This window comes from Vicia villosa, linkage group LG6 (assembly GCF_029867415.1).
Source record: "Vicia villosa cultivar HV-30 ecotype Madison, WI linkage group LG6, Vvil1.0, whole genome shotgun sequence".
Classification (NCBI taxonomy): domain Eukaryota; kingdom Viridiplantae; phylum Streptophyta; class Magnoliopsida; order Fabales; family Fabaceae; genus Vicia; species Vicia villosa.
Genome location: NC_081185.1, coordinates 124,424,242 through 124,496,330, shown reverse-complemented (window position 1 = coordinate 124,496,330; position 72,089 = coordinate 124,424,242). Strand labels below are relative to the sequence as shown.

Genomic DNA, 72,089 nt, shown 5'->3' with positions numbered 1-72,089 from the left:
ACGAGTTATTCATTAAACCATATATGAAGGAGAATACCAGAACGAGTCATACATTATACCATATCTGAGGAAGGATACCAGAACGAGTCGTACATTAGACCATATCTGGAAGTAGGACATCAGAACGAGTTATTCATTAAACCATATCTGAAGGAGAATACCAGAACGAGTCATACATTAGACCATATCTGAGGAAGGATACCAGAACGAGTCGTACATTAGACCATATCTGGAAGTAGGACATCAGAACGAGTTATTCATTAAACCATATCTGAAGGATAATGCCAGAATGAGTCATACATTAGACCATATCTGACTGAGAATACCAGAACGGGTCATACATTAGACCATATCTGATAGAGAATGCTTGCACGTTAGAGTTGATAAGTTATTTGATGAAGTTTTGGAATGTAAAAGGCTTGTCAGAATGAATCTTCAGCTCGTATATATCTGAGAGGAATGCTTGTCGAGGCGGAACCTGAAAACAAAGTTAGAAATATGCAATGTCATGATGCATGTATTATATGATGAGTCTCTCCAAATAAATGAGAAACCCGTATGTTTATCATGAAGTAATGTATGCAATGTATGAATATGTATGTGATGTATATGATGTATGACTGATGTTGTTCTGAGAAAATAAATCTCTGTATCATTGTGACTTGGATATTTGATCTTGTTTTAAAGATACACAGTTGGGGATTTATGATTTCTGGTTGGGGATGAGAGCCATTTGTATGAATGATCTTGATGTACCCTGACTGGGGATAAGAGAGATGAATATCCCTGTTTGGAGAAGAGAAAAAGTGTCGGGGAACCGGTAGTGTTGAAGACGCGAATTCCGTTGAGGAGCTAAGTCTTTTGTTGAGAGTATATTTGAAGGTATCTTCTTAATGATTACTCTGTGGGGATATGATCCTGTGTAACCGGCTTTGTGGGAAGGCATGAATGCTTTGAATATTGCCCCCAGTGATTTATAGCTCTTGCCATTCCTGGACTTATATTGATTATGACACACCACTGAATATTGATCAAGATGTCGAATATGCTTTGCATAGCTTTGCCCCAGATAGTGGGGAATTTGAAGAGATTCGCCTTGTAAGGACCTTATGAGATGTGTACTATGGGTGACATGCCCCTAGTACATAATACGATGCCCCTGACTGATTGGGAAGTAGCTTCAGACCCACTTGGGTGCATGCCTCTGATTGATTGGCATTCTTGAGAGATTTTGGGAATCTTGACCTGATTGCCCCAGATTTATTGGCATTCTTTATGAGATTCTTGGAATCTTGACTTGATTGCCCCAGATCGACTAGATAAACTGTGTCATGCCCCTTGTATACGTAGGAGACGTTGCTTCTGAGATGATTTCATCTGTCGAGATAACTTTGAGTAATCAGTCATACCCTGTGCAAATTCTTTGTGCTGCTAACATTTGAAATTATGTAGCAGAATATGTTTAATAATGAATTCATGAGATGCAATGCATACGCCTGTCTTGAGTTTTTTTATTTATTTTAAAAACATTAAAACAGGAGATGTAAAAGCGTGATATTTGTAAAAACGTGATGTTTATAAAACGTGATGTCTGTAAAAGGAGATATCAACTCAGCTTTTATGGCAAACCTTAAGGAGTCAGGATACCTTCTTTTTGTGACAGTATGCTTTCGAACTAACCATGCTTCAATTAGGACTTTCAAGGGTTGTAACGTGGCTTGGTTCACGGTTTAAGAAGCAAAGGATAAAGGCTCAAAGTTTATTTGTACCCATCCCAATCTTCGTGATGTTCTTCGATCCTATGCTGAGTTAACTCTGCGTTTAAGCCTTAGAAAAGCTTGAAGTTGTAACATTGATATTTGATGATGGTTAAAGCACCGATAGTTTATTTGGACAGACAGTCATCCTTTTTGTAATTTTCTTTTTTGTCGAGGATTTGCAGTGACCTCTTTTTTGACTTTATTATCCCTAACTTTTGCCTGAACTATTTATTTTGAGATTACAGTTAGCGGGATGTTTTAGTTCTTGATAAGCCTCCTTCATAGGTTTTAACTTAACATTTTTTTCTTTTTGGTGGACATTGGCTGCCTGACTTAATGGTTGCGGGAACCCATCATTATTTGTATAAATAACAGCTAGTACAATTGAGTTAACCGAGTAACTACCCTGCCCCAGGTTATGATTAAGGGTTTAATTTGTATGAGAAAGAAATTCCTACTTCTTAGGCTCAAAGGGGTTGGCAAGGGATTAACATCCTTATATCTCCACTGTTTAGGAATTGAAACAATGCCCGTACATCGTCAGCATAGTCCGTTCAAAAACATACTGTATGAGGTTGCGGTATTATTTTCGTCATCCTCCCTCAAAAGGCATACATCTTTAGCAGGAGTTGAGTATCACAAAACATATGCAAAGTAAAGACACAATTTAAAATGAGTGATAGCGAAATAATTTATTCAAGACAAACATATGCAATGCACTGATGATGATTATTAAAACAGATAATGTCTATCATAAGTCGAATGTTTAAGAAAACAGGAAAGAAATTGCAAATGAAAGTAGAACTAATGATCTTAAAGTCCACCCTTCTAGCCATCCACAGTATTAGCACTCTTGTTGTGATTAGGCATGGTTGCAGGAGAGTCGAACTCGATTTCTCCTGTGTCGATCATATCTTGGATCTTATTCTTCAACGACCAACAATTCTCTGTGTCATGTCCAGGACTATTAGAATGATATGCGCACCTCGCATTGGGTTTGTAGCTAGGAGCAGAGGTGTTAGGATTTTTAGGAGGATCCCTCAAGGTAACCAAATTTGCCTCTAGCAGATGTTGTAAGGCTTGAGCTAGCGACATCTTGATCTTTGTGAATTGACGCCTGGGTGTGTCTTGTTTGTTTTGGCGACCTTGTTGAGGTACCGGTGTGGAGATTAGAACTGCCCCAATAGATTGGTCATGGTTTCTCCTTTTCTGCCCATACACAGCATTGGACTCTGACTTCCCATTGAAATGCTTCTTTCTAGCACCTGAGGATGTAGCCACTTGAATCTTACCACTTCGGATGCCATTCTCTACACGTTCCCCAGTTAGTATAAGTTCAGTAAATCCAGATGACGAACTTCCCAGTAAATGACTATAGAAAGGACCAGTCAGTGTACTCATGAACATATCTGTCAACTCTCAGTCAGCCAGAGGGGGTTGAACTCTTCCAGCTAGGTCCTTCCACTTTTGAGCATACTCCTTGAAGCTTTCGTTAGAACCCATAGACATGCTTTGGAGTTGCATGCGGGTTGGCGCGAGATCAGCATTGTATTGGTATTGCATATAGAAAGCAGTTGCCAAATCTTCCCATGTATGAATGTTGGCACCGTCCAATTGATAGTACCATTCGAGTTGAGTTCCAGATAAGCTCTCTTGGAAGAAGTGGATCCACAGCTTTTTATCAGCAGTATGAGGCTGAATCTTCCTCACATAGGATTTCAAGTGCAGTTTAGGACAAGAGACTCCATCATACTTAGCAAAGGTCGGAGTCTTGAATTTCGGGGGAATAATAACCCCTGGGATAAGTCCTAGTTCTTTAAAGTCTAGCCCGGGTACCTTTTGAATTTCCATGACTTTCATACGTTCTTCCAGCAACTTGTATTTGTCATCAGGGTGTTCATCCTCATGGTAATAGTCCTCTTCTTCTTTGGAGGGCTTGGCAGAATCATGGTTACTTTTTGCATCAGTTTTGATACTAGCATCATCATCTTGTTCTTCGTCGTCACTGTCTTCAGAGACTTCGGCTTCCCTGAGTTGCAAGATCGGTCTAAGCTTTTCCCCCAGAGTCTTCTTGCCCTTCTTCTTCTTCTTCTTCTTCTTGGTTAGGATGGTCTTCAGCTCTTCTTGCCCCTTGGCTAAGTTCAGAATCAGGGCTTGGAACTCAGTATTCTGAGCCTGAAGGTCTTTGACTGATTGCTCGAGATTCATGATGCTGAAATAAACAGCGAGGCAGGATGAGAGACCTATTATAAGAAACCTGTTATGCGATGTTATGAATGCAAATGCAATGTTTTAAAGGATCTATAGGAATTTAGCTAGCAACATTTAGACATTGGATCTGTCACAGCTTCATCTGAAGAATTTTGACTTTCGTCTTAGCACGTCCTTCTTTAAGAATCAAGCTCACCGTATCGAGTGGGTCATCGCCTCTGATTCGGGATACTTCTGAATATGGCTAGAGGAAAATAAATCCTCTTGCCCCTTGATAGGTACTAAGTCTCTGAATTGGAAGGTATGTGGCCAGAGGAAAATAAATCCTCTTGCCCCTTGATTAGGAATTCGGTCCTTGATAAGAGTACCTGAAATTGTGCGCCCTAAATCCCTAAGATCCTTGAAAGGGTTAGTAAACATCCAATGTTATGATGTCATGATGTTATGCGGATGCAATGCATCAGGAAAAACGTAAGGTGATAAGGACAAACAAGTCCTACAAGAAAAACCTGCAAGGAAACGAAAGGGTTAGTAGCACACACAAGCAAGTCACACAAGTGTCCTTAGGTTTAGGGGCTTGCATGAAGTTTGTAGGTAAGTACCCTCCCAACTGAAGTTTAGTTGGTTCAACCTGTCCTAGAATAGTAACCGGGTTCTATGGTGCTCATATCCCTGATCTTTCTCGCGGGCATTGTCTCAACATGGCACTCGATCGGCCAGCCAAAAGCATCCCTAGAGTCCAATCTCAATGAGTGTAGCATCGAGTATCAACCGGCTTCAGTCAGGAATCCAAAGCCAGCTATCTCGCTACTTCCTATAGGCCAAAGTCAAGTTCAACTAGGGTTCTAAGGGCGAATTAGTGCTTATGACACCACGCGGTAGCCAAATGTCTCCTCGATCATATTCAAGGGCCATCAGGACAAACCAAAGCATCGCACTAACGGTGGCCACCAGTTCAACCATAACGATACATGTCGTACAACCTCCCTGGTCTCTTACCACATACCTAAGGTACACTAGATCCGGGTGTAGGATCTTTCACACAAGAACATTCCCAAGCAGTGCCCTTAAAAATAAAGCAAACAAGTCAAACAAATTTAAAGTGATCCTAGCTCTAAGGTAACCCCTCTTTTATTCGAAAGCGTCCCCAGCAGAGTCGCCAGTTCTGTAATACGGTGAACTGACTTTATTTAAAATGTTGCGGATAGCATGAGTCGCCACCGACTTTTATTTTATCCAATACATAGAAAGGCTAAAAGAACAGAAAAAGACCTTTTGAAAAGATTTTGAGTTCGGGGGGTAAGTTATACAAAGGGAAGGTGTAAAGCACCCTTTGCATCCATGGTTATCCATGGGCTCTTAATTGCTTAGCTCACTTTTGAATTGTTTGAAATGTTTGAAAAAGTGTCGTGTGTGAATAGGAAAAGATTCGTTAAGGACTTTAGCTTGTAAGTAAGCGTAGCCTTGTTTTGATTTTGAAAAGAGTGGGAAAAAGATTTTGAATTTAGAGCAAGCAATTAGTAGCAACTACCCTTAAATTAGAAATAAGTCTTTTAGCCTTTCAGGGTGAAAAGGTCTATCCATACCATAAGAGGGCAGGAAGTCTTTCAATTGGATGTTGAAGGGTCATCGAGAATTATCGTTCGCCATAAGACTGTCCCTACCATAAAGAGGGAAGGTAGTCTAAGGGAAGGATATAATAGTCATTCTGTTTAGGCATCATGCGAGGATACCTTAGCAATTGGGACAATCATCTTTTATCGAGGCAACTTCGAGGGACTAGATAATTTTTAATCTCTATAGGCAACCTTGCTTTAGGTATCCTCGGAATCGAGGGACTTGACTATTTAGTACAATTAGAGGCAACGGGCAATAGATAAATAAGGTAACAAGGCAACGAGAAGGGTTACCTTAAAGGTGTGTGGGTGCACAATCACGTGGTTAACTTCGATGATATTTATCTTGTAAATTAGTGATCTATGTTCAATTCATGGTTTATCACTCCCTAGGGTTACTAACCATGCAGTTTAAAAAAGCAAGAATTAAAGGCAGAAAAATAAAAGTCCTACGCTATTACAATAAACACCTGCGGGGAAAGGGAAATAAAAGCAAAAAATAAGAGGAATCAATAATTAATTTAAATATCTTGAATGTCTTGATCTTCCTAGAACTCTGGACATTAAAAAAAAATAAATAAATAAATAAGGGTTAGTGTAGGAGGGAATCACTGACTATTCGGGGCAAACCCTATTTTAGGTAAGGAAGCACAATAAAAATTAAAATGATATTTAAACAAAGAAAGAGTTAGAAACTTAGCTTTTGATCAAATGGCGCGTGGCTGCAAGATCTTGGTTAATCCTGAAAATTAGCCACAAAGAAGAAAAATGTTAGTGCATTAAAGACCTCAACAATTATAACGTAGAAGATCAAAAATTAAAATAGTAATACTTTAGGCAAACAAATAAAAAAAAGGCAAGGCAAAAGGCAAAAAAAAGGAAAACCCTGCATGGGCCAAAAATTAACTAGGGTTAATAGAAAAAATAGGTAGAAACTAGACTAGGGTTAATGGGCAACACCTACCAACAATAAAATTTTTAGGGTTAGGGGAGAACAATGTTTAGTAATCATGATGAAGAATAGTTGACCAAAATAAAATCAGGATTTAAAACATTAGTTTAAAAAAAAATTATAAACCTAACCCTAATTAATTTAAAATTATCAATTTAAATTAAATTAGTTAAAATTATTTATATATATATAAAAAAGGAAGGTTGAAATTTAAAAGAATTAGTTAAAATATTTTTTATTAAAAAAAAGAATAGAAAAACTAAATAATAAAAACAAAACAAATAAATAATTAAAAAAATTAGAGCACTTCTGATAAGATGTTGGTGCTTTGTGAAGGTTCATGGTGTGCTGCGCTGTTGATCCGTCAGATCTGGGCGTACAGAAGATCCAAGGGTTGCAACTGGGGACCCATCGTGGGCGCTTGTTGGTCTCAAACACTGGATCTGCAAGTTATTCTCTAGAAAAAAAAATATTTCCCACGCCTGGTTCGAACCCAGGACTGTGAGGTTAAGTATCATTTGTCTTTGCCAACTGTACCACACATTTGATTCATAAATATATTGGTTGGAACAAATTAAATACGAAAAAGGAAAGAATAAAGGCACCAGTCAACATGTGGGCTCCACTGCTGTGTACGTAGCCAATGAGAGAGAGAGAGAGAAGATCCAAGGTTGTTGACCATCTAATAGCGTGAGGGGAGAGAAGGCAGACATTTTGACTAGCCAATGAGTAAACGCCACGCATGTTCAAGAGGTCCACACTATTATTCATCATCTTCACCAAAATTTTTGCTACGAATTCGCTTCGTTTTCTGCAACTTTTGCTACGAACTTCCGTAGCAATACCTTGATGCCCTAACAATGGCATGATGCGATTCCTGCTTGAAAGCTCATGAACAAGGGTTCAAATCTACCCTAAATAATACCCAGAGCTCATACAAGAGATTAGTTAGCACTCAGGAGTGGGCTGGGATGGATGGTTGGTCTTGAAACTTGCTGCAACAATCTCTTTTTACGTGCCCTTGTTTGGTATTTTTTGGAACTTTCCAACCCTTGCTTCCTCTCCCAATTTTTTCGTCCTCCCCTAGTCTGATCTTGTTAAGTATATATAGGGGAATGAATTAGGGTAACCATATGGGAAAGAAATCAAATCTTTTATTGGATGGAAATTTAATGAAAAAAAGTAATATATTCTTGCTTTTTTTGGCACAACTTCTTTCCAATCACATTCACATGATTTCTATTAATTTGGAGATTTGATTTTGGCTTGGAAAATAAACTCTCACGCCTGAATCCAATCTTAGGTATTTTATTTCAATTTATTTTGTTTTATATTGAATAAATATCAAAAATAAATAAAAATAAAACCATGGTCATGCACCAATGACATTTCTTGGCCCTCAAGGTGTTTATTAGACCTTCATTTGACCAAAACAAAAACCATGCAAATTGATTCCTTTGTTTTAGTCTTCTTTTTTTTTTTTTTACTTAATTTATTTAGCTTTTATTTGAATAAAATCTAAATAAATAAAAATAAATAAAAGAATCAAAGAAGTATGGAGATGGCTTTAGAGGTCCTTATTAGGCTTATGATCATGTTTGAGATGAGAATCTTAGGCCCATTTGTTCAACAAATTCATTTTGCTCATATTGACTTTATGCATTTCACCAAAATTGACCAACTTCAAAAGACCATAACTCCCTCAATTTTTGTCATATGAAGATTTTCTAGGATTTTTTAGAAATCTTAAAGAGTCCTCTAAAAGCTCCTTTTGATTTCATCTCAATTGAGTCTACCATGTTCAAGTTATGAGCTTTAAGAAAAGATGACTTTTTGCGATCTTTTAGAAGGACCTGTAATGTTTTGGCTCATATCTACAAAATGGTGCATTTCTGGCCTTGGCTTGTGAGAGACAAAATTGTAGAGAATTCAATTTCCTTCAAAATGAGCTTTGGATGGGAAATTTCTGATGTTCCATGTGGAAGTTATGACTGGTCAAAGTTGGGTTGACTTTCTCCTTAAAAAACCCTAATTTAGAAACTTAGGTTTTTGATGATTTTGGAGCTTTCTTTGATGCATCATGATCAATCCTTGATCAAATGATGAATGATACTTCATAATGAGGATGTTGACCCAAAGTCAAAAGTTTTGACTGTGGTTTGACCATAGTCGACTTTTAAGTCAAACTAGTCGACTGTTGACCATTTGAACTGTTGGTTGAGCAATCTTGTGAATCAGTACTTGAAAGTTGACATGAGGATCCTTTAAGGCATATGAGAGGTTATGAGGTCCACTTGAATTGTCAGAACTTGATTTTTCTTGAAGAGAAGCAATAACCCTAGTTGTGGGTTGTTTGTTTAGGAGAGTGTGTCTTTGAGTTTTGAGCTTTTGTATGAGCTTGAAAGAGATGGGCAAATTTTGGGGTATGACAGTAGTGAATGAGAAATAAGCTTTTAGAGGGAGTGAAGTCGTGTTGGTAAAGCCAAAGTAGTGACATGAGTAAAAGAAAAATTGTAGAGAATTTCTATCACCAGTTCGATGTGAGGAAGACTTTGTTGAGATTCCGAGTGGAATGATATATGGACGTGAAAGATGTTATGGGATTTAGAGTAAAACCACGAGTTATAAATGTTGTTGCAGTCTTTTGCTAAGATGAAGACTTTGGTTAGGATGAGACGAATCACGATGTATGAGTATATTAATAATTCTGGAGTTGGGAAATACTTAACGATTGTGTGATTCTAAGTGACTATGAAGCGGACCGTGTAATATATTGGACGATTGTGTTTCCTTGATGAAACCAAGTGAGAGGGAAGTTGTAAGAGTTGAAAACCTTGGAGCGAAATATTGGATTATGACGTTGTTAATGAATTGAAGTGCAAATTCTGAAAGGACGCTATTATGTAGTAACGAAGGTTTATGCTTCAATATGGTTGTCGGCTATCTATTGACAAATTGAGGAACATATCACCCTTAATCTCTTTTTGGTAGTAGACGGAATCATGTGAATGGTATAGGCATGTCTTGTTACCTTAATAGTACAAGATGAGATGAATATTAAACCGTGAGGATAATCGCTCACCGGGTTGTGTAAACTTATGAAGAAGTGGATATGAAAGAATGAAACGTATCGGACGGTGACTAAGTTGGATGATCAGAGTTGTGCAGCGAAAGCGCGGTGTGGCGCAGTTGTTATGCGTACTACTCATGGGAAGTGAAGGATTAATATGTCAGAAGCCTACAAAAAGGATGTGTCTTGATTTATATGTTTGATTTGGAAGATTGTGGATTTACGGATGTTGTGCTGGAGAATTAGAATTCTTTTGAGTAATTGCTGCAATAGTAAGTATGTGATTGCAGATGTACGTAGTTAATGAATATGTATTCGATGAAGTTGAGATAATGAGTGGGTATTATATCTGCTATAATAACTTTGTTACCGTTGTTAAGGTGTTGTTGTAGATTTCCGCGTATGACGAAGAATGATACTCCATGAATGACGAAGTTGAATTATGTTGGTTATGTGGCTATGGTAATGTCACTATGAGAATGATACGACGATGTGAATAGATTTATTGTTACTGGTTGATAATTGACATGTACAATTTTAAGAATGGAGTTGTGTATGTGAATGGTGTTTAGAATGTCGTTAAGGATGATGTGACGTTGAATATCCAAGTATAAGTGTATATGGTTGTTGCTACCATAAAGTCGACGTGCCAAGGTATTGTGGAAGTGGTTAATGAGTTATTAACGATTGTGTCGTAGAGACGTTGGAGGATTAGCACGTGTATATTAAATTCAAACCATGTTGAGTTGTTGTAGTATCGGAAGGTTAAATATGAAAGTGAAGTTGAGGATGGTTGTGTTGGATGGATTTTCGAGGACGAAAATATCCTAAGTGGGGGAGAGTTGTAACGCCCCAAATTTAATTAATTGATAAATTGAATTAATTAAGGATTTAATTATTGGAAATCTTCGAAGTAAGGGATTTATCGGTATTAATCCAAGAGGAATGGTTGAAATACGAGGTTGTTCGAGCGGTTAAGTCGGTAGCCGGGTAAAGTGGTCGGTTTAATCGGAGAAATAATATTATAAATAATATTATTTTATTAGAGTATTTATTTAATTAAGTTGGATTGGTTGATGTTAGTAAAATGGAGGTGCTAATATTAATCCCAATAAGAAGTAATAGTGTTATTTGGTTATAGTTAAAATAAAGATGTTTGGTTTCAAAGTTGAAAGTATTATGTTATCGGTTCATCCGAATGCGAAGTGTTATGTATCTACTTAAATAAAATGAGCAGGTTGTTTATGATGTATATTTTGATGTGAAGTGTGACATCCCGTTGTTTGATAAAGTTTTGAATAACTCTAATTTTTCGTTATAATTACCAATTATTCGTTGGATAGAATTGGGGTGTTACACTAAACACCGATAAAGAAGTATAGTATCATGACAAGATGCAATAAGATATATAAGGGAACCAATCATACCTTAATATATTTTTTTTCAATAGAATTTTTCTCCCTCGTCTTTATCTAGACTACGCGAGGTGCTCATATGAGTCGAGGTAGGTTTAGCTTTTTCCATTCCAAATATTTTAGTAGCTCTTGAGAATACTTAAATTGATTGGTGAAGGTTCCTTCTTTTAATTGATGTATTTGTATTTTGATAAAGTACCAAATCTCTCTCATCATAGACATTTTAAATTTCTTATGCATCATATCAGGAAAAATATTTACAAAGAGACTCGTTAGTAGCACTAAATATAATGTCATCAACATATATTTGCACAAATAAACTTTCGTGCTCATATTTCTTTATAAAAATTAGTGTATTAATATTTTCTCTTTAAAATATGGTTTCAAGTAAAAACTTGCTCAAACAGTCATACCAAGATTAAGGGGTGTTTTAAACCGTTGAGAGCATTTCCAATTTGTAGTCATGATTAGGAGAAGAAAATTTTTGGAACCGAGGAGGTTGATCAACTTACACTTCCTCTTGAGTGTAGTAGTTCAAGAATTCACTATTTACATCCATTTAGAAATGTTTAAAATTTAGAATGCATGAAAAAACTAAGCATTGTTATGGCATCTAATCTTGCGACAAGAGAATAAGTTTCATTAAAATCTACACCTTCTTGCTGATTGTACCATCTTGCTTTATTTCTTAAAATAGTGCCATTTTTATCAAGTTTGTAACGAATACCCATTTAGTCCCCATCATTAGATCAATCTTAGGTCTAGGAACAAGTTCCTAGACATTGTTTTTCTCAAATTGATTTAACTCTTCTTGCATAACTAGAGACGAAAATTCATTAATGGGAGTTTCATTAACGTCATTTTCCTCAACTTGGGAGAAAAAACCCATAAAATTGCATACTACTTAGACCTTTATTATAAGCAAAAAAGGAGCCAGGCTTTGCTCCATTTATGTGTGCTCCATTTAGTCATATTTAATGCATTGATGTGTGACATATGGTAGTAGAACAAGCATTAAACCATAACAAAAGAACGAAGAATTAAACCAAAATATGTTTTAGGTAGCTAATCTAAAACAAGCATTAAGAACGAAGAATCTAACAATAATAAAACTTAAGAAGAGTTGCATAGAGCTCCATGATTTGGATCAAAACATAAATAACGTAACTACTACATCAAACCATAACAAAAGAGAAAATTAGCTATGCTTAGTCATTGTAGATTTACAATTAAGCCCCCGAGGAAAGAAGTTGAAAAACATTTGTTGACAATTTCTCGAACATCGCTTTAACCCTCTATCTTTCTCTCATATTTTTTCCTATTGTGGTTTGTTACGAGAACCAGATTTCTCTTAGGAACCACCTCGAATCCACCAACTTCCGGTCTTTTCAAATGACTGCCTATAACCCCTATTTATAGGATTAGGAAAGGTAGGCTCACTTAGCACACCACCCAACCTCGCTTATATCACCTATTTTGTTCTAGCTTAAGTAATGCCAACTACCTTAGGACTAATTTTTCCGCCAATATTCGCTAAGCGCACCATCCATGCTCGTTTAGCCATCAAATCCTTCATTCACCTTTAAGTAACTTAACCCTGAAACTTTTAAACCATCTTTGCTCGCTAAATGCGCCTGTATTCTTGACTTAGAAAGCCATGATTTGTTGGAAAAGTTCTTGGCTTTGTTTCTTGTGTTGTTTTAGTGATATCTTGATAATTTTTGTTTGAGAGAGAGAGAGAGAGAGAGAGAGAGAGAGAGAGAAGGGTTATATTTACTCCAAGAGTAAGTTATCAACACTTACTCTACATCTTAACCATTAATTTTTTTCAATCTAATGGTTAAAATTAATGAGTAATTAAATATGGAGAGAGAAAATCAATACTCATTCATTTTAACCATTAGATTGAGAAGAATTAATGGTCAAAATGGAGAGTAAGTGTTGATAACTTACTCTTGGAGTAAATATAACCCTCCTCATATATATATATATATATATATATATATATATATATATATATATATATATATATATATATATATATATGGATTGTCCAAATATATTAGTTATACAATATATCTTCAAAAATAACTTTTTATTATAAATAGAATGAGAGAAAATAGAGTATTGGTGATTTGTATCAATAGAAACTAATTTAACTTATACGAAGTTGATTCACACACACTCACCATAAAATTTAGTTTAATTATTTGATAAAAATAATAAGTCAAATGTGAGTTAGAGTCCCACATTGATAATAAATATGGAAAGTTGAACATTTATTCGTGAGAGAATTCATACACCTATAACTTTAAGATTTTGAATGATTATGTGGTGTCTCTCACTAATGTGTTGCTCTTGACTTAATATTAAATGCTCCTCTTCATAATTAACATTCTTATGATTACATTATAATATTATTATAAATTATTTTTAAATTCTTCATTCCAACATACATTTTCATAATTCTTTCCATATTATATTATTTTATCTAGTTAAAAAAAATATTATTCATTCACGTGCCAATACTATTTTCACATATTTTCAAATATTTATAAAAAAATATTAATTTAATTTTCTTAACATATTTCATATCTTTTAGTATTATAGTATTATTTTACTTTTATTTGTATCCATTTTTGAGCAAAACATTTCTACACATATATCTAACACTATATTAAATTTATTAGACAAAAAATTATATTTTATTATTTTCTTATTTTTTTAGATTATTTAATCTTTATATTAAATACAAATTTTCATATATATATATATATATATATATATATATATATATATATATATATATATATATATATATATATATATATATATATATATATATCAAACAATTTAGTTAAAGAAGAATTTTAAGTTGAATAATTATAAATATCACCAAACAGTTTTAACTTTATTTATGAAGTTCTTATTTTCAACTTCAACTTAAAAGTAATTTTTACAATCGAAAAAAACTCGACCAAACGAAAAAAAAAGCTAGGTCTCTAAATTCTAGGACTTATTTTTTCTAGTCTTAAAACCTAAATCATTAAAAATTTCTTAATATATGAAAAAATAGATAGGTGGCTTTACGTATTTAACTCTAGGAATTATGGTTAGTACTGAAATTTTCAAACAGGTCCATTCCATTGATGGCAAGTTCAAGCCTAAGGTTCCTTGGCTCAAGGGAAAAATCTGGAAACAACGAATCAATTTTCTTCCATTGCAATGAATCAATTACATGGCGAATATTTTCATCATATACTCTTTTATTCACATATCATCTAGTATTCGTTGTGTCATTTACATTAGAAAACAATCTCTTGAACTTTTGAATTATCGATAGGTACCACATCACCTTGGAGGGAACACCCTTTCTAGTTATACCATCATCATCGTCAACACCATTGTCCTTTTACTTGTAGCGTGACTCCCCACACCTTGGGCACTCTTTTAAATTTTCATACTCTTTCCTGTATAATATGCAATCATTATGACATACATGTGTTTTGATATAGTCCAAACCCATTGGACACAATATCTTCTTGGCCTCATAAATACGGTTCAGTTATGTGTTACCTTCTGGAAGCATTTCTTGCAAATTCAAGCAATTCAGTGAAACTTATATCCGTCCACCCACCTCTTGCCTTATAATTAACAGTTTTAACACAACTAATAATCTTGTAAATTTTTTGCATCCCAGATATAACAACTCTTCCATGTCTCTTTGTAAAGTATCTTCTAGAGTATCACGAATCATATCTTCTATAAAAGCATCTACTCTAGTATCGCAAATCATATCTTCTACAGTATCATTCATAAATTCATCAACTTCAACTCTATGTGACACAAACTTTTTTTTGTCACTTCACCATGCCATGCTCATTTCGTGCAAGTTTGAATAATTCCATCACAACCTACATAATTGAATATAACATCCCTAGGATGTTTTTGCGTATTTCAATATTTTTTTACAAGGACACCAAAAAATCCCCTAATCGTTAGGAAGATTTTTTCCGCAAATACAATAAATCGAATCATTCCATTCCCATACTTTTTACTTAATCTATTGGCTTTCATCCAACTACGTTCCATAATCACATATAATTTCTGAAAATAAAATAAAAATCGTGCACTACCAACAAAAATGAACATTCCATCTCAATAAAACAACAATAACAATAAACAACAACTACAAAACATGAAAAACAACACTACATTATACCTCAAGTCTCAAAAACCATAACAATAATAACAATAACAACAATAACGATAACAACAACAACATCATCAACACTAACAAAATTACAAGTGCAGTTATGGAGAAAGTTTTACATATCGAAAACGTGATGAGAGAGTCAAAGAAAAGTGTTGGTTTGAGGTTCGAGTTTCCTTCTTCCTTAGAGAAGATGAAGAATAGTGTTTTAGTTCGTTAGGTGGAAAAGATGAAGAATGGTGTTTCAATTTGTTAGGTGGAGAAGAATGTTGTTTCTTTCGTTCGATAAGGTGCTTATAAGACATTATGGAACATGAATGAGACTTAACATTCTGATGACTGAACAAAATATTATTTAGAGTTTACATCTCGATTTTTAAAAAAACTGAGGGAACACAATCGAGGTAAAAACTGAGTTCAATTTAATTAAATAAAATAATAATCAATATTTCATGTCGATTTTCCTGAAAATCGAGGGATAAGATGATTTATAAAACAAGGGCGCCATTTTGCATATAAATAAAGCATAAAATTGCAGCAGTTGGGAATCGAAACTCAAATTCTGAGCTACATTTTTGATCGATTTTCTACAAAAAAGAGGGATATGATTTATTTATTTTTAAAATAATTAAAATGATGCGTTTCAATTCATTTGGCCCCGGTTTTTTATTGGTTGGAGTGAAAATTTTGTTATAAAATATAGGGATAGTAACTATTTTGCCTCTTGCCATATGAGCCCACAAATATTGAACACAAGACATAATGGTTGCAAGGGGAGCCACCTACCCCTAAGCTACTTGGTTCTGTTGTTTAAAGTCTTGCGATAAGTATATATATTACAATAATTTCTGAAAAACACTTTTACAAAATATTTATTACATATATAACTATTATCCCATATATATTACAATATTACATATATTTTTACTACTTAAATTGTTTAATATATATTATCTAATACAATATATTTATTTAATTATTAAAAAATATTAAAAAAACATATAATTTTAATATTTAAACTCTTCTTACATAAATATTTAAAAAATATTAAATACCGTTTATATTTAAAATTTTAATATTTAATAACTTTAATATTTAAATTACTATTTTAAAATAATATTAATATAAAGAAAATATATAAAATATATAAAACATAAAAATATTTTTATTTGGTTTAGTTAACATTAATATTTTTATGTAATTAAAAATAAATCAAATAAAAACTAAATTAAAACTAAACTAAATTAATTAATTTAAAACTAGTTTAATTAATCTAGTTAAAGTAAAACTAATTAAACCAATTTAAATTAAAACTAAATTAATTTAATTTATAATAATTTAGATTATATTAATTTAGTTTATATTAATTTAGTTTATATTTTATAATTTAATTAACTTTTAACATTAAAATAAATATTAATTATTATTTTATAATTTAACTAATATTAACTAATAACTAATAACGTTAACTATTAACTAATAAATATTAACTAATATCTAATAATTATTAACTAATAACATTAATAATGTAAATATTAACTATTAAATAATATATTTTATGATTTAATTAACTAATATATTAACTAATAACGTTAATTAATTAATAGTAACTATTATATTTTAACTAAGGCAATTATTTAACAAAAACCAAGGTGTAGCTTAGTGGTAAGGGTGTTCTTCTTGTATGCTTTGTGCTTCTGGGTTCAACATCTCATGAGATCAATTTTTAAAGCTTTGAAATTTCAAAATTAACACCAAAACAATAAAATAATATTATAAAGTGCCTCAATAATTTAGATGATTGATTGAATTTTTTGAGGGACAAAATAAAGTTGTCACGTCCATAATTCTAATGATTAAATTTTTCATATGTTAGAGGACGAATCTAAACTTTTTTTTTTATAAAATTCACCCATATTACAGGGGACAAAATATATCGCGTATTATATAAGGAATTTTCGCAATAAAAGTTAAAATTGATTGTAAGTAGTTGATGATACTATGCATTCAACTCTTGATGATTTGTCACGACACTGACTCTCTAAATTTTAGGTCCTATTAGTCTTGTAACCTAACTTATTAAAACTTTCTTAATATATGAAATATATATTGGTGGTTTTACATATTCAACTCTAATTTATCCTAAAATAAACAACCTAACTTTACTATAACATTGAATAAGCTTTCGTAACACACTTAACCATACTACTACTACTACTACACCAAACAGATAAATACAAAACACGAGAATTAATTAAAAAGGTAATAATTTTGTCGCATGCTTTTTGTTAAGTACAAACCATATTGTTCTCTTGCTATTCCTACGTCATGGATTATCTCAATAATCAAAGCACGTGGATACTAACAGGAAACTTTCTATTTTCTAACAACTATAGTGACATCTTAGTCTCCCCAAATCAAATTAACAAATAGTTATTGCCATAGTCACTATTACACACAATACAAGTTTCATTATAAATATTGCTTCTTATTATACATGCCAATGGTTTCTTAAATGTGTCACTTTCATTGGCTAGACTCCAAAAGTGATTGCAACAATCGAGTGAAATGGAATATGTTACTTACTTTCTCTTTAATCAACTAACATCACTTATTGTTTTGCTTGTAGATGATAGTCTTGATAGAATATATATATATGCTCCAATTCAATCAACATCATTTCAAGACAAAAAGATGAAATCATTTTGATATGGTTTTATTTGAAGAGTGCTCATTGGAAGAAAATACACTCAGCATATATTGAGATGTTGCCTAGTTGATCATTACAACTTGAAAAAATGTTAGGTGTCAACTTGGCTAATATTCATGTGGTGTTATCCATATTAATGATACCATGTGGAAAATGAGAGGACCTTATATTTTTAAACAAAACATAAAAGCATATTTTTTGTTAGAAAAATAAATGATAGAAGCATATTTTTTATTTAGCCTCTAATTTTATTGGGTTATTTAAGCTTAACAAGAAAATAATTTGTTTCCAAAAAATATTTTTTTTAGAAGAACTATAATTTTAAAAAACATCTTGCTTATTTTTTTTAGAAGAATTTAATAAAAGAAGAAAAAAGGAACAACATAAAGGGGGCCAAACTAAAATCATAAGGAAAAAAAATTTGAGCCCTAGAAACACAAAAAATCACTAACAATGTTAATATAAACATCATTAAATCAAGTAAAAGTTATAGAGAGGAAGTCATGCCTAATTAGATATAATACCTACAAAAATTATTTTCTTTAAAAATATGAGAAACTATAAAATTCATAAATAAAATAAAAATGAACACAATTGAACCATCTCTTCTTAATCGACTAAATTAAAACCCTTAACCACAAAAATGAAATATGTTTTCAACTAAAACATCGTTCTTTTTCCAAGCCAATCGACTAACATGACACCTACATCATGTTTCTGGTTGCATCCACATACAAACAATAATAAAAATAAAAAAAACCGCATTAACCATAATATACTTTAAACCATGAAATTTTTAACAAACATAAATATAAGAAAAATATTATATATAATATATAATTTAATAAAATATTATTAATAATTTTAAATTTCCTTACTTTTATGTGAAAGTTAAATTAAAAATCTTGTCAAGATTTTTTATGAGATATATTTTTTACTCATAAAATCATATCTACAAAAATTGTTTATTTTAAACCTCTACATTAAATAAAATACCTTTTAATCTCTCAATGGATATTAAAATAATCATCTTTACATTTTATAGGGATCTAACGTCAGACAAATATTTTTACTTGGATTAAATATATATATACTTAAAAACATATTTTCTTCAACTATAATTAGTTATTTTCTTAATTTTTAAAATAAAATAACACTTATAATATATAATACCTATTTATTTATTTAAATAACGAAAGGCGTTTACTTGGCCAGTCAACAACTTTTGGAAGTTGGCACCAATCAATGAAGTAGAGACGGGTATCACTGATGATAAAGACCCATATTCTTTCAAAAAATTGTGTCATGGCCAGAACAATTTAGTACAAAATCCAAAAGTATAACCATCCATGGCCTTCCCATGTTTTTTTAATGACAAAATAATATAATATATATATAATTAAAGAGGGAGTTAAAAACCTATCAATAAATAAGAGATGAGTTAAACTAGCATAAAAAATATCTAATAACAAAAAAAAAAGTTCAATAAACTGCAAACCACATATCAAAAGCAAGAAGAAAAATACACATAAAGGAAGAAATTACTCTCATTAGATGAACTAAACATTAGAAAATCACCTAAGAATTAGATTAGACCTAAGACCATTAACACTATCATCAATAAATGGAGATTCCGCAAGAAAATTAAAATTATAACACAAACTTTGAAGTAGGTCTAAAATGTTTTGATTGGTGGTGAACATAATTGATTCTAAAAGAAATGAGGTTAATAAGATTGATTTATATTTAGATGTATTTACATAAAAGTAAATTAAATAATAAATTTCAGTGTAAAAATTATTCAAAATCAATTCTAAAGACAAAAATTACAAATTCTGACTTCAAGTCTAATTAATTTTAGAGGAAGAATAAATTCTACTTTTTGACAAAAAAAAAAAGTAGAATTAAAAATTAAACAATTTAAAATTATCCGGAATTAATTTTACATCTTTAGAATACATCCTAATTCTTATGAGTGGAACGAAACATATCCTTAATCTATGGTAATGATAATAATAATAATAATGTTTTGAAAAGAAAAAAAAGAATGAGTTTGCCATTGACATGTCATGAAACCATGTATGTGTGGGTTATAAGATGAGTCACCATTTTTTGTTTTTATGAAGAAAACAATTAGGTCTCATAACTAGTTAATTATTAATAGGTGTAATCACTAAAAATGTTACGAGATTAAAAGACATGCCAATTTATAGTATAAATATAATATTTCTTTTAAATAAAGTTGGGGTACAACAATAACTATTTATACTTTTTTTTAATATTAGAACTTTTTAAATAATAAAGGGGTAATTTGATTAAAAACATCTTAAAAAATTAAATATTATTGAATACATTTAATTATTGTTGGGTTTGAGCTCTCTTCCTATGTGGAGAAATACCCAAATATGTTAGCCAATTTGTATCACTTATTTAAGTGAAAATGATTAATTTAAGATTTTGAGAGATAAAGAGAAAAGAAGACTTCAAAAGAGAGAAAAGATGAGAGAACCTTATTCATGTTTTTCTACAATCAGTCTCACTTAATCGACAATTATGAATTCATTAATTGTTAGATCGAGCTTAAATTTGGAGGGTCGGTTCAAAACACTTGTATCTAACTTTTGACCGTTTGAATCTTCAAAACAAAGTATGAGTTGAGAGACTTCACACTGAAGCTGCAGATTTGAGTAATTTTTTAGCTTCTTGATTCTTGTTTGTAAGCTAGTTTGCATTGTGATTTTGCAGTTGTTAACATTAGTTTGCGAATCACTTTAAGACTCTCTTGTATCCTTATTTGATTATAGTGGAGCTATTTCTTTGGTTTGGACGACTCGTGGTTTTTACTCTAATATTGAGGGGTTTTCCACGTTAAAATATTGGTGTTCTCTTGTGTCTTTATTTGTTTTATTTGTTGTCATATATTTGTTGTTGATCCTTAATATTCTTATAAGTTTGGGGAGTTTTATATCTGTTGCATATTGGTTTGTTATTGTGTGTTTATTTCTCATCAGAATGGTATCAGAGCTCTTGGTTAAGGATTATTTTACTTGTTTGAATAATGGAGTCAAAAACAAATATGAAGATAGAACTGTTGAATATTTCTAATTACCATTTGGGGTAAGGCAAGATAAAAGACTTACTATTTGTGAAGAAATTACATTTTCTGTTGTTTAGTTCTGCAAAGCAGGATTCTGTGTCTAATGAAGAATGAGAGTCTGAACATCTACAAGTATGTGGTTTTATTTGGAAATATGTTGAAGATAATGTTTATAATCATATTATTAATGAGACACAAGAAAAAATTTGTGGGAGAAGATAGAGTCCTTGTATGCCTCTAAATTAGGGATTACTAAATTGTTCTTGTTGAATAGCTTCATAAGTTTGAATTATAAGGAGGGGGCTGCTATTTCAGATCACTTGAATGAATTTCAAGGGATCCTTAATCAGATGTCAGGAATGGGTATTAAATTTGATGATGGACTTTTGAGATTATTTCTACTGTTATCTTGACCAGAGTCTTTGGAGACGTTCCAAGTTTCTATCATAAGTTCTGCTTCTAGAGGTGTTATTTATTTGGAAACGGCTAAAGGAAGTATTCTTAATCTGGATAATATTGGTGGTGATGATCAGAATGGTGAGTCAACTGATTATGTTGATGATCAACACTTGGAGATGAGGTGAAGATTCCAACTAATGATGATGAAGGAGAGAATGATATGTCTCAGGATGAGAATCTTGGTGAAGCTCCAAGATCATATCAAGTTTAACTTAGAAGGTATAACAGGTAGTGAAAACCTTCCATAGGGTATAATTCTGATGAGTATGTGACCTTGACTGATGACGGTGAACTAGAGTGTTTTCAAGAGGCCATGGAAAGTCATGAAAATAAAAAAATGGTTGGATGCAATGCATGATGAGATGAAATCATTGCACGATAATCACACTTATGATTTAGTGAAGTATCCTAAAGCCAAAAGGGATTTAGAAAACAGGTGGATTTATAGATTTAAACATGAGAGCAACTCTAAGTCTCCAAGGTAGAAATCCAGATTAGTGGTGAATGGTTTTCGTCAAAGAAAGGTGTTGGTTTTAATGAGTTTTTTTCACCTGTTGTAAAGATGTCAACAATAAGAATCACATTGAGTTTGGTTGTTGCTACTCTTGATTTAGAGGTTGAGCAAATGGATGTAAAAATGAATTTCCTTCATGGTGATTTTAAGGAAGAGATCTACATGAAACAACTCGATGATTTTAAAGTTAAAGGCAAATAAGACCATGAGTGTATATTGAGAAAGAGTTTATATGGGTTGAAGCAAGCTCCAAGGAAGTGGTACAGGAGTTTTGAGTCTGTTATGTGTGATCAAGGATACCAGAAGACTACTTCAGATCATTGCGTCTTTGTTAGAAAATCTTCTAACAATGACTTTATTATCCTGTTGCTATATGTTGATGATATGCTTATTGTAGGGACAAATATTTCTAACATTTACAGGTTAAAGAAGTAGTTGGGCGAGTCATTTGCCATGAAAGACGTGAGAGAAATTAAATAGATTCTTGGAATTAAAATCATGTGTGATAGAAAGGATAAGAAACTTTGGATGTCACTAGAAAATTAAATTGAAAGAGTGATATAAAGATTAAAATGGAAAGTTTTAAGGCGGTAAGCATTCCTCTTGCTACTAATTTCAAGTTGAGTTCTAATCAAAGTCCTTTAAGTGAAGATGAAACATTTTTCATATGAAACGTGTTCCTTACGCGTCTATTGTGAGTAGTTTGATGTATGCAATGATGTGTACAAGATCAAATATAGCACATGATGTTGGTACAGTCAGTAGATTTTTGTCAAATCTAGATAGAGAGCATTGGAATGCTGTAAAATGGAATTTAAGGTATCTCTGTGGTACTACTTGTGTGAGGCTTTGTTTTGATGGAGATAAGCCTACTCTATTGGGGTACTCTGACACTAATATTTATGGAGACATTGATTCCGGAAATTCCACTTCGGGCTACATGATTAAATTTGCAGACGGAGTTGTGGTCTGGAAATCTAGATTGCAAAAATGTGCAACATTGTCTACTTTTATGGTTGAAGAAACTTTTTTAGGAGCTTGGTTTTGTTCAAGATAAATATGTGTTATTTCTTGATAGTCAAAGCGTTATTCATCTTGGTAAGAATCTGACTTTTCATAATATGTCAAAATACATTGATGTAAGATATCATTGGATACATGATATTTTGGATGCTAAGAGCATCTCCAATGGTGGTATTTTTCAATGAGTTCTCCAACTAGACATCAATATAATAATTAAATATTGAATCAAAATGCCATGTCATAGTAGAGTTGCATTGCAATGCAACTAGTAAAAAATTGTGGTACCCAATCAAATTAATTTATGAGGTAAAGTTGTGGGACCCATTTGAATTACACTAATAAAATAAATATTAAATAAATTATTTTGAGATGATATGGCTGGTGGGACCCATAAAGAACTCAAAAATGAGTTGCACCATTGGAGATGGTCTAAGTTGTTGGATTTAGCTAAAGTTAATATACATTATAATGGTTTTGATATGATGACTAAATTATTATCTAGAGGGAAGGCTGAAGCTTATTGTGATATCTCCGGTTTAACAATTTCCTCCACATAGATGTGAGGGGGATATTTGTTGTGTTTGGGCTCCATTCCTATGTGGATAAAATGCATCCAACATGTGTTCTAGAGAAAGAAGAAGTAAGTATAAAGGTTTATCAAAAGCTCTATCGTGGTATGATAGGTTCTCTTCTGTATCTGACTGCTTCTTGTCTAGATATTTTATTCAGTGTACATCTTTGTGCTTGCTTTCAATCAGATCCATGGGAAAATCACTTAATAGTTGTTAAGAGAATCATAAGGTATTTGAAAGGAACAACTAATCTTAGCTTGATGTATAAGAAAACATCAGAATACAAACTATCAGGTTTCTGTGATGCAGACTATGCAGGAGATAGAATTGAAGCAAAAGAACTTCTGGAAACTGTCAGTTTCTTGGTGAAAATCTCATCTCCTTGTCAAGTAAAAGGAAGTCAACTATTGCATTATCTACTGCTGAAGGAGAATATATATCAGCATTTCTGTGTAGTACTCAAATGTTCTGGATGAAGAATCAACTTAAAGATTTTTCAGATATACGAGAGAAACATTCCTATCTTTTGTGATAACATTGCTGCTATATGCTTAATTAAGAATATTAGCTTACACTCAATAGCTAAACAAATAGAGATTAAATATCATTTTATTAGAGATCATGTTCAAAAAGGGAGTCTTCTTTTAAAATTTATAGATACAGACCATCAATGGGCTGATATCTTTACAAAACCCTTAGGTAAAGATAGATTTCTATTCATTCTGAAACACCTGAAAAATGGAGTTTTGTCCATAATGAATCTTTTCATTTGTGGTATCTGATTCTGAGAGTAATAAGATTATGATCTTATGCAAGCATGTCATTCTGTCAAAGATACTTTTACAAGTTAGAAGGTGTCTTGGTCAGAATTATCTTTAGTTAGGAACCTTCTAGTATTCTTGACTCTGAGAACATTACTCATGGTTTCTCAAATTAATGGATATAATCTAGACTTATGTCATAGATATCATAACATTATTCGAACGTAACCTCGAGCAGTGGGAAGAGGATTTGTGAATAGATAAAATCTTCACATATTTATTCCTCTCTATTATTTCTCTTGTCAATTACGTTTTCTCCCTTCCTATGTAAGTGTCTTCTTCGTTCACTTTCATTCCTCATCCTTCAACAGCCTTTTATTTTCTTTACTCCCTTAGGGATTGATTTGTTCGAACTTGTTGTACTTCATTTGTTTCTTCTGATTAATGAACTGTGTTTATAAAGATAAGCTACTACCAGATCAGAAGTCAAGATTTCAAGGCTCAAATAAGCTTTTTCTTCCAGCTCTAAAATTGAGATGCGTCATTCAGATAAGTTGTTGCTTTCAACTCTAAAGACTTCATTCTGACTCTGAAGACTCAACTTTTTAGAGACGTCTTTGTTACTTGATCTCTTCTATGGTCTAATTACTTCAAATCAGATGTACATCTCAAATAAGAATGATTAGAAACTTGTGCTAGAAGCTAAATATTACAACAATACACTATCTTCTCCATTACTGCAAGGACGTATTGTACGAACCCCATTTTGGTGTGCTCTTTGTCCCCTATGATCTTTTTGGAGCCGTTACATCAGCTGCAAGGAAAGCAACATGTTGTCCTTCTCAACAATCATCTTTATGGGACTATATATATATATATATATATATATATATATATATATATATATATATATATATATATTATTTGAAGAATGTTGCCAATTCACGACTGAAGCTACTCAAGCATTCCAAATATATTCAAACTTAGAATACATATCTTCAAAGATAAAAGAGAAAGAAAGAATATTATAGAGATTGTTCTATTCACTCCTTTGTGAGAAATATATTTCCAAGAATCTCTATAACACAAGCACTATTGCTCATTAGTTGTGTTATTAAGTTTCGTTTCAATCTGCTTATTTAGAAGCAATATTTTATAAACACATTCATTTGTAAATCTGTTGAGATTTGTGTTCTTCAAGTGACTAGGTTGTTAGTCTGTATACTTGAGAGGGCTAAGGTGTCTTTCTAGACTCTTAGAGATTGTTTATAATCTTTTAAGATTAGTGGATTAAGTCTTTTTCTAAGGCGAAATCACCTTGGTGGGTGGACAAGATTAACCTTTTCTAAGGTGAACTTGTATAAAACAAACGTGTCAATTTTCCTTCATTTTCTATCTATCTCATTGATTGTGGTGATTAGTTTTTCTAGAAGAATTTTTTTTAGAAAACCCAATTCAAACTCCCATTCTTGTGTTTTTCTCAACCTTCAAGCTTTGGGTTCCAAGTTGAAGTTGAATTTTGCTTATCATCCATAGATACATGGTAAAACAAGTAGAACTTCTCAGTTGTTGGAGGATTTGCGGACGACTTGTGTTCTTGAGAAAGAAGGTGCTTGGGATAGTCATTTGACATTGATAGACTTAACTTACAATAACAATTTTCACTTTAGTATTGGAATGACGCCTTTTGAAGCATTGTATAGTCGAAGGTGTAGAACATATTTGTGTTGGCATGAATCTGGTGAGAGTGTGGTGCTTGGACCAAAGATTGTTCAACAAACCACTAAGAAGGTGAAGTTGATTCTTGAAAAGATGAAGGCTTCACATAGTAGGGAGAAAAGTTACCATGATAAGAGAAAGAAGGATCTTGAGAGTCACTTCGATGACCGGTGTTGGGCGTGCTTTGAAGTCAAGGAAGCTTACTCCTTATTTTATTGGTCCGTATTAGATATCGGAAAAGATTGGGGTTGTTGCTTATAGAGCGGCGTTGCCATCAAATTTGTCGATTTTGCATGATGTGTTCCATGTTTCATAGCTTCAGAAGTATATTTTGGATCAGTCGCATATGATTTCGATGGACGATGTACAAGTGAGGGATAACCTTACAATGGAGGCTCTATCTGTAAGAGTTGACGGTTGAGAATTGAAACATTTGAGGGACAAAGAAATTTCTCTCGTGAAGGTAGTATGGGGAGGAGCTGCCGGAGGGAATATGACTTAGGAGTTGGAGAGTAGGATGAGAGAGTCGTACCTAGAGTTGTTTGTGTCAGGTACATTTTTTAGGACAAAAATATTCTAAATGAGAGAGAGTTGTAACGCCTCGATTTAATTTTATTTATTTTCGTAAGTTATTCATCTGATAATTGTGATTTTATTGCATGATTGGTGTTTTGGCATGTTTGAACTACCTATGGTGTGGGATAGTGGCCTTAGAAATAATTGTTTTAACGTGTGTGAGGTGTATGAGTAAAAGTGTAGAAACATGAGGATGACGGAGAATGTTGTTCGTTTTAAGGATCCGTTGACATCAGATGTAAGTCTTTAGGTGTAAGTCTAAAAGACTTGCGCTATGTCTCAACCTTTAAATAAAAACCGTTAAAATCATGTGTAAGTCTCTAATGTGAATAAAATGAATTTTGTCAATCAAATAAGGTCAAACTTAAAGACAAACTACGGTGCAAATTTAATTTTTTTTCCACAAATAACAAGTTTTGTGTATAAAATTTCTTCATAAAAACTCGTGTATCTTATTAATTGTTTTTATACATCCTTTGATATTATTTTTTTACATAAAAGTTCTTTTAATTTTTTTACTTAAACTAATTACTATTCTATTTAAATCATTGAAAAATTAATAAGGGTTAAATTGAACTCTCTCTCAAAGGGTTAGCTCCGTTCCCAATTCGATATTGAATTTCATTTTGTAATTTGTAAAGGCATATTTGTCTTTTTCTTGTTATGTACTGGTTGAACTGAAAATATGGCAATGGTGGGAAAGAGACAAGCTTATGGGCCATGGTGTTTAAATATAAGATACGTCTATCATAAATTGAGACCTTGACATTGTTAGCAGAACTCACATGCACCACGACATGGTTTCTTGTTCAGTTTCATACATGCATTAATAAATACATTATCATAATTAATTCTTTCGTTGTTTTAGACATGCATAAATAGAGAGTATTATTGATAACACTTTGTGTGAGTGTGGCCATTCTGGGATCACATTAATTTAATTAAAAAAAAAATTGGAAAGAGACCATCATCAAAAAATATATGAATAAATAAAATTCGGGAGGATTAAATAATTACCTACTACTTCCGTTTTTTATTATAAATCGTTTTTTAAAATTTTTCACACTTATTAAAAATAATAATAATTATTATATAAAAATGAAAAACTATAAAATTTTTTTTTATAAAATTGTCTTTCAAAAAATAGAAAAATAAACTTATAATAAAAAACTGAAAGAGTACTATACTATTTTGTTCACGTTCACATGCTACACCAACCAACAAACTTTTTATATATTAAAGGAACCAACGACCTTCTTTAATACATACTTAATGAACTCCATTAAATATGTGTCCTTTTTGTATGTACTCAATAATTTATACACCTTAATTTTGAATGTATGATGGAAGGTCTTATAACAAGGTGATGATGGCATTTATTATTTTTGTATATTGCACGTAAAATTAGCTAAGAGAAATAAAAACTTTGTTGACTTTAGAAAATTGTAGAAAGAATTACAAAAAATACTTGTGTAAATCATTATATGTTAAGAAGAAAAATTTTCATTTTCTAGAGAATGGTAAAATTCCTCTAGAGTTAACGTGAGGAACAATTCCCTTTGAGGACGTTTGTTGTGTAATTTGTATTGAAATTAGTTAAATTTTGATAGGATACTGATGAGTAATTAGTTTTCTGTTACAAAAGTGTTAGTTGTGACAGTTACTTGCTAATCAAGTAATGATATGGTATTGCATATCTACAATAGCATTAGATGCAAGTCACTATCTATATATAATTGATTATTGTAAATGGTCCTACACCTAGTGATTTGAGTAGTGTTTAATAGAAAAGGTGTAACCATCTCATTCACTCATGGCTTATTAATTTTGTTTATGATCAAATCGCTTCAACTATCATTTTTCATGAAAATACATTAGATATGCACTACAACAAAATACACATACGATAACACTATATTACCACGGCCATTATTTATTCACCATAGTTATATCTCATTTTTTACATACATTTTTTTTTTTTATAATTTTATTAAGAAACTTTTCATCATTGCTCTTTTAAAAAACCGTTGTCATATAATTTTAGTGACAAGCTTTAAATCTCAGCATCAATATTTTTTCATTTTTTTAGTAAAATAAGCATGTGTCCCTTAACATTCACTTTTATTTAAAGATTGAAAATATAACAACTACGGTTGCTTAATCAACTGTGATTATATGTTCCATATTTCACCATGGTTGAAGCTAGCAACAGTTGTAAAAGTCTTTCCCACAAAATTAAAATATAACAAGTACTTTATTTCGTTTATAACACACAAGGGTGTCCTAACGAACAAGACGTCAACGATAGCGAAATCTTCACCATCTTTATTAATTTCTGAAAACTAAATCATTTATGGAAGCGAAATCTTCACCATTATCTTCGAATACCATTTCTGGTATGTTACCATTCTCTCTCTCTCTCTCTCTCTCTCTCTCTCTCTCTCTCTCTCTCTCTCTCTCTCTCTCTCTCTCTCTCTCTCTCAGACGCTTTTGAATGTTTAGGTTCTTCGCTATGGTTACTTGTTTCTTTTTTTAAACGCATAAATGATGCTTTTGTTTACTTGATATTTCATGAATAAATATCATCTATTTATGTTCTTCGAAATTGTCATGTGTATTGTTCATGTTTTATATAGATATTGTGAATATGCTTTAGGTTTTGGTGTTGGATATGCATATAATCATATTAGGATGTTGTGTGTGTATCATTCACCTTAGTCTTTTGATATAAATTTCAGAATTTGTTATGGATTGTAGTTGGATGAAAGCTGATACATTAGGTCCGGTGTATGAGAAAGGAGTTCTTGAATTCCTTCAATTTGCAAAAAAAAAAAAATTCTCGACAATAATGGTGTCTTTTATTGTCGTTAAGTTGTTTGCGGAAATATCAAAAAACAGTCAAAGAAATATCACATCACCTATGTTGTGTTGGACTATGTCAAAATTATACAACATGGACGTGGCACGCAGAAGTGGATAATAATTAAAATGCGATGTCACAAATGGATGAAGATGATGAATATATGGATGATCGAATAGAAGATATGAACTATGATATTAGAGAATTGTCTTATATGAAAGCTCATATTTATGATACATTATGTAGCGACAAAGATGCATAATTTGTAATAACAATATTAAACCTCTTAACCAAATTCACTCACGAACCTTGGACTTTGGAGCCAATGCTCATGTATGTTATTCTTTATCATTATTTAGTTCACATTACAAAATCAAACATATAAAAGTTAGTCTACCATATGAAAATTCCGTCCTTGCAAGTTATGATGGTAACATCAGATTCCCACTCATTTTTTACCTTACTGCTATTTTTTTCACCTTATTTTTAATTGAACTTAATTTCCATTTCTAAATTGTGTCAAACTTTAAAATTTTATGTTGACAATTGTATTTTGCAGGACTTGAATACCAAAAGGATGATTGGGGTGGTTAGTCAAGTAGAAGGCATATATAGATTGCAAACACATGGATCTCACATTGCAACCCAATCAAACCCACAAAACCTTGTAGCCCAAGCCAACACATACAACCTTTCCAATTCTGTTTATAATTTTAGTACCAATAACTTTGTAATATCTAAGTTAACCATTTGCCATTTTAGACTATGTCATGTATCACACAAATCAAACAAATGTTTCAATTTTTTTCATCTTTTGTATTTGATAATAATGCCACATGTGAGGTGAGAGGTCCTAGAAGGTATATTACACGTTTTAAGGTTACGGACTAACTCATGTGAGGTGAGAGGCCCTACTGGTGGCCCGCTCTTCTAGGTTGTAAGCAGGCGGTTAAAACGATGTTATTAGGGTTACTCGGAGTGGAGTGCTCTTTAAGTAGTATTTGATAGTGTGTAAGTATGTGTTACTTGATCGATTCTCTCTATCCCTTGAGGGATAGTCTATTAGTAGGAGTTTTTCCTCGACCTAGGGTTTATGTCCCCTTATACATGGTCTTAACCACTCCATTTTATTAAGGAGATTATTGACCGATTATATTTTTGAAATCAATAAACACTTTCTCTTATTTATCTCCTTCGTTGAACGGACCGCATGGACGGCTCCATTGAATTTCGTCTGAACGGCCTATTTATTAGGCGATATGCGTCCTAGTATTGAACTTTGGTCAAATAAGACACTACAATTATATTTATGTCCCATATACTATAAGGAGTTGTTATTTTATGGCTTCTTTATACCAAACAGGGTGTTTATAGTCATAACACAACACCCATTTTATTTTCTCTTGGATTTGGAAGCTCCACCTTTCGAGAAAAAAATATTAAATTTTTGTTTTACCTCAGCTTGTCACAAGTCGGTTTCTACTATGTTTATGTTGCATATACGAGATCCTCACCTATGTGAACTCATTTTGTCATTGAAGAGGATTTCTTGTTTTTCAAACCTAATCACATCCTTAGGACACGTCTGAACATGCAGTGTTTGAGCATTTTGGATGTGATTCTAATTTCATAATATCATTTGCAAAAGAAATTTCCATATTTTGAAGTTCTGCATTGATGACAGTTGAGGTTTTTTGAAATATCCAGCAATGCATGTGCTCTCCATTAATATGTTTTCAGTCATTAAATGGTACTGTAAGTGATGGTTTCCATTGAAGGCAGGTGAGCAATCACTCGAATTTAATCCCTAAACCTAAGTAGAAAAATATTCGATTTTATTTATTATTTGCTGCACATTCAGTTCAACCCTACACGGACATGTGACAACTAAAACATTAAATTGGTTCTTTAATAATGTACTTACACAAATTCATAAAAATTAGAAAGACATGATTAGTCTTAATTTCCTTTTAAACTTAAATGTAGATTACCTCTAAAATTACTTTTCCTTTCTTATGGCATGACTGCAAACTTGTGTCTCGTCATACAGTTTGAGGACAATGGAGAGTTGCTACAAATTTTATTAGACACCTTCATTTTAGATTTAGAATACTTCTCACAAGTTAATTAAATAATTGATTAGTTAAAATAAAAGCATAATCTATTGACCTTATCGTGTTAAATTTAATATTATGGTATATCTCATAAACTTTAACCATAAATAAATGTGTATAAAAAAATAAATTCACCATTAAATTAAATTTTGTTATCATATCTATAAAATTTAATATTAATAAAAAATATTTTAATATTTTAATGAAATACATTAAAATTAATTTATTTTATAAAGGTCCATATTAATTTTTATATATTCTCATCGATATACCAAATTATTTTATGTTAATGTTATATTTTATGAACATAATCTATAATTTATTATATTATAGCATTCAATATTATAGTTGATGTTTTTATATGAATATTGAATTAAAAATTAAAAATTATTGAAGGTGTTATATGTTAAATTTAAGAGGTTAAAGGTAGTGCACCGACAGTGTAAAATAATTTTACACTGTCATCCAATTGGGATTCACCAATCAGCCATGTCACATAACTTTTTTAAAAATAACAGTATGACTTGGCACTTAACATGATCGTGATTGGTTGACAGTGTAAAATTATTTTACACTGTCAGTGTATATCCTTTTTTCTCTAAATTTAATATCCGAGATGTAAATTGATTCTGACTCGGAAAAAACATACAAGTGGTATATAATTTTTTCTTTTTGTATACACATAAAAATGAGATTGAGTAAGATATATTAATGATTTAAAGAGTTTTTTTTCCACGTGTTTTTTATTTTAATCCATAAATATTTTTTTATGAGGTCCTTAAGTGTTGCGTTTTGTTTAATTTTAGTGTATAACTGTGCCCTTAACTGCTTTTGGGGATGATTTTAGAGCGTTAATTTATTATTTCTTTAGCAATGTTTAATAAGTGTCCCCTAAAATACTTCAGGAGACAATTTTTAGATTGTTACATTAATTATAATAAAAAAACTACATTTCTTCAATGTTGCATAATAAGCATCATCAAATTTTCGGTGGCAATCTTTCTTCAAAAACTTATAGACTAAAAGACAAATAGTTCCCTCTAAACTTTTTATATATATATATATATATATATATATATATATATATATATATATATATATATATATATATATATATATATATATATATATATATATATATATATATTAAAAATCTTCTACTCATAATAAAATAATATAATATATCTATAACTAATATATAACTATAAAATAGGTATTTATTCACACTTAATAAAAAATCCCCTAAATCATACACATTTCAAATTAAAAAAATTAAGTCAAACTGATCCTCTCAATCTCATGTTTTAGGATAAAATATTTAAAAAAAAATAGAAAAAAAATTGAAAAAGGAAAACGAAAGTAGGTTTGTTCATCAAACATTAGTTTCGCAAGTAGGTTTGTTCTTCACTGAAGCGTTATTTTGTATATTCATTAACATTAGTTTTTTACTGAAATAGTCTCTTGATTATTTTGTTTTGAGTTTCATCGTTAGTTTGACTATTGATCATTTTGTTTTGACTAAAACATTATTGTTTGATTTATCTTGATAGTTATGGGCGATTCGTGTAACACCCCGAATTTAATTAAATTATATAAGGACTTATTTATTGGATTTAGTCAAAATTGGATTTGTCGGTATGATTTTAAGAGGCTAATTGGAATGATATGTTGATCGGAGCTAGTAAGTTTAAAGTTAGATTTTTAGTCGGTTTAAGGGGAGGAATAATATTAAGAATAATATTATTTATTGGACTATTTTTATTTAAGTTAATTTGGATTGAATTGTTGTGTGGTGAATAGCAATGTGGAGGTGTGTATAAATGGCCCAATAAGACAATATGGAATTATATTATTATTTGGAATATAAGAAAATATTAGGTTATTGGTCTAAGGGATATATGCAGGTATCAGTGGAACAAAGCACAAGCGTACGTAGCAGTTAAGGAAAATAGGATTTTGGGAGAAAGAGGCAAGAACAAAAAAATTGTAGAAGATTGGTAGAGAATGAAGGTTTTTGCAGAAAAATAGAATTGATCGTTGATTTCGGGGAAAAGGCAAAGGCTTGCACTCGATCGGATATTAGAGGCGATCTTCAATCCAGGTAAGGGTAGGGTTCGAATCTTATAACCGGGATAATGATAATTAGTATGTGGGATTGGGATTTATATAAATTTTCTGTTGTTGTTCGTGTTAATGTTGTGATCGATCTGAAAATCATTTGGTCATTATCGATGAACTTGTTGTGTTGAATTTTGTTGTGTTGAATTTAATGTGGTTATTTCTCGTAGTATCACGTTGTGAAATTGGGATTTTAGCGTAGCCTGGGTAGAAGTGAAATTGAACCCGTACGAGAAAAGTAGGAGTATATAAGTTGCAGATGAGAAAAGGGTGAAGCAATGGAGACGGGGGGCACCAATGGGACGTGGGAACCCTTTAGAAGTTGGATACGGGCGTCTCCCTTGGAGATGGGGAGTGAGACGGGCGCCTCCATAGGCCCTTAGTGAGGAGACAGACGCCTCCTAGGGGGTGGGTCCCATGCAATTTTCTTTATGCCCATGTTTTATAGAATTAATGGACGACTCAGTAAATTGCAGAACAAGTAACTTTATGGCATTGTATCTTAGTATAAACAAATAGTGTGAATATATATTTAGGTGTGAGCATATACGTTAGGTATTATAATAAGGTAATCGGTAAGAGACAAATGTTAAGTTATATCAGGATAACATATCTAATAAGGTAACAACATGTAGTATATTCGAGGGGAAATAATTGATGTAGTATATATATATGTATATATATAACTGGTGACTTCCAATATAATACGAATATATATAGTTGGAAATTATAGCAGAAATTCAATATTACCTGTGAGTAGCAGTACTAGTACTCTTTTAGCAGAAAAACTCAATCTAGCAGTATATTGGAAATTAAGAGAGACTAGGAATTTAATGGAGGATTCTAGCAGCAAAGAACTAAATTAATAACAGAAGGTGTAGAACTAGTTAAAAATAGCGGGATAGGGTGTTAGTAGTAGTAGAATTGGACAGAGGCAGTGTCGATAGCCAATTTAAGCGGTATTTTTAGTTGGCCAGAATCGAACGAGAATTGTCGAGGTCGGTCGGGTATTATTTCTTAGATATTTTTTGTTGATTTGTTTGCTATAATTATGTCGAATAAGTTGATTTGCAGGTGTGGTCGAATTGTCCAGATTTATGGACATGTTTGAGTTATATGACTGATGACCAATGTTGATTTAAGTTGATGCACTTGATGCATGTTTAATTTGTTGTTGTTTTTGTTGTTGTTGTAAGTTGATGTTGTTGTCGAATTGTTGTGTATTTGTTGTCGAAGTTGAAGTCGCATGGCATACACTGCATTATTAAGTTGGCCTTGATGGCACCCTGTTCAAGTTGTTGAAATGCCTCGATAACCTGGCAATTGTTTAAGTTGGGAGTTCTACTCCAATGGATCCACATGCATATGCACAGTTGAGTCGCATTCAAGTTATATATGTATAGTTGTTGTTGTATCGTGTTGTTGTTATTAATTTTGTTGTTATTTGGTTGTTGTTGTGAAGCAGCAAATAATTGTATGATTCTTATCTAATACATATTGATTATCATTCTTCTGTTTATAATTTTCGATATCTCACCCCTTATGTTGATGTTTCCCCTACCATGGGAAATAGACAGGTACTCAAGATTAGCTGTGGATGTTCGAAGTATTCTTAAGAAGTCTTTATGTTGCGTATGATAAGTCGAGAGGGTCTTGCTCTGATATGTAGCACTCGGGATGAGATTATGAATTATTCTATGTTGTTATTACTAATTTAGTTGTTAAATAATTATAAAGTTGACGTTGTGAAGTTATAGTTGTTCTAAAAAGTTGTTAGTTGAATATTAATAATTATAAGTTGTTTTTCAGTGTAATAAAGTATGATTTTATGATTCCGCTGCGTGGTATTAAGAGTTGACTTGATTTAAAGAAAAGTATGTGTTGTATTTTAAGTTGAAATGTGACATCCCTTGCGTTGTTTGTGAAAATTTTTATACTCTGATTTTTAAAATAATTGTTTGGTAGATTTGGGATGTTACAATTCGACTAGCACCTCCTATACAACATCTGTTGCAAACTTTGATAATATACGTAAAAGAAAAACTAGACGTGCCACAATGTATACAAAGGTGAAAAAAGCCCACGAAATTGGTAATCGATACCTTGTTAGAGTTGATGCCCAAACCGGCAGGGCTTTTGGTGAACATGCTGATGATTTTTTGGGTTATGTTGCCTTACAAGGTAGAAGTAAAGTGAGTGTTTTGATAGATAGTTGGCATGTTGTTGATAAAGAATTGAAAGACGACATATGGACCGATATTATGTTATTTATTTTTGTATTCTATCATTTGTTTTACAAGTATATTTTTGTGCAATAGTAATAACATCTCTATTGTGTAAACATAGGATGTGTTCATTGTTACTCCAAATGATAAGTACGTGAAAAAGAAAATACTTGCTTATTGTGGTGAGCGTTGGAGGGGGTTTAAGACAGATACCACCCATGATTATATTACAAATAGAGCAAATAAAGAACAACCTTCATACTAGGTATATTCATTTACTGATAAAGCTACTTGGGAGGAATTTCTAAAGTCTCGCAACACTCCCAAGTTCTTGAAAAAGAGTCAAAAATAAAAGGAAAATCGAGCTAGAAATATCTATCCACATAGGTTGTCTCGTGGAGGATATTAAAGATTTGAAAAAAAAATTGATTGAAGAAAAAAGAAAATAAATGAAGGAAGAGCTGGGAGGTTCTATAAGTCTTGATCGCACTCTATCTCCACCATCACGACACAATAAATGGAAGAGGGCATGCCAAAGAAAAGATGGCAAGTACACATCAGATGCTACGCGCGAAGTGGCTCAAAGAATTGTAAGTAGATACATTTTTCAACATTATTTATTTTAGTTAAATCAATTTGGTAAAGATAAAATTTCATGTGTTATAGGATGATCTTGTTGAACAAATCAAGGACGACCTCTTCACTTCCCAAGGTTGTCATGACATCTTGGTATAAGCAATTGGAACAGAGGAGCATCTTAGGCGTGTCGAAGGTCTTGGTAGAGGCGTTGGGCTTCAAGGTACATTTTGGACGCTCTCAATCATCTAGAGAGAAAATTAGTAAGAGAGAGGTTGAAGAGATTGTTTTTGTTGAGTTGGGGGAAAGAAAGGGATAGGTAGAAGGAGGAGCAGGATATGTACTTGGAGAAGGAGAGGGAGAGGTTGTTGCAGACGGTGCAGAAGAAGTTTTTGGAGGTGGAGAGAGAGAGAAGTTGTTACAAATGGTGCAGGAGAATTTCTTGAATAAGGAGAGGGAGAAGTTGTTGAAAATGATGCGGGAGAGTGTCTAGAAGGAGCAAGAAGAGCGAGAGAGGATGAATGAGGAGAAGATGTCTAAGAAGTGTACCCGCAATGTTCTTCAGGTATAAGTGGTATGTTGTTATTATTATTGTCTGCATATTTCAATTTTAGATTGTATTTATGTTGTTTTTTTGATGCAAAAATTGAGTTCGTTGGGTATATTCATCCACACAAATTCAAATCAGTTGGAAATTCGAGAGAATATGGTTGAGAAAGTTACTGGTGGTACAAGCGGGATACATAGTTTTTCTGCCAACAAAGGAAGTGTTGTACTCTCACCACCAAATCAAAACAGCCTCCACAGACTAGAGATGATGATGTCGAGTATTAATGAAGATCCAATCTTGGGTATTCTATTAAGACATGATCCCGGGAAGTTATTCATACTTTCTATGCTGTGTATACATGAAGTTTTGAAGGGGGTGAGTGGCTAGACAATTCTGTATTACAATTGTGGTGCTCGTAAGTATAACTTTTATGTTGATTTCTATTTATATTCATACTTTATTGTACTTTAACATAAAGATTTACCCTTGCAAGCACATCCATGAGTTATGTGCTGAAAGGAAGCTTCAAAACAAGTATTGTATCTTGGATGCTGCGAAGATTGCTCTTACTCGCGATTCGCCAGGACACAAAATAAAAAATTACTTACAAGACAAGTTGGCGGAGAAAGGGAACACCAATGTTATTTGGCCCCGTTTTACTGCGAGTAAGTATATATTAATTTGTGTTTTTTTTATAAATCAATTTTATCCATATTATTATTGATTCTAAATGTTTATGCAGCTGACATTCGTAACTACTAGTCATATGTCCTAAGAAAAATACTATAGTTGTGTTATGTTCGTTGCACTCTAGACTGCCCAAAGTTGTGATTAACAATTTGAATGGGTAAGTGGTATTATTTTCAATACTCATATTTAACTTTAGAATTGAATAGTTTTTATTCATGTTTAATTTTAACTAATATGTGTAGAGCGATGGAGGAATTTAATGCTCGCAAAAAAAAATCTTATTGGTCAAAAGCCACGCTATGTTAAACCAAAAATAAGTATATTACTTGTGCTTTTTGACATTATATCATTTGTTTATATTAGTATGACATAAATAAATCAAAATTATTTATAGTGGCAAAAATAACCCGACATCTATTCTTGTGGATACTATGTTATGCGATATACGCTTCATATTGTCTTCGGATGCATTACAAATGGGTGGATGAAGAATAAGGTATTAGCTTAATCCATATATACACATATATGTATACTTATAAGTTAATATTGTTGTTTTTAACTTATCATACTTTAAATTTTGTTCTAATTATAGGAGCTTAGCAACCAAATAGCACACTCGAAAGAAGAAATTGATGACATTCGATCACGTTGGGCCAGTTTATTCTTATCTTGTTATAAATCTCTACAACAACAATAGTTTTTCTTGGTTGTTGTAATATTAATTTTTGTATGAATAGAGGTTTTGTCATTTTGATATGCAAATATGTAAATGTCAAATGTGTGTATTGTGTCTTCATGATAATATCATGTAAATTTAAACATTCTGTTTAAAATGATATTATATATTCCAATTATGTTACATATTTTTTAGTTTCTGTGTAAAAAATTATACATGCAGGTTAATAGATTTATAATGGTATGATACAAGCCAGTGAAAATGATTCAGGCAAAAAAATTACACGCTAATGAAATTGACACAAATACAACAAAAAAATGAGATTAAACCCCTCAGTTATCACATAAAATTGAGGTAAAAGAATAACTTATTACCTCGGATTTTAAATAAAAACGAAAGGTATGTGATGCACGCAAAATTTAGAAAATAAAAATATGCAGTACCTTTGGATCGAATCCATGACCTTTTAACACTTTAACCTCGGTGTTTAAAACACCGAGGTGTTAAGTGCTAGCTTTTCATGTCGTCTTTCCTTACCTCTCCTGGGTAGTCAAGGTTTAATGCATTTTGCGACCAATGTTACAAGCGTTATTTGTAGTAGTGAACAGAGCTCATAATTCGTAAAGCAAAACGAGAAGCCTTGAAAGTTACCGAAGAAGAAAAAGTAGAAATTGTCGTTCCACCACGTCTAACGTTTGGGGACTATTGTAGGAGGACTGTTGCATAGAAAATAGGTTTAGGATTTCAATCCCCTGATGCGATAATCTTTAACATTAAGAATTATGTACTTAAAGGTGTGAAGAAAATTATCATATGAATATGTTTTGATGAGGACAAATGAGTTGGAAAGAAGAGAATGAATGTTTCATGGTTCAGTCAAGATTGAAGAACTCATTTTTCTCAAGTTTGATTTTGACCAAGATATGGTATCTCAAGCATCAAGTTCATATTTCTCATCTAAGGTGATATGAAATTCATTTTTTTATATACCTTAGGTGCTCAAGAAACAATTATGCATTTTAATCATTCAAAAATTTGATTTTGACTTAGAATTTCTTTTTTGGTTTTGTTTACAATAATCTATTGTCATGGATAAATAATGGATCATCATAAACGTGTTTTTAACTTTGAATTTTTTTGAATACATTGTCATGTTGCCTCTGGTGGACGATTTTTTAAAAGCAAGCTTACAATAATTGATTGTACCTCAAGAAAAGTCTATTGTCACATTTTAAATTTTTTAACGTTGCAACAAGAGCAACAATTAATTTTTTACTTAGTACAATCTATTGGCACTGAAGCATCATGAATTTTTATGGAACATTGACACACCTTTTCACTACCTCTTTTTATGTCATCCATTCCCTAATTATTGCATCATATTTATGATGTTTCTCTAAAGCATTGCCATGATTTTTCAATAGGTATCTTGTGTCATATAAATAGTAGTAAGTTTCATATTCAAACTCACCTTTTTCAAATTATTTTCAAAAGCAATTCAATACATTGTTTCAATATCATCTTCAAGAACTTTTTGCATACATTTACATATCTAACTGAACATAGTTCTTGAGCACTTAGAGTGTATTATATTGAATTTTCATTTTGAAAGGGAAGAAGTATGTTAGAACTTTGTTGAATTATCAATATTCACTTGTATTAAAATTCAATCATATATTTGTATTGTTACTTGTTCTAAGTTTATAGAAACAAGTGTGTTAAAAAGGAAGTAAGGTTATTTCTCTTAGATTGTAAATCAAGAAAGTGGTGTGCTTCTTTGTTGTTGTTAGAATATAGTAGGAGAAGTCTTGATGTGAGGCTTGCACAAAGATCTAACAATAGTGAAGTCTGTCACAGGGTGTAAGGAGACTAGATGTACCCTTGGTTGATAAGGGGGACTAGTAACAATAAGATTACATTCAGAAAATACAGAAAATACTGATAATATAATTCACCCCATCTTAGATTACATTCTATACTTGAATTTAGCATCAGAGCAGGTTATAGATAACTTGCTCCTTAGATCCTAAAGATGGCTTCCGCTAATCCAATTTTTAGAGACAGTGGTAGCAACAATAAGTCTCATTTATTTTGTAGTGAATATTATGATTTTTGGGAGATCCATATGTAAGCACATCTTGAAGCATAAGGAGAAAAAATGTGGGACACTTTTGAAAATGGTCCTTATGTTCCTAAAACGATGATCAATGATGTAGAACAAGAAAAGGTAAAAAGTTATTGTAATGAAGATGATAAGAAAAAAGTTCTCTATGACAATAAAGCAAATAATATTCTTCTAGAGGCCCTAAGCATGGGTGAATTCTTTTGTGTCTCTCAATGCAAAATAGCGAAGGAAATATGAGAAACTTTAGAAGTCAAACATGAAGGCACGGTAGAGGTAAAAAAAAATCTAAACTAAACACTTTATCACAAGAGTATGACATGTTCAAAATGCAACCCCATGAATATATTCTTGATTTGGAAAAGAGATTTAGTTATCTAACAAATCATTTGATGGCTCTCGGTAAAAGTGTTACTATGATGAATCAAATCTAAAAGTACTTAGATCTTTGACAAAATATTGGCAACCAAAGGTAACAACTATTTCGAAAAAGAAAAGTTTTTCAAAATTGTCTTTTGCAGTTTTGTTCGGTAAACATCAAGAACAGAAGATAGAACTTGAAAAATTAGAAAGGCATGAAGATGAAAGGAAGAACTCAAAAAAATTTGCCTTAAAGACTAGACTCAAAAATCATGATAGCAGTTGTAACATCCCAAAATTTATTATTTAATTAATTTAATTAAGTTTTAAATTAATTAATTTGAATTAGCATTTTATTGGAATTATGTGGGAAGAAATAATAAAATGTAGTGTTGGGCCATTGGTGGAGTTAGTAATGTGGGGTGTTAGTGTGAAGAAGCCCATTACTAAATTATGTTATGTTTTGATAAAATAAGAAAAAAAAGAAAATTGGAAAAGAAAAGAGGAAAACCTAAGAGGAAGAAGGAGAGAACTCATATACAAAAGCCATTTTCGTACTCATGGTGCAGCCTTCACAAAATGGGTCATAACTCTCGGCTCGTAACTCCAAATCAGGTAATTCTCGAAGATTCGGATTCTACACAAAATTTCCTTCGATTTGATATATTAATTCGTGTCAGGGAGGTTCTCGATGAGGGATATAAGCGAGTTTGAAGATGGGAGATTCTTGCTGAATTTGAGGGAAAAAGGGCTTACGGGTTTGATGAAGAAGAAGGGGAAAAGTCCAGATTTTTGGCTAAGGTAAGGGGGGACTCTTCCGGTTAATATCTTTTATCGTATTATAGATGATGGGACTGATTTAGATGCATTGTTTGTGTCAATTGGTTATATGTTAGGTTGGGGTTTTGGGATGATCTTGATGGGAATTGTTTGACGTGATGAATTGTATGATTATATGGCTGTTATGATGATTGAATGATCCTCTTTGTGTGTTATATTTGTGTTATAACATGTATGTGGCTGATATGGTGGTATTTGAGGTTCATGATATAACTTGATTTGGGTTTTGGGGATTTTGGGATGAATCCCGTAATGCTGTCAATCGATGTGAGATCTCTGGTTTTTGCCAGTTCGCGCCGCGAAGGTGGGTGCGCGCCGCGAAGGCGTAACTTTTTCTCGTTCCGCGCCGCGAACCTGTGTTTGCGCCGCGAAGGCGTGTTTTCTATTCGTTACGCGCCGCGGACTGTGGGTGGCGCCGCGTGCTGTAGCGATAATTATTTCTTTGAAAAATGTAAAGATGTGTAACTTTCAAACCGTAAGTCCGTTTTAGACGCCGTTTTGGACGTTGTTCCTTAAATTGAATGCCCTACCTTATGAAATAAATAAAATAACAATAACTTGATTTTATTTTGAAATATATCGTTTTCTCCAAATATGGTTTATTCTAGTTTTGCATAGTTGATGAGGTGCAATGATTGTTGTTTGCATAATTGAATATGTGCAATGATGTGTGCTGTGATAATGTGGTTGCTTCTGCTTGTTATGCAAATGGATGTTGTTCATGGTAAATATGGTTATCATGTGTTTTGATGAACGATGATGTAAATGCTCTGTTGTTGTTGGGTTGATTTATTGTACTTGGTACACGATGGTGAGAGGTGTTATTGTTGTTGCACTGTGTGGTGGTTTATGCGTACAAACACGTTAACGAATGAATTGCCTGTTATGATGTTGTGGTTGTAATTGGTGTTTGTTATACATATATTGTTGATGTAAAATATGTATTTTATTGTGGTTGAGAAATAGCATAATTGTGTATGGCTATTGATTATTGTGGTGGTTGATGATTATGACATTTGGTTGATTTATGTGGGTGATAAGCATGTTATGGTTGATACATGCATTCATAATCATTATGTGGCTGATCCTTGACGATGGTGGATCAGTGGTAGCTAATTCCCATTGTGTGGAATTAGTGAGTGGGTGTTGCCGTATCCTTGACGATGGTGGATCGGTGAGTTGGGTTATCCCAGATTTTGGTACCACATGCATATAGTTGCATTTGCATTAGGCTACTTGTGTTATTATAACATGAATGGAAGATTGTCCAATGTTATAATATGTGATGATTGTGTAAGGGTTATGATTTGTTTGGATGAATTATGGTGTTGTTTCTTGGTAATGTATTCTATTTGTTGTTGTGTGTTGATGAGTACTTCCGGACAATCTGAATATAATGAAATTGGATGAATAATGTGACTATGATGTGTTATTGTTTATGATTCGATAACATTTGTTAATTGCGAATGAGACTCACCCTTACTTTGATGATTTCAGATTGGCGAGTAGCGGCTTTTTGGCTCGGTGAGGATTAGCTCATGAGTCGGTTTATTTGGTATAGCGTCGGTGTCATGCTCTGATATTGTAACACTGGGGGAACGTTAGTTTAGAGTTTATGATGATACTCTATTTTGTTGTTATTGGAGTAATTTTGTGAGATATTGCATAGATGATGTTATGCTTATCTGTTGATTATTGTTCCGCTGTATAGAAACATGATTTTGTTAAATGGATGATTTTCCCCTAAGTGAAGCATGACAATTGATTTATGATAATTTGTTTTAATTGGAATTGTGGCACCCTTGTTTTTCATGTTTTACTCTGAATTATTTTATTAATTTCCGCGGGGTTTAGAAGGGTGTTACAATAGTGGTATCAGAGCAGGTCGGTCCGTCCGGCCAATTGTCGAGTCAGTTGAGTTGCACGACAGTTGTATATTGTCGGCATTTTATTCCTTGGTACGCGACATGTGAGTGAATCACTGTCGGTACTTGGTTGTTTGTTGCAGGTGTTGGATTGAAACAAGTGGGGGAGAAGCTTCGCTTCTCGGTTATGTTTCAGTTGCAAGAAGATTGATTCAGTAGGCTGCTGTTGGCAACAGTGCGAGCGTTGTCGGAGTTTGTTGTTTTCCGAATTGAAGGTGACTTAGAATTAAGACTTCACCGGGAATTGAGTTGGAACATCTTGAAGGAAGATGATTAGCGGTAATTGACAGTTATTGTAAGGGAAGGAAATTGGAAAGTTGCAATGTGTCAGCTCTGCTGGTGTGCTGCGAAGCTGTCAGTTGAGTAGCCTTATGACTCAGAAGAGGTTCAGCTGCAAGGTTGCGAAGAGGATTGATGTAGTAATGTTCCAGAAATTGCGCTTCGGCGATGGGAAGTGTTGCTCAAGTTATAATGATGTTTGGAAGTAAAGAGATATGATAAGGGGCTGTTTGGAATGTGATAGAGTTGAAGAGAATGAGTTTTGGAGAGAGATTTTCGTAAGCAAAACGCAGGAAATTTGCTGAATAGCTGCGGAACTTCGAAAATTCATAACTGGAGTTCTGGACACCCGAATTGAGTTCCGTTTGAAGCGTCAGAAAGCTAATGAGATGAACTTTGTTATAAAAATGGTTGCAACAGCTGTAAGATAATTAGTTGTGACAGGATGACGTTGGTAAGAGGCGAAGTTACGGTTACTCTTGTTCATATAACTAGACTTGTTTATTGGTACTGCACGGGATGTCAGTGTCAGTGTTGAAGGGATCGAAGGAACAATTAGCAGGTTTGTTGAGGAGTAATTTTAAGAATTGAATTTACCAATTGAGAAGTTTTGGATATATCGTATAGAGTGTCACTGCATGATGTCAGTGTTGCATTTTTCGGGCAATGGTTGGAAAATTCATATCTTGGATTCCGAGTGTCGGATTAATGTACCGTTTGAACCTACGAGGAGGAGGGATTGTGTTCTAATTTATGGAAGAGTTATAAATACGGTAGAGTGACCCTATGAGGAGAGGTTCTGAAGTCGGTTATAGAAGCGTGAAACTTGTTGAATAAGAGTGCCTACTACCGCGATTGTTTGAAACGACGTGGAGTAGAACATGTTGTTGATGAATAAGTCGATGAGATGTTCGGTCACAAAGATGATTTGAATACCGATGGATTTTAGTGAATGAGTAAATTAGTAGTAAAGATGGGACAAACTTTAGAACCCTTGGAATCGTATTTGTGATGGCAAGGTAACGATAAGTATAAAAGAAGGATTGTAGGGAATTTCTAACATTGTTGACGTGAGGGAGACTTTGTTGAGATTCCGAGTGGGATGATAATTGGACGTGAAGGATGTAATAGAATTTGGATTAAAACCACGAGTTATGACTGTTGTGCTATTGTGTTGCGTAGGAAGTCTTTAAATATGTCGGTGCTAAGGATGAATGAGTTGGATTTAATTGGACAATTTAGAGACTTGAGTTGGTGTGTGAAGGTGATCCTAATAGTGTTAGATTGAGTATGCTAGAAGATGACTAGTGGTATTCTTAACGAGATTAGAGAAGGTCAGAAAGATGATGTTGAGTCGATCGATAGGTTGACTTTGAATTACCAAGGTAAAGGCGGTGAATTCAGAATCGACGGGAATAATATAATGAGGTTGAGTGATTGGATTTGTGTAACTGATGTTTTGAGCTTCGGAAGAATATTCTAGAAGAAGGACACCGTAGTGGATTATTGAACTATGACGATGTTAATGAGTTTGGGTGCAAACTCGGAAATGGACACTATTATGTAGTAACGACGGTTTATGCTTAAATATGATTTTCAACTAATATTGACAAATTTAGGACTTGATCACCCTAAATCTCTTGTTGGTAGTAGATGAAATCATATAGAAGAGATAAGCTTGTTTTGTTACCTTAATGGTTTAAGATGTGATGAATACTAAGCCGTGAGAATAATCACTCACTATGTTGTGTGAACTTATGAAGAAGTGAATATGAAAGAGTGCAACATGGTGGATGATGACTTAAGACGGGTAATCAGAGTCGCGCAGCGAAAGTGTGATGTGGAGTATGTTATGAGTACTACTCGCGGGAAGTAAGGAATTAATATGTCGGAAGCCTACATAGAGAATATGTATTGATCTATATGTTGGATTTAGAATCCAGTGGATGTAAGGATGTCGTGTCGAAGAATTATAACTCTTTTGAATAATTTCCGAGATGATGAATATGTCATTACGGTTGTACGTAGTTAACGAGTATATATTCGGCGAAATTAAAACGACGAGTTGATACTATATGATGCTATAATAATTTTGTTTTGTTGTTAAGGTGGTATTGTGGATTCCAGATATAATGAGGAATTACACTCTATGAAGGATGGAGTTGATTTGATTCTTAGTAGAGAGCGTGACTTAGTTGAGCTATTTTGTAAGCGATGGTATATTGAGGCTGATGAGTGTGTACTAGTTCTGATGGTTAGGATGTTTAAATAGAGGAAGTGAATCGGGAATTGGTTTTCGTTGGATGCGAGTAAGGATTGCTAAATGGTAGATTAGTACCATGAATGATGAAGAATGATTCTTGGACGAATGAGTAAAGAGAATCGGAATCGGGTAAAACTCAGAAATCTAATTGATATAGATGATTGTGATGAGTAGTCAGAGTAGTGCGGAAAAAGCGGAATGTAATGTGTTGAATAATTGCTGGTGTGATTTAAGAGGGGTCAGATAATTGGAATTCAATGGTATAGAAATATGAGTATTGAGTTTCTTGAAGGAAGCGGTTGGTGAAAAGTGTAAGTATTATTTTATCGCTCAGATGGAAGAGTATATCTAAGGTTGGTATGTTGGTAGATGGTATGCATTACTGCAGTGTTGATCCGTGCGATCATACTATAGATCGTGTAATTGTATTACTCGGCTGTTGAGCGTATTGTATAGGTTGTTAACCTTTTGGAGCTATAGCGAGTGGTATACGTTTGGATAGTCAAATGCGACGTAAGAATTGGGATTTGAATGTATGAAACATGTTTTCTGTTGGTTATGTCAGATGGATTTTGAGGATTGATCGATAGTAATAATGATAGGGAGCTGGAGAGTCAGGTGGAGGACTCTTATACGAGCTGGTTACTTGAGGTATGTTTTCGAGGACGAAAACTCTTTTAGTGGGGGAGAGTTGTAACATCCCAAAATTTATTATTTAATTAATTTAATTAAGTTTTAAATTAATTAATTTGAATTAGCATTTTATTGGAATTATGTGGGAAGAAATAATAAAATGTAGTGTTGGGCCATTGGTGGAGTTAGTAATGTGGGGTGTTAGTGTGAAGAAGCCCATTACTAAATTATGTTATGTTTTGATAAAATAAGAAAAAAAAGAAAATTGGAAAAGAAAAGAGGAAAACCTAAGAGGAAGAAGGAGAGAACTCATATACAAAAGCCATTTTCGTACTCATGGTGCAGCCTTCACAAAATGGGTCATAACTCTCGGCTCGTAACTCCAAATCAGGTAATTCTCGAAGATTCGGATTCTACACAAAATTTCCTTCGATTTGATATATTAATTCGTGTCAGGGAGGTTCTCGATGAGGGATATAAGCGAGTTTGAAGATGGGAGATTCTTGCTGAATTTGAGGGAAAAAGGGCTTACGGGTTTGATGAAGAAGAAGGGGAAAAGTCCAGATTTTTGGCTAAGGTAAGGGGGGACTCTTCCGGTTAATATCTTTTATCGTATTATAGATGATGGGACTGATTTAGATGCATTGTTTGTGTCAATTGGTTATATGTTAGGTTGGGGTTTTGGGATGATCTTGATGGGAATTGTTTGACGTGATGAATTGTATGATTATATGGCTGTTATGATGATTGAATGATCCTCTTTGTGTGTTATATTTGTGTTATAACATGTATGTGGCTGATATGGTGGTATTTGAGGTTCATGATATAACTTGATTTGGGTTTTGGGGATTTTGGGATGAATCCCGTAATGCTGTCAATCGATGTGAGATCTCTGGTTTTTGCCAGTTCGCGCCGCGAAGGTGGGTGCGCGCCGCGAAGGCGTAACTTTTTCTCGTTCCGCGCCGCGAACCTGTGTTTGCGCCGCGAAGGCGTGTTTTCTATTCGTTACGCGCCGCGGACTGTGGGTGGCGCCGCGTGCTGTAGCGATAATTATTTCTTTGAAAAATGTAAAGATGTGTAACTTTCAAACCGTAAGTCCGTTTTAGACGCCGTTTTGGACGTTGTTCCTTAAATTGAATGCCCTACCTTATGAAATAAATAAAATAACAATAACTTGATTTTATTTTGAAATATATCGTTTTCTCCAAATATGGTTTATTCTAGTTTTGCATAGTTGATGAGGTGCAATGATTGTTGTTTGCATAATTGAATATGTGCAATGATGTGTGCTGTGATAATGTGGTTGCTTCTGCTTGTTATGCAAATGGATGTTGTTCATGGTAAATATGGTTATCATGTGTTTTGATGAACGATGATGTAAATGCTCTGTTGTTGTTGGGTTGATTTATTGTACTTGGTACACGATGGTGAGAGGTGTTATTGTTGTTGCACTGTGTGGTGGTTTATGCGTACAAACACGTTAACGAATGAATTGCCTGTTATGATGTTGTGGTTGTAATTGGTGTTTGTTATACATATATTGTTGATGTAAAATATGTATTTTATTGTGGTTGAGAAATAGCATAATTGTGTATGGCTATTGATTATTGTGGTGGTTGATGATTATGACATTTGGTTGATTTATGTGGGTGATAAGCATGTTATGGTTGATACATGCATTCATAATCATTATGTGGCTGATCCTTGACGATGGTGGATCAGTGGTAGCTAATTCCCATTGTGTGGAATTAGTGAGTGGGTGTTGCCGTATCCTTGACGATGGTGGATCGGTGAGTTGGGTTATCCCAGATTTTGGTACCACATGCATATAGTTGCATTTGCATTAGGCTACTTGTGTTATTATAACATGAATGGAAGATTGTCCAATGTTATAATATGTGATGATTGTGTAAGGGTTATGATTTGTTTGGATGAATTATGGTGTTGTTTCTTGGTAATGTATTCTATTTGTTGTTGTGTGTTGATGAGTACTTCCGGACAATCTGAATATAATGAAATTGGATGAATAATGTGACTATGATGTGTTATTGTTTATGATTCGATAACATTTGTTAATTGCGAATGAGACTCACCCTTACTTTGATGATTTCAGATTGGCGAGTAGCGGCTTTTTGGCTCGGTGAGGATTAGCTCATGAGTCGGTTTATTTGGTATAGCGTCGGTGTCATGCTCTGATATTGTAACACTGGGGGAACGTTAGTTTAGAGTTTATGATGATACTCTATTTTGTTGTTATTGGAGTAATTTTGTGAGATATTGCATAGATGATGTTATGCTTATCTGTTGATTATTGTTCCGCTGTATAGAAACATGATTTTGTTAAATGGATGATTTTCCCCTAAGTGAAGCATGACAATTGATTTATGATAATTTGTTTTAATTGGAATTGTGGCACCCTTGTTTTTCATGTTTTACTCTGAATTATTTTATTAATTTCCGCGGGGTTTAGAAGGGTGTTACAGCAGTCAACAAGATTATTTCACTAGAGATGAAGATGATGATCTTATCAAGAAGTTTGAAAAGTTCATAAGAAAAAAAAGGAAAAAGGAGATCACTCCAGAAGAAGCACCAAGAAAGAATGCTACTTGTTTTGAAAATGGAGAAAAAAGACATGTTAAATGTGAATGCCCTACACTTCAAAAGAAGAATAAATTCAAGAACAAGAAGGACATAAGGCCAAAGAAAGAATATGTAGCATGGGATGACAATAAAATAAGTTTATCTTCAGATGAAGATCATGCAAACAAGGTATCAATGGCATCACATTATTCAAGTGATGAAGAACGTGAGGTCAATGAATATGAAATTGATGAGAGACTTTCATATGATAAATTACAAAGTGCTTTTAATGAATTAAATGTTGATTTTTTTGAAACTTTCTAGAAAACTTTTAAAACAAAATAAATTTTTTAAAATCTAGAAAGTGAGGCTAATATCACAAAAGCGGAGTTAGACTTAGTCGAAAATTCAGGTGCAATAATTGTTCTTCTTTTGAATTAAAAATTGTGGAATTAAACCAAGTCATTGCCAAATGTTTTGAGTAGTCAAAGATATTCAAATAATAAATATGGACTTGACTTTTCTAATTCTAATAAATCTAGTACAAGTCAAACTATCATTGTAAAGGCTACTAGAAAATTCAATAATAAGGACTCAAAGGAAGAACATGTTGTAAATCATCATAAAATGTCTCATGATAGAAATTACTTTAATGTCAATATAAACGAAACCATATTTGTAGACCTACTTGTTCTTATTGTAATGCAAAAGGCCATACTTCTAATGCTTGCTACATAAGAAATTATGGTATTCCTTATGGTGAGTATGTATGGATGAGAAAGAGATCTAACCCAAGAAGATCCAAAGAATATTGGGTACCAAAACACTATTAATTGTTGTATAGCTACTTAAAGGTCATATGCTAGAATTGTAAAATCAATATTGATTTTTTAAGATACAAGACCATATGATAGGGTAATTTTACAAGTTTTATTGAATGAAAGATGTTTTGAAAATGCATCAACAATGATATCAACTTTGACTTCATATTGATATCATGTGAAGAAGATAAGTCCTCTTATGTTTAATTTTCCATATGTATAATTGATTCTTGTATGGTTTTATCTTTCATATTTCCTTTTTTTTTATAATGTCAAAAGGGCGAGAAGGATGCATATGTTTGTTATTTACTTGTTTCTATTTTATTCTAGGTATAAAAGTTTATAAATCAAAAGGAATTCAAAGGTTCGTGAACTAAGGAGGAGATAATAAACCTAGGGGAGTTTTCTGAAAATCAACAATCATCAAGTATTTATCATAATCAAAAAGGGGGAGATTGTGAAGAAAAGTCTATTATGAAGATGTTTTGATGAAGAAAAATGTGTTGGAAAGAAGATAAAGAATGTTCCATGTTCAAGTCAAGATTGAAGAACTCATTTATCACAAGTTCGATTTTGATCAAGATATGGTATCTCAAGCATCTAATTCATGTTTCTGATCTAAGTTGATATGTAATTCATTATTTATATACCTTAGGCACTCAAGAAACAATTATGCATTTTGATCATTAGAAAATTTGTTTTTGACTTAGAAAATTTTCATGTTTTGTTTACAACAATCTATTGTTTTGATTTATACGGTTGTTCAAATGACCTATAGTTTTGTTCAAATTGACTATAATTGTTGTTCAAAATGTATAATGTGTTCAAATGTTTTGTTTCAAATGGCCTTTAATAATGGCCAACACATATTTCATAGTTCGGCATTAAAATATTTCATCAATATGGGCCAAAATGGATCACATAGTTTAATTAACAATTAATTAGTACATGTTTGGTTTGGCTTTTGGAAGAGCCAAAAGCAAGTTGAAAGATGTAAAATTGATTCTCAGTAATTTTAAGATGTTTGTTTAGGTAAAAGTCGAATTGATTCTGTCTCCAAAATTGATTCAACTTGAAACTGAAATTTGTAACTTATGTCTTCAGAATTAATTTTGGATGATTTTTACACTAAAATTTATGGTTCAATTCACTTTTACATAAATGTATTCAAACATAAATCAATTTTGCTAAACTCAATTCTGATAAAATCAATTCTATCAAACTCAATTTTATTAGAATCAATTATGTTCACCGCCAATCCAAACACACTCTTATTTCATGTCGTTCAAATAAACAATAATCTGAGATACAGACCTACATTGTGGGACCAAAGCAATTCTTTCTCATCATCAAAGTGGAATTCTTGGGAAGAATGCGATTCTTCATAAGCCAAATATCAAAATTTTCCCCAAATTTTTTGCATGAACGAATGATGGTAGGAAACACAAAAAGAAACCAAGTTAAGAAATGTTGATATGATCCGTCACTATAATTATAAAAAAAAAGAGAGATATGTTTAATGAAGTTAAAAAAGATATGATCCGTTACTATAGTTTTAATTTTTGAAATATTTCATTGTTTTTCACACTTCAAGAATTAAGTATAAAGAGGATGAGATAGATTATAAACGAGTAAGAGAGAGAGAGAGAGTTGCATTTCTAAATTTGAGAAAATTTCTTATTGGATTGTGATGGAATTTTCTATTTTTGTTATCTAATTGTAAAACATATAGATAGAAATCAAGATAAAATACCAAAATTGAGATGTAAATTATTTTTAAAAAAAATTCTCTAAAATTGTGGAATACAATATCCAAATTAAGAGTAGTCTCAAAATTTACTTCCGCATCATTGTCAATCTTATCCCTACAATAGTGTTACTCTATTTTAATAAAAAAAAATCTTTTTCATACTTAAAAAATACAAACAAAAAAATAAATCCATCAAAATATATATATATATATATATATATATATATATATATATATATATATATATATATATATATATATATATATATATATATATATATATATATATATATATATATATGCATGACAACGGGGCGGGTCGGGGACGGTTTTTACCTCCCTCAAACCCAAACCCGAATCCCCAAACGATCCCCGTTCCCCGCCCCAAACCCAAACGGGGATGAAGAATTAAAACCTAAACCTGTCTCAAACGGGTTCGGGTTGGGTTCGGGTATCCCCACCCCGCCACCATCCATTTAGTAAAATCAATTTTTTAATTGAAATATTTATTTTTTCTAAAATCAAATTACATTTATAATGATAAAATAAAATAATCTCAAAATATTCTATAGATACATTTCAAATATTTTAAATAATAAATACAATTCAAATTATTAAAACATTGGCCATATATTTAATATTGTAATTTATCAAAAATAAATAATAATGTGTATAATAAAATAAACGGGGCGGGTTCGAGGACAGGTTCGGGGTGGGTACTAGTGTCCCCATTACCCGACCCGTCCCCATATTTTGTCATTGGGGAAAACCCAAACCCGAACCCAAACCCAATCAAAGCGGGTTTTCCCCGTCAACTTCGGGGCGGGTTCGGGTGGGTACCCGCGGGTATGGGTTTTGTTGCCATGTCTATATATATATATATATATATATATATATATATATATATATATATATATATATATATATATATATATATATATATATAATGGTTGAAAATAATAAGCAATTAAATGTGGAGAGAGAAAAATATTACTTATTATTTCAACCATTAGATTGAGAAGAATTAATGGTCAAAATGTGGAGTAAGTTATAATAATTTACTCTTGGACTAAGAATATCCCTCCTATATATATATATATATATATATATATATATATATATATATATATATATATATATATATATATATATATATATATATATATATATATATAATTAAAAAATTATATTTTGGTGTATAGTCTATTTTCTTTCCTATTTTATCCTCTATTAATTATAAATATTTAAAAAATAAATTATAGGTAATAAATGAAAGTTAGTTGAGTGAAAGTTGATTATCTTATTTTTAAATAAATTTTTTTTTCTATTTCACACTTTCACTATTAATAATTTTTAAATTTTCAATTTTTTCACCGTTAATGATTAATATCTCATTTTTTATATGGAGATTAATAAATAGCGGACATAGGTATGTGAGTGTCTGTCTGAACCCTAGTTTAAAATTAAAGATAAAAAACAAAAGTATAATCTCTTGTAAACTCACCACAAGCAAGCATAAAAAAAATTCCATTTACACAAAGATTAAGAAGTTCCTTTATAACTTGTAAAAAAAAAAAAAAATCCTTTATAAGAAAAAATATTTAAACAATGACCAATTATAAATGGAAGCATTTTCTAAGAATCCGTTGAAAGCTCTTTATCTCTCTGTTTTTCCGTGAAACCTTTTCTTCCTCTGTTTTCATTCTTCTTCTTCCTCTTTTCCTTATCTCTTCCATTACCATACCATTTGTTGTTATTGTTCTGCCATTTGGACCACATGCTGTGGAAAACAAAAGATAAAACTTTAAACTTTATCATCGGAATCTCCATTTCACACCAATAAAAATAACAACACACATGTTTATCCAAAACAACATCACTTTTTCCTTGATGGTTCTTATCTCATGCAATACCTTTTAGATTCTTTCTAATGAACGCTTCTTTATTCTGCGTGCTCCAGATTTAAAGTTGAAAAAAACGTGACTTGGGTATGTTATATTATTCACACAACCTTTGTTTGTGTTTTTATTAATTGTTTTATTTTAAGACAAACCCTGTTTCTGATTTTCCTTTGTGTTTTTTCTACAAATTTGTGTTTTTTTTTTATTTGTGATTTTCTAGAATCTATGTCGTGTGTACCAGCAAGAACGGGGAGACAAAGACAACGTTATGAAGACAACCTTCGACTTGTTTCTGGGTAAGTTTTCGATTTTGAGAACATAGGTTCTCTATCTTAAAAATCTTATCTTTTTATCTTTTTAACCGTTTTTGGGTTATGATTCGTTTTTTTGTTATGACCATGCATTATGGTGTTTATTGATATGTTTTTGTTGTGTTCTGTGATTGGTTTCTATTGATTTCCTCTGATGTTTTCTTGAGAAAATGGATCCTCTACAACATTTTTATGGTGTAGTTTTGTAGAGCTCTTAGATTAAGAGAGATATTCGTTGCTTTCTTTCTTTCTTCTTTCCTTTTCATTGGTTTTGTCTCATGTGCAAATAGAAAATTAATAGTGTGACATAGTTGTCAGATAACTGGCATGGTTGGTTTTAAAGTATGTGGTGTGAGTTTGATTTGTGGATGAGATGTCAACCTCTTAAATAGATGTACTTATGAGTGATTACATCTCCGTAGCCCCAACATCTCTGAACAAACATGTGTCTGGGTTTAATATATGACACTTTTCCGTAGCACCAATATCTCTGAACAAACATATGTTTGGGTTTAACACATGACACTTTTCCGTAGCACCAACATCTCTGAACAAACAGATGTCTGAGTTTAACACACGACACTGGTACATGGATTACTTTCATTTTTTTTCTTCAAAATTCTATGTAACATCAACATCTCTGAACAAACATGTATTTGGATTTGATGTATGACATTAATACACAAATTACTTTCATTTTTCAAAGGAATCGTGTATGTGTTAGTACTTCATTTTCTCTGAACCACGTGGTACTCTTCTCGTGGTTCAGAAAGAAATTGTAAACTAATAAAGTTGTCATTATAGATCCAATATTTTTCACAAAATAAACAAAGGTGTTAATTATTTTTGTTTGTGAAATAGAAAGGCATGACATAACATTTTCTAAATAATTGTCTTCTCTATCAAATATTTTACTATTAAATTATATTTCATGAGGATATGTTCGATAACAATGATAATTTAAAAATGAGTGGGCCATGTCATTGACTTAAGGTCTATTAAGAAATGTAAAATACAACTTCAAATTGCATGATCTGTTTTGGCTTTTATGCAAATATAAAACTATGAAAAATTCAACATTTATCAGTATATCACAGTTCTGGCATGCAGAGTAATCAATAACTGGGGTAGCACTATTTATTTATGAAATTATTGCTGTGTTGTTGTTTTCCGATATTAAATTTCTGTGAGATATGTTTGTTGTTGAAGATTGTGTTCATAGCAGATGCATGGAAGTTTCTGATCTATTCTTTTTATCATTTTAAAGCATTCAATATGTTCAAGTGGATCTTAAAATAATGAGAGAAAATGGATTAAGCTAAACAACTATCCAATTTTTTATGTTTTGTGATTATACCAGAAGAAAATGACGGTTAGTGGGATTCGTTAAAAGAAATTATTTAAAATCTTGATTAGGAAAACATTGTGCTTTTTACTTTTCATTTTTCTTCATGTTTACATCATTATCTTGTGGATTTGTTTGATGAGGAAATGAGGTAAATCTAAAAGTTTATTAAAAAACATTTTGTCAATAGTAGAAAGCATGAATAAGAATATAGCATGTCTGGTGTCTGGTGTCTGGCACGTGCATGACACAGTCACAGACACATGTGATTACGTTCAATTTTTTATGTCTCGTGATTCACTTAAAGTTTTCGTATGTATTCCAACAGATGTATTCCGTATAGATGGAGAAAGGAGAATGGAGACCAGATGGGAGAAACTGAGGAAATGATAGAAGTACTTATGATTTCTTCGCCAAAACGCGATGACCTTGTGTTTCCTAAGGTACTTCATATTGTCTGCATCGATAATTTTCATCGGTACGAGACCTTTAACATTGAAAAGTTTTGTTTTCTTTTCTTTGGCAGGGTGGTTGGGAGGACGATGAGACTGTTATACAAGCTGCTTGTCGCGAAGCTTTAGAAGAAGCAGGAGTTACAGGAATTTTAAGAGTAGGTTCAATTTCCTCCTAGATTATTGAAGTATTGGTTATAGTCCATCATATATATTCTTCCACTATACATATATGAGACGATGCTCATGATATCGTTCAAATCGTACATTTATATGTGATTTCCTTCCCCGTGTTGCACGGTTCTGATAAATGTTATAACATGTGCAACTGAAGTTTGATTTGACTTAACATTTTGTGACAAAATGTCATTCTAGATAAGCTAATTGAGCCTTAATTCGGTCATATATTGTCGCACCGTGATGGTTTATTCTCATTTTCAGGAAACTCCATTAGGAATGTGGGAATTCAGAAGCAAAAGCAGTCAGGACTTGTGTAGCATGGAAGGAGGCTGCAGAGGATACATGTTTGCCTTGGAGGTGACCGAAGAGCTTGAGGCATGGCCCGAGCAGAAAAACCGTGCTCGCCAATGGGTAATTCTTCTCAATAAATCCACAAAAAATATTACTGCAATTTGTACTTTTTGACATCTTTAACAGATTTGGAGTGCATTTTTTCTCTTCTTAGTTGAACATAAAAGAGGCATTTAGACTCTGTCGATACGATTGGATGTGTAACGCGCTTGAGGAGTTTACGAAAGTTATGTCAGAGGATACGAAGAATGTTGACCCCCCTTCGGTTATCTCAGCAGATGTCTCGGAGTGTCAAAGTGAGTCACCCAAATGCTATAAAAGATCCTCGACTATGCAGCACCACAGCGTGCCATCTAAAGCGAATCTACTGCAACGCGCTTCTCAAGAGATAGCCATCCATTTTGGCTATTGAAATTGCTGTACACTTGTGCTATTTTCTGCATTAACTTCTTCAAACTGATAAGACCAAAATGTGAAGTAATGATTTGGACTTTTGATGCTCGTGTCAGCGATTTCATAGTTGTAGGTTCGCTTTCTTCCTTTGTGATCGATCGTAATGTAGAATATGGCGGTGAAAGTCTCAAGTGTAAATGGACTTAAATAGCTGTTTGCTTCACCCCACAATTCATGAAAAAAGTTGTAAAATAGCAGGCACCATTTCTGGGAATCTGGTTGTCGCAGAGGCGAATAGCACCATTGGTTGTGTTTTCTGTGAAATTCATCTCTCTTACTCATCAAATTGATTGAACATTAAGGCATGCCTTTCAAGCTTTTCTTCTTTCTTTCTTTCTTCTCGTTTTCGTTTATAGTACATTGCGGAAGAACATCAAATTTAAGAAATTCCTTAAATGTTGGAGAGAATCAAGCATATACAATGCCAAAGAACTAAATTTAGAGCAAACAAACAAGCATAGAATAACAAACTTAAAATGAATAGATACATTCATTTACAACATAAACAAATTTTAAGATGGTCAGAAATTTTGCATACAATAGTATCCAACATGAATAGATACATTCATTTACAACATAAACAAATTTTAGGATGGTCAGAAATTTTGTATACATTATCATCCAACATGTACGAAACATTGTTTTACTAAATAAAAGGACTACATGGATCAAATGTTAGCAAAAACTGTGCAGCTGGATAAGTACAACAAAGAAAACTAAGATCAAATAATTTTGTAAAGTTAATTTGTTAGAAATATATCTTAAAATTTTAAGTGATCAAGAAAAAAAAAACATGTTTCAAGATTGTCAAGAATCATAAAACTTAAGAGTAGCAAGAATTACTGTTTGGGTGGTTCGCGAATTTCGAGTTTGACCGATTCGATTTGCGGATTCGTTTATTTAATATTTAGAATTTTGGATATATATTAATTTAAAAATAGTCTTAATTAATATAAAATATATTATAGGATATTTATAATATTATATTTTAACTGTGTTTTGGACTTTGAATGTTGGGATTTAGTAATTATAAATATATATCTCTTCTGGTTAGTACAGTGTGACAATTTTATAGCTTTAAAGTAAAAGGGAAAAATAAAGATTTAAGGTTTAATGGAAACCTTTTAGAGTTATCTAGAAGGATCATATAATACTTCTTGATATCTCGAGTTTGAGTGAGTCATATATTGAGAGTTAGAGAGGTTGATAAACACATGGGTAGAAAATAGGAGTTTGTTCTTGGGAGCCTTCAGGGTGTGTTCTTTGGAACTCTGAAAGCGAAGACTATTTTCTTATAACTTATATGTAATCTTTTGTAGCAACTTTCTGAGTATAGTGAATTAGAGAGCTGTTGTCTTCCTCGGACGTAGATCTTTTGATCGAACTGGGTAAACAAACATTTCTCCTTTTCTCATCCTTATTCTGTTATATTTTCTGTTTATTGATTATAATTGTTGAAGGCCAATTATTTTAGTTGATATTGTTCTTTGCCCTAACATATCAAAGAATTGATTGGAATTGAACCTTGTCATTGACACAACAAGTGGCGCCCACCGTGGGGCAAAGGGGTATCTTTTACACGTGAAAATCATGGGTAAATGGGAGATCGAGAAATTTAGCAAAAACAACGACTTTGGATTGTGAAAAATTAAGATGCAAACAATTTTAATTCAAAAGAGGTGTATCGATGCTTTGAAGGGTGAAACATTGATGCCCGTAGCACTTACAAAAGTACAAAAGACCGAGATGGTGGATAAGGCCCGGAGTGCCATTATCTTGTGCCTCGAGGATAAAGTTCTAAGGAAAGTCGCCAGAGAGCAAACTGCGACTACGATGTGGACAAAACTTGAATCATTGTATAAGACCAAGTCTTTGGCTTACATGCTGTGTCTGAAACAACAACTCTACTCATTCTGAATGGTGGAAAACAAATTCATAGTGGAGAAGTTGACATAATTTCACGAGATTATTAATGATCTTGAGAATATTAAAGTAAACCAACGGGAATTGACGAAGCTATAGTCAATGAACATTGGTCTCTTGATATGCAAAAGGATTTAAATCAACTTGAACAAAACAATGGTTGGGAACTTGTTCCCCAAAGCATAAGTTAATCTAGTAATTGGTACCCGATGGAAATGCCTACATGTGATATATATGTTCATCTATGTGCTTATGTTTTCATATTCTATAACTTTACCTACCTTTTTTATTTTGACAAAAGGGGATACGAATACTCTCAAGGGAAGTAGAATATACCTTCTACTTAATTGAGGGGGATTTTAATCACTCAAAACACATATATGTTATTTCCTTTAACAACTCATGGGAGATGCATTTTTATCATCAAAAAGGGAAATAATATAGATTTATCTGCTTGTAGGGTATGTAGTTGAAAGTCACGCAGAAGATCCATTTGATGTTTTGGTGACGAGAATTGATGTTAAAAGCTTTCAACCTCGATGCTGGTGATCTAACCAAAGAAAGCATCTTAAGCCTCAACAACTAAATGAGACTCAAGATTAAAGTGCTTATGTGATCAGAAGCTATCTAGCAAAAATCTTAAATTCTTGGATAAAAGTGTGAAAGCTCGTCAAGTTATGTCGGTATGTCTGTCTCGATGATGTAACACCCTAAACTCTGACTCTTAATATAAAAGAGAAATCTCATGCTTTAGGATGCTACTCAAACAACACATACAACACTTTTTTCAATTAAAGTCATCAACTCGCAACATAAATCAAATATGACATAACTTCGTTCAATTTAAAAAAACTTTAAAGAGAATAACAAAATCCAACATTAATTCAAAAATAAATATCCAGTTCCCGATGTTACATATCAAAGCAATCCATATAATAGTGGAAAAATAATAAATAAAATAGGGGAGCTACCAGGCCATCTCTCAACTCGCACTAGAAATTATTCCTCCTGAGTATTCGTTCGCCATTTGCACAAAGTCCTACAAAACAAACAAGAAAGCGGTGAGAATAATCCTTACAAATGTTAGCAGCGAAAATAAACAGCAGAATAGTTAAAATAAAACTCAAAGCATTCTCGCAAGGCAACAACAACAACAATAATATAATGCAATGTGAATGCTTTAAACTCTTTATCCAATATGCATGTGGTACTGTGTTTTTCGGCATCAGAGGTGTGTTACTTACTAATTTATTTTCGTCTCTAGTTCCTCTCTGAATCGTATCCCTTTCTAGACATGAGACCATCATGGTTCCTCTCTGAACCTGATCTCACTGGACCGAAGTCCTACCTAACTCCAAACTACATGTATGCAAGACTATGGCATAAAAACCATGAAACTTAAACAATCACCAAACACTATTCTAAAAAACTCATACTAACACTACAAAAAATAACACTTTTTATGACGAAGCTTTCATCTCCAACATGCTAAAAACCGAGAGGATATGTCCTGGGAGCGCAATGTTTTATTTTTTAATAAGATAAATAACATGTTACGTCAGTGTTATTAAAAACCGAGGTAACACAACAATAAGTTAGCGCATTTTTTATCCATAAAAAATTAATAAACATGTTATATCAGTTTTCTTGACAACCGAGGTAATATAGCTATAAGAACCTCACTTTGAATCCCTGTTTCCGCATTTAAAACTTTGTTATCAATAAGAATAGACAATAACAGAAAAAAGAAATATTTCATTGATAATAAAAAAAACACAACAAAGAAAACTACTCAACAAATTCAAACTTCTCAGCCTACTCAACTTCAACAATACTCCTAATTATCCCTAACTTATAGAAAATTTCAGAAAGAACTCTTCCATAAGGTATGAGGAAAGTCGTTTTCTCCCGAGAAGTATTTATCATTTCCTTCAAGAAGTTGAAAATGGTCAAAGGAATATTAACTCTGATGTTGCAGGTGAGGAATAACAAGATATACTTGTCATACCAAGTAAGTGTTTCCAGGTCTTTCTCTCTTGGGCAGAGATTTGCCACTAGAAGTTGAAATCAAAATTTTGCAATTAGGAGTAACGAAGCAGGACTTGAGAGCTTATTTTGTCTGGCTTTAATTCAGTGAAGTTGGATTGAGTAGACGTTGTTGAATTCACAGTGTTCAACACAACTACATGTCTCTTGACAGTTGATTGTCATAGAAATCAGTGATGAAGTAATGAAGAAATAAGAGCCATTGATATAAGGCTGAATGATGTCATCATGACTAGTTGGAACAATGGAGGCATTCATCTAAAACTCTTTAACAAGATTAGTGTATGGGCCATGAAGAATTTGAAAGTAACCATTCAACCTCTGTTTGTTAACAGCTTTCCTTAGTTCAAAACAATCAAAATCATTGAAATCTACATACTTTTCATTGATAACGAACAACAAATTAGCATCCACTTTTGAAACAATAGGACTTTGAAACAAGGTAACAAGACACGGGGAGTTGGTAATGAGACATGAAAATTCTGATATGACAGACTCAGATGTCAATCCCGATGTCAAGACATCTGATCTGTTATTAATGTAGCACAAGCAGAATAGAAGGATCCCCCATTATTTAATTATTCTTAGAGAAGAGTCAATGAGATCTGGGATCACACATGTCCAGCATACATAACCAGATTATAAATTTACATTGTTCTGTATAGGAACAACTAACACTTCTGAACCTGATGTTATAAACAAAGTCATAACATCCATAACCAAACAAATAATGCAGAAGATAAATAACACAGTTAATTGTTAACCCAGTTCGATCTAACTACCTACTCTGGGGGCTACCAAGCCAGGAAGAAGATTCCACTATCAGTAGTACTATTTTATATAAACAACCTCTGGTTTACAGATAAACAATCTCTGGTTTACCTAGTCACTACCCAATACAATCTCTATCTCAGAACTCCATCCAAGATAAGAAAACCTCTTCTCACTCCCTGGTGATACCTAACTGTTACAACCTTGCAACAGCTATTTACACAATTAACAATGAACACATACTTGATCTTGCTTCACAGCTTCAAATTCAATCAAGCTTACAAAACTCAACTCTTACCTACAGGTTTCAAGTGAGGACAATCACTTCTCTAACCTACAGGTTTCGAGAAGGACAAGGCAGCCATCCCACAACCTGGGTGGTCTACCTATAGAAACCCTAATGATTACATCGTTAAAACCAGTTTTTCTATCAATTCTAGGTTACAAAAGTTTCCTATTTATAACCTGATCCCAGTTGGACTTGGGCTTACAAATCGCAGCACTCTTGCTGTTACAAATATGCAGAAAATATTCTGCTACAAATAAGGTCTTTCAATCCTGAGTTTCCTAAATTAGAAACTGCTGAATCCAATCTTCTGATCTGATTCTTCCTGAATCTTCAATCTTCTGATCTGATTCTTCAATTATTCTTTTGACCTTTAAATATGCGCCACATAGGATTACATAATATTCACATAGAATATTCTGTATCTGTTAAGTACAAACTGAATCTTCCTTCCAGTTCTGCAGGTGCGATGTCATGAGTTGATGTCATGACATTCCATCTAACATCTTGCTTGTACCTGTTTTATTCTTTATAAACTTGCAAGATTCACATTAATATTATGTTTTACTGCTATTATGTTTTAGTCAAACATAGATGTCAATCAGCCAATAAAAGCACTAACAAGACATTGATAATAGGAAAAGAATTTGAGACAATGTTTGAAGACACAACGAGATGTTTAAATAGCTCAAAAGCCTCATTGATAATACAAAAGAGACGTTACGACTTGAATATAGTTGATCATTGCTATTCTAGTGATATGATTCTAACGCATGCGCGCCACATTGGTTTTCTAACCTTTCTTTTAATTATATTTTTATTTTAAATAAATGTTCTAATCTGTCGGTTTTCCAAAAAAAACGAGGGAATATTGGAATCTCTATTTTAATTGTATTTTTATTTGTAAATAAATGTTCTAACCCGTCAGTTTTCCAAAAAACTGAAGAAACATTGTAACCTCTATTTTAATTGTATTTCTTATTTGTATATAAATGTTCTAACTCGTCCTTAATCAAATCTTTGTCGTCTATTTCATGACTATTAACGCTCAAGACATTACCATTAGTGATTCGCGTGAAACATAAATAACTTCCATTATAAAAGCATTCTGAAACATCATAAAGCGATTGAAACTATCATCCACTTTAAGATTTGCAATAGTGTTTAAGAGAAAATCATTTATTTATCTAAACCTTTTTTGTTCCCCAAAATTATCAAGGATTTGAAGATCCAACATCATGAAGAGTTTAAGGTTTGCAAGAGTGTTTGTCATGAATCTACGATGGATTGCAAGAGCAGAAGATTATTTGGGTTTAAGATTTGTGTTCTTAACTATTTATTTGAGCAAAAAAAAATTATTTATCTAACCCTTTTTTTGTTCATATCAGAAACAAATGCAAGCAAAATCCATAAAGAATATCAACGGATTAAAGATCCAACATATGATCTTCATGAACAATTAATTTTTTTCTTTGTAAAAAATGTAATATTATGGATAAACACTATAGTTTCTAAACAAAACATTTTATTAATGTTTTGTGTAAACAATGTAATGGGTTTTATTATAGAAAAACTAATAACCCCTCAGTTTTCTTAATAAATCGAGATATAAAAAAGCGTTAGGTTGTGTAAATAATAAAAGTGCAAAAGTTGGGGTTCGAACCCATGCGCTTATAAAATTAGACTTCAATGTTTTAAAAACCGAGGTGATAAGTCTTTACTTTTATGACGACCTTGTTTACGTCGCTTCTAATGTCGAGGTAAAACGCATTTCGCGTTCGATGTTAGATGCGTTACTTGTAGTAGTGCAAAAAACAAGTTCCTCACTTGAACCATAATTCACCAATCATCAGATCTCATTGTAATTTCACTTAATTACTCAACTCAAAATTTAATTATTTTTAAATAATTATATCCTTACTAAAAAATTATCAATGACTGAGTAAAGTTGTGTTGTTGCTCAACAACTCTAAAATAAACCAAACATGCTCAAACATCTCAATGGAATATTTATTTTATTTTATACTCATAATCCATCAAAGGCTATAACGATTTATGTATATAACTCACATAGTTTTTAAGAGGACTCTAAACAACTCGTTAACAAAACCTTATGACTCTAGGGTGAACCTTGAGTACCCAATTCACTCATAATGTCTGGTCGACAACTCTAACGGATGAAAACTCTACAGAACTATAAGGGTTGACGATTTGACTCTAGTAATAATAACATTAATTTTAAAATAATTATTTATCTCAATTTATAACAAAAAATGTTACTGAAACAGAAAAATGCTCGAATTTAGCCAAACTTCTCAACAGATTCGAAAACGCTGAAACTCATAGAAAACCACCACCGACCCACCCTGACAAGACCTGCTGATCCGCAGCCATACGGCCGCCGCAGCTGCCGCGCAACTTCTTTTAGGCGGTGACCTGCGGCGCGGCCCGCCGCTGTGGCTCTGTCGTGCGACACCCGAACTCTGGTCGTCGCCATCAAGGCGCATCTCTCCGTCACTGCAACTCATACGCTGGCGTGTCACTGCTCATTGGTCATGTAGTCGTCGTTCGTACGAAGTTGTTGATTTTCGCCCCAACCTAATTTTCAAATTTTTTTAGTTTTTCGATAAAATTTCAATCTTTCCAGATTACCTATTTTTCGATAAAAATCCTGTTTTGTAACATTTTTGTGAAAAACAATGGCTTTATATAATATTTGAGAAAGTAAACTAAAATTACAGATCGCTAAAAAAGAAAAAATAGACAAATAACACAATTCTATTTATCGCAAAATTTACTGATAAATCATAAGAGCGTCAATTTTATCACAAAAAAATAATCCCATAAGGATATCAACAGATTAACATTGCAATGCATCACAAAAATCCCAAAAGGGCATAACGCAAAAATAATACAATCATCACATATTTTCATATTTTAATAACATATTACATGCAATATATCAATCGGTAACCCCAAGGGTTTTGGTTAAACCCCTTTGGTCAAAAAACAAGACCAAAGACCGTGTAGAACGAAAATACAGAGTTAGGAGGGTAATGACCCCTCACTATCCTAAATTCTTAAAGCTATCCATAAGTAATGAAATTCCCTACCCCCTTACCTCGAAGTTTTGAAGGTTGAAGAAGCTTTCCCCTACTCTCACGATCGTTCCATACTTCGCTAATTATCATTTTCAAATCCACCTCTTTTTCTCAAACTCTGACTTTCATGTAACTTTCTACTCCTTTCACGTTAAGTATATATTTAACCTATAATCACAATTGATACTAACACCCCTTAGGCTACTCACACCCCTAAAGAATCTGCCTCTAAAAAATATTAGTAATATTATATTATTCAATAAAAATAATTCCAACAATTATTTATTCCATAAAAATCTAATTTTTAATTAAAATAACAATTTTATTTTATTAAATAAAATTTTCACTAAAAATTAATTTAATAAAAATATAAATCATATAATAAATATAAAATAATCATTTTATATTTTATTTAACTAATTATTCTAATTATCTCTAAATAAATAAAATATCTAATTATTTCTAATAAATTAAATATATTTTATTTTATTTCTCCGCTATCAAATACTCTATGCTCATATTAGTTATTAAATTACTAACATACCCTTAAGTCCCATGAAATACAAAAATAATTCAATAATCTAGAATAATTTACATAATAATAAAAATAAATTAAACAAAACACATATAAACACTCAAACAATTAAATAAAAATAATTATCTAAAGTAAGTGTGTTACAGGTGACCATAGTATTGTAAAAATATGTAACTGGTTTAGAAGTACTAAGGAAATTCACACACACCTTAAAATATATTTTCAAATGTTTTTATCTTAAAAATTATTTTTTTAAGCCAAGCCAAATGATTAAAAAGTTGTCCAAATCTTTTCCAAACAATTTTGGAACTAACTAATTGATTGGTAACTTATGTCAATCGATTGATAAAACTATCCTAGATCAGTCAATCGATTGGAACATTAAGCCAGTCGATTGAATAAGACTAATCAATTAACTAAGCAATTAGGACAACACATTAATGATTTGCAACAACTCTATATCAAATATTTACTACTTGAAAAATCTAATTGATTCAAAATGATTTGGCCAAACGATTGGCTCATTAATTTAGTTCATGGATCATTTATATCTTCTTTTTTAGTTTTTTTAGCTCCTGTATAAAGGAGTCTTGTCTCTTCTTCATTTCACGCCACTTTCCGAGGATTTAAATTTTCCTTGGAATTTATCTTTCTAATTTTTCTCTACCTACCTCTATCTCTTAAAAAATATTTCTTTCACTTGAAAATGCCTTATTGATTGTGAGTGAAACTTTACTCGTGAGGAAGAGTTTTATAAGTGGTCGTGTTGTTTGTTTAATTCTTGGGAGTGTGATACTCTCGAGAATATTGAACTTGGTTCGTGAGATAAACCATTCATAAAAGTTGTGTTGTGGTTTATTGAGATTTTCCAGAAATTTTTTTGCTTTGGTTATTGAGATCAACAAGAAAATCTCTAGGAAAGTTTGTTAGCTTAGCATGTGGTAAAAACTATATTTAGTTTGGGATAAGCATGTATAAATCTCAATATCAGCTTGTATAAAGGTTCGTGGACATAACGTAGTAAAGCTCAAAAGTTTATAGTCAAAATCTCAAGAAGATCTTTCAGAGAAATGACTAGGCCAATGTCTAGTCAAACCTAGATAACTCTATGGTGCAACCTCTCTAACCCTTACTCTCTTTAAAAATTTTCTATTTGCTATTTGTTTTATTTGTACTGTGATTTACTCTTATGAAACTACTTACAGGATCTTAACTAAGAAAATTATAAAGTTAATCATGAATTTTAAATACCATAATTCACCCCACCTCTTCTGCTTGAAGTCACTTTTCCAACACATAGTGTGTAGACTCATATCCCTACGTAATTTGCATCAGAATAGGTTAGTTGAAAGGAATCTTATGCAAATTTTTGAAGTGTGGATCACCTTATAGGCTCGTGCTTCTATTTCTTTGTCTTATTGGGATCATAACTTCACTATGGAAACTTACATCATCAACATGCTTCCTACTGCATGCTTGTTTAGTTTATATTCACACTATTATTAATTGCACAAAAATATGTCTAATTGGAACTCACTTAAAGTGTTAAGTGTCTATGATTTTCGTCTATTCAACCATATAATCAGCAAAAACTTCAATTTAGAAGTGATGAGTGTGTGTGTTTTTAGTAGTATCTCCTCAACACAAGGTGTTCAAATGTCTTGCTAAAGATAACAGAATTTTCATATATATCTAAAGATGTTTCATTCAATGAATGCGAGCTTCCTTACTCCACTCTCTTTCCTAGTGGCACAAATAATTTGCAGCACACAAACTTAAGTCTTCTTCTTCCCGTTATACAAACTGATAGCCTGCCAAGATGATCAATACCACACACTTCAGATTGTAACTTTAATTTACCTAAAAAATAACAATGTGGTCCCTATTGGATCTAGTGATGGGTCATTCTTAACTAACATCTCCAACAATGTTTTATTGTTACCAATAAACTCTCGCGACTCCATAGACAGGTCCAAATATCAATTACTTGAGACATCTTCCAATGCTATTTTACCAAAGGTATTAGCTTTCAATAATAACTCTACATTCCATATACTTAAGGTATCTCTTGATGAGCATGTGTCTACTATACGAGTTGTCCATACTATTAATACTCACTCTACGCTTACTAGAGCAAAGATTAGCAACTCTAAACATAAAGCCTTCCACATTGTCATTGATTCTACTTGATGGAAAATTTACTAGCAAGTGTATTAGTGTTGTTATCAAAGTAATAAAAATATATCTGTCTCCACATGGATGGCGAACTTAAAACAATATACGTTGTGCGATGTAAGTAAAAACAATAAACGGGGGAAGGGGGTAGGCTATTTTGGTCGAAAAATGCAAGAGATAAGTTTTTATAACAATGATGATAAAGGAGGTCAAATTTTATTATCAAAGTCCCCTAATTTAACTTGATTGAAGAAACAAACGTTAACAAACATGCAATGACTACAGAGTTACACGACAGACTAATTCTACCACTGCACTCAATCCTTTAGTGTGGAGCTCACTAGCCTAAGCGTCAATTTCCCGATCCCTCGGGTCAATTGTACTGCTAAACTAGAAAACAAAGCTTGTTAGTCCCTAAGTCACAATTCCTAATTATACTATCCCTAGTCAATTAGTGAATTCAACAGTTAAAGTATGTCAGATAAATATCCATAGGGTCAATAGTCACTAATTATCAAAGTGTTAGTTACCAATTTGTGTAAATATCTTAGGTAATTTTTGGTAACTCTCAAGTCTTTTTGTGGTTAATAGTAGTATTTTATTGTCATTTGGTATATATTTATTCTTATATTTATATTATTGTTGAATAGTTCTTATCTTTGCAATCTATGTTGGATTTTGTAGTTTTTATAGATAATTGGAAGCTGGGACCATGGAAAAAGCACTTTGAAGATGTTCCAAGACCAAAGCCAAGGATTGCTGAAAAGAGGTAGCGCGCTAAGCGAGGTTGAGCCCGCTAAGCGCGCTTTTGAAGAAAAGAAGGAAGTTCTGGCAGAGAGTTCCGCGCTAAGCGAGGTCTGGAGCCCGCTTAGCGCGGTTGGGCGGTTTAAGCAATTATTGATAGCGCGCTTAGCGGGCTGCACCGCGCTAAGCGCGGTCTGCGAAACTTTGTTTATTTGTTTATGGGCCAGATCACTTTTGAGAGTTGTTGGAGATATTTTAGAGAGAAACAAGAGCAATATACACTGTAGCAAATATAGAGTTGAAGATTGGAAGCCTTGATCGTCGATTAATCGCCATTTGATGCTTGTTGATCTTCATCCTTACCTTCTTGTGCAAGCTACCATTCTCATGGATAGCTAAATCCCTTTTGTATCAAGATAAGATGTAATCTTCCTAGCCTTTTGTATATTTTTCTTGTGAATATATGTGTATGAACAAGTGATGATCAATATAGATGGTTTAGTTTGTTTATTAAAGCTTTTTCTTTGGTATAAATGTTTGAGACATCAATGTTTGTATCTAGACCTAACTAATCATCTTTCAAACTATAAGTTGCAGACATGGATTTAGAGTTTGATGTTTACTAAGTATCGGTTCTTAAAACGTTATTTGTATTGTTTAAACGGTGGAGAAATCGTCGGTTAAACAATACGGTAAATCTAACTATATCGTTGCGGACACGGACGATATAGGTGTCGATACGTAATTATATTGATCGTTAGCAAGTTCATAAGCATCTATTTATAAGGAAACATACAAATTTAGGTCGATGAAATCGAATCTTGATACATTTTCTTTAACTTAGAACTTTCATTAATTTACTCTTTGCTACTAAAAGAATTGAATGATCTTTTGCAAACCTAAAACTAAAGTAACATTAACTCAAGACAAAATAGGCTATAGAACGGCAGTGATATCGCAATAATCCCTGTGGATACGATATAAACGAAAAGTACACCACAATACTCTTTCAACACAAAGTCAAATAGAATATTGTAATAAAAAATAGGCAATCAGCACAATCAATAACTGAATAATAAAAAAGATTCAAAGCAATTATATTAACATCATCCGATCATATGGCTCAATCAAATAAAAATAGGTTCATCATCAAATAAGATCTAACCTAAGAGGAATCTGGTTACTCATGTTTAAATAATTCAATACCATAAGGGTTTATTCGAAGATCACAAAGAATCACCAAAGAAAAACTCTCTCATGGCTTAAAACACCTCAAAAATATCCAAAATTGTCCAAATACGTCACTTTCTCTCTAGGGAATTGGACCTCGTTTTCTTCTCCACTTTTTCCTTTTAAAACCAACAAAAGTATGTCAGGAAAATGCATCAACGCGGGCGTGCTAGATATCAACGCGGGCGTGCTGGATATCATTGTGAGCACGTTGAATATTGATTAGCTAATACGAGCGCGTTTTGGAGTGGCGCGGCCGCGTACAATCTAGTAGCCAACAGCGTGCTTTTGTTTCTGTTTTCCTCCAATTTTCATCATAAGTGCTTTTCTTCACCCAAAAACACTTTTCATAATTTTTCCACACTTGACTTCTAACTTGATCATTTTATGTCCGATTTGTCCAATTTTCTTGCAAATGACGTAAAATGACATCATGTCATTATAACCCCAAACTTTTTATGCTATTTGTCTTCAAGTAACTTGTCTATATACTGAAACTTTGTCATAAATAAATTACAAACCTTATACCAAATGAATGTCACTTACTTTTGCTGATCGAAACGTCTGTTCTCGACTATACTTTAATCAATTCAGATCAGTTCTTCAAGCACTAATGCTCAACCTATCTCTCTATTTACCATTATATACTCAATTGAAAGGGTGTTCACTCAATCAACTTACAAGAACATACAAGAGTAAAAATTAGTGAATTTGTAATCTATCAGCAAAATCAATCAAATCATATTTATACACACATATTTGTGAATTTTTAAGGTTGTAATATGACTTATGTCAAAGTAGGATAATGTTTGGACAATCAACTAAAAACTTAGAGTTATATATACCTCTTTATCCAATCTATTACCTTCTTCCTTCCATATCACACTTTCTTTCATATTGGGTATTAAAGAATTTTTCTTATGGTCTTATTCTTTTCTCAATTTTTTTTTGAAAATACCATGTTTTTAACATTTTTTTTCTTTCTTTTTTTTATTTCCTTGACCAATTTTTATAGTACCCCAAACTCAACTTAAATATTGCTAACTTTCAATTACAGTCCCAAACTTAGTGATTAACCTATCGAGAAACTCAGGTCAAGCTCTCAGGATGAGAAGTCCAGTCCGTGTTGCACAGGATAAGGATGGAGACTTGCTATAGTTGCTAAGCAGGCTTCTGGTTTTGCATATAGTTTATTGTGTGCTTCACCTGAGAACAACTTGTGCTTCTTCTAATCAAATTTGTTTGGCCTATAAATTTTTTATCTATTATTTTACATTTACTAGACAGGAAATAGACTATTCTTTTCTTTTAATATGAAACAAGTTGCAAAAAAAAAAAAAGATAATGTTACCACTGTGACTAGACATATGTGAACAATGACCATGACATAGTAAATTAATAGTATTACAAAAGAATGATTTAAAGTTTGAATATTCCAATAAGATTCACATTTCTACATAAACTCCTGGACCAATGTGATTAGTGAGAGCCATGTCTGTTCTCTATAGCCAGGTCCCTATCTCTCGAGATGATAATCCAAATTAACTGTTCAATTAAACTTTTCATTTTAATAAAAAAAACACAAAGTTCGAATTTTTACTATTTATGATTTGACAAAATTAATTAAGCTTTTAAATGGGTTATTTCAATTATTTATAACATAAAAAACTAGAACAAAAAAAATGGTGCTTATAATAGGCACTATAGCCGCACATGAAGTAAAGTTAACTCCACGAGCATAGATTCTTGTTCAAGGTGTGTGTTTTCTAGAAAACGACACTATGAACATACTTCCACATAAATCCTAGTAACATGAAAACCACTAAAAGACATAAAGTATATGAATCGGATTGGATTGTCGTTTTGTTTGATAACTACTAAAGAAGGATTATTAAACTTGCTAGACTTGGAAAATTTGGTCCATGTTTCTTTGGTTTATGTTATAGTAAGCGCTATTTTTACCTTTTGTTTACATTTTCCAATGACTAATTGAGTGTAACACTTTGTTTCTAATAAAGTTGGGGGATTGAAGAAAGATAGATTTGAGTGCACTAACTCGAAATCAAATTTGTATGTATTTTAAAATATAAAAAAAAAAAAAAGTTTTAAGGAAATAAAAGATAAATTACACTCACCTCATTTGAAATAGAAAGTCTGTATGAAATATTCAACTTAAAGTCTTGTCTTACGTACTTAATTTAAAGTCCTGCACTAGAGATACTATTTAAAAACTTT

At 32.5% G+C, this 72,089-nt stretch overlaps 1 protein-coding gene across 1 annotated transcript; it reads left to right on the top strand.

Moving 5' to 3' along the window:
- Positions 1 to 53,677: 53,677 nt before the first annotated feature.
- Positions 53,678 to 57,348, top strand: LOC131609854 (nudix hydrolase 13, mitochondrial-like). Its single transcript, XM_058881668.1, has 6 exons — positions 53,678 to 54,038; positions 54,172 to 54,247; positions 55,936 to 56,050; positions 56,134 to 56,217; positions 56,501 to 56,650; positions 56,745 to 57,348. Exons 2-6 carry the CDS (start codon positions 54,177 to 54,179, stop codon positions 57,000 to 57,002), a joined length of 678 nt encoding a protein of 225 aa, XP_058737651.1. The 5' UTR covers positions 53,678 to 54,038; positions 54,172 to 54,176; the 3' UTR covers positions 57,003 to 57,348.
- Positions 57,349 to 72,089: the final 14,741 nt, after the last annotated feature.

Excerpts from the sequence above, each read along its gene's own strand:
- LOC131609854 (XM_058881668.1), top strand. The coding sequence starts at position 54,177 with ATGTCGTGTGTACCAGCAAGAACGGGGAGACAAAGACAACGTTATGAA. Across the intron at positions 54,248-55,935 it reads AACCTTCGACTTGTTTCTGG|ATGTATTCCGTATAGATGGA; the intron begins GTAAGTTTTCGA and ends GTATTCCAACAG. Across the intron at positions 56,218-56,500 it reads GAGTTACAGGAATTTTAAGA|GAAACTCCATTAGGAATGTG; the intron begins GTAGGTTCAATT and ends TCTCATTTTCAG.